The sequence below is a fragment of the Lactuca virosa genome, chromosome 5 (genome assembly GCF_052849685.1).
Source record: "Lactuca virosa cultivar CGN04683 chromosome 5, Lactuca_virosa_CGN04683_v6, whole genome shotgun sequence".
NCBI classification, from domain to species: Eukaryota; Viridiplantae; Streptophyta; class Magnoliopsida; order Asterales; family Asteraceae; genus Lactuca; species Lactuca virosa.
Window position 1 is genome coordinate 279,480,059 of NC_136430.1, and position 72,089 is coordinate 279,552,147.

General features: G+C 36.4%; 1 pseudogene; it reads right to left on the bottom strand.

The window, feature by feature from the left end:
* Window positions 1-40,612: 40,612 nt before the first annotated feature.
* LOC145115734 (alkane hydroxylase MAH1 pseudogene) lies at window positions 40,613-42,483 on the bottom strand (annotated as a pseudogene).
* Window positions 42,484-72,089: the final 29,606 nt, after the last annotated feature.

The following is a 72,089-nucleotide window of genomic DNA, read 5'->3' on the forward strand; positions in this document are numbered from 1 at the left end:
ATTACACTTTGCACTTTGCTTAAGTCGTTAGTGGAGCGTGTGTGGTTAACCGGCACACTAACCTGGACTTAACAAGGTAGGCAAAGGGTAACTTAATATTTATCATAGTATCGGTGGAGCGTGTGTGGTTAACCGGCACACTGATTAAGGGGTAAATATTAAGGGTACCAAGTATATTTGCATGGTTATTCACACCTTGTTTTGTGATCCTCGGCATCCCAGTCACAAAACCTGAAGGGCACACTCGAGATTGAAACATGCCTTTGAACAGTTCAATGAATCTCAAAGATCTAGGACTTTCAAATCCAATTAAAACCTAATAAATTATTTCGTTTTTCATGGTGGAAATTGGTGAATCGTCATTCACCTACCTTCAAATATTTTATAGCTTGGATTACGGCATCCCTCTTCTAAGTTATAAAATAGTTTGTTGGGTTCTAGCCTTAATATTTCATATTGGGTGTCATATTAAGGACTTTAAATCAACTATCTTGAATATCTCCCAAAAAGATGTCTGGTCTAGACATTTATGATCTTCCCAAATCTCTTGAAACAAGCTTTCCTAAATGAAGATGATGTCCCATGGATATCATACTTCTTTCACCTCCTCCAATTATTCTCCCTAACCCACAAGTTCCTAAAAAGTTTAAGGTCACTCAAGCCCTATTGGCAAGGCAAGGTCTAGGTGTGATCACATCTTGGAGATGTAGTCACATATTGACAAGCCGGGAGAGTTGGGTGTCAAAGTCTTGAGAAAGTTGGTGGCTCAACTACTTTCTAAGTCACATAGTGAGTTCTTTTGGGAATCCTATGAAACAGACTAAGACAAGACCCTTAATGATCTTATCTATTTGCTAAGATCAACTTCCTAAAACGCTATGGACATTGACAATGATGACATTGGATATCCAGTAAAGCTCTCTCTTCCCAATGGAAAGGGATCGGCCATAGTCAACTCGGTTGACCCAATGGTAAAGAGAGAGGCGAAGTCTGAGATAGTCCCATTATCAAGGGTCCATAGGTAACTATTGCCAAAGGAAGGGGCATTGGTTACGAAGCTGCTAAATTTACCTAAGGATGTTAAAGTCAATAAGTTTGGCTCTACTTCAGGTAAAGTCCATTGTCTAACTCTATTAAGTACATGCTGATTCTGATCGCGAAGATGGATTTCAATCGCATGGTTCGTTGATCAGAATTTTGGGCTATTACTTAAGAGTTATGATATTTATATTGCTTAGGAATAGATAACAACAAGGTTTTCATATGGATTGTAAGGATAAGTTTTTCCGCAAAGTTTTAAAATAAAAGAAAAAGGTTTTGATTTTATATATTTTAAGTATCCTTACAATGGCATTTGTGAAAAGTTGTTGCTTATTAGATTCCATTGATAGCAATATTGGAAAAATGGATTTGATTCTTTCGGTTGTGGTAGTGTCTAATATTACCAAATAAGGAAATATTCTCATCACCCAAGGTTCAATTGGACCGAAACTTGGAATCATGCAAGTTGTATAGTATGATGAATGAGAACTTTCAGCTTGGAAAATTAAGACTAATTCCTTATGTGAATAAGGAAAGGACTAAGGGATCGAGTACACATTCTTGTGCACTGGTCAAGTCCACCACAAAAGATCAAGAAGACTATTCGTCATGATTTACTTAAGTTCAGTAAATATGGTTATACTTATAAGTTTAAGTATAAGTCTGTAGCATTGGAGAAGTTTCAATGTGAGACAGAACGAATAAGAAGAATCAAAGTATGGCAGAAAGATAAAAGTTTCTCAAATCTGAAAAGATGGGAGAGTACTTTAGTATCATGTTTATGATCATCTTAATGATTAAGATACCATATCACAATTGGTCCTCTAAAGTCAAGAAGAGGAGTCATGAATTGTTGAAATGGTTAAATAAAAAAGATGAGTCATACTTCGTTCCAAAACAATTCTTAGAGTCATACTCCAAGATTGTAACTTGAGTGACATATCTTAAAGAGGGTTTGTTAACACTAGTCAAATGTAAGAGTAAAAGGTTATCTACTCTTGTACATTTGAAATTGGTAAGTTGTGATGTTTTGGATAAAACAGAGACCAACTTAGGCCAATTGTGTAAAGTGTTAGTCTTGATAAAGAATCCGCACTATCTCTTGAATATTTGACAAGGGAGTCTTATATGTCAAGAGGACAGTGGGAGTCTTAAAGCTCTTGAAAGTTTCAAGACTTAATCAAGAATAAAACCTAAAGTCCTTCACTAGCACACGACTTGAGGTTTATAACCTATCGTGTTGAAATTTTTGTGCCTATTCAAGTTGGCTTTGCATAGGAGTTCTGAGAGTTCTCAATTGGTTGCACAACTACTTGGAAGCAATGGCAGGCACCTGAGCTGCCAAATGGCAAGAATTTAAGATTGCACAAGTTTAATCAATATGAGTTTGGATTTGTCACTAACCTTGTCTTGTGATTATGGTTTTGACACATTCACATGGATAAGAACACATACACTATTAAATCTAAGTGTCATAAGGTTTCTCTCCGATTCATGAAAATGATGGTGAGGAAACACTTTCACTAAGTAGATTTTAGCTAGATAGCAATTGTGATATTTGCATTCTCAAATTCGTTAGTGGAGCGTGTGTGGTTTACCGGCACACTAACATGGACTTGTGAGAAGTGGCAAAGGTCTAAACAATTGAGACTATGATTACGGCATCCCTTTTCATAGTTCTAAAATTGTTTAGACACACATGTGAGCTATCTAAGAGAGGTGTATGATTTTGATAAAGTTTTATCAAAGCATATCGTATCAGAAATCTGAACTTTGGTAAGAAAGTCAATAAAGTATTGATTTCTAGAAGTCCAGCTGATTTCTGAGTACATGTCAAAGCTAGTGGGAGCATAAGTGTTATGCTAATAATCATCATGTTAGTGGGAGCATGATAATTATTGTTAGTGTTGCAAGTTAGCAATGTTAATTATAGAAAACAAAAGTTTCAATTCGTGAGGCTGCAAGGATTGAAAAAGTTGTTTTGCTATAATTAAGGGAGAGGATATACTTCATTTCAGTTCTGAAGGCTTAGATTGAGACATTAATCATCTTTAGTCAAGAATATATATATGAATTTCATGTTGGATTGGTTCAACTTAAGGAAATTCTATATATTGCGTTCTCAAAATTCGATTATGATTACGGCATCCCTCTTCATAGTCAAATTTTGAAAACATGGAAAATAAAAATATTGTAGCAAAAGACTGGTCTAGAATCATGTCTTTATGTGAGACATCATGAATCGTGTACCATTTGCTTTGGGTACAGGATCGATTGCATGTGCTATAATATTTGTCATTTCTAAATTTTTCCAAATGCCCAGAGGCATTAAGAAGGGAAAAGGTCTAGAATTGGATATGACTAAAATGATTAAGCAATTGTCGAGGACAATCTGAGGTTTACCAAAGATTGGTTGCTCAGGGACAGTTGGAAGTACAGTGCTAATTTTGGAAGGACCGTATTGACATATTCTGAAAAGAGGCATCTCTTATTCAGAAGTGATGGTCAAAATGAGAATATGGAGTTGTCTCCATAGGTGGAAGTTATCTGTGTAAGATTAGAAAACTTAATGCAAGAAGCATGTCCAAAGCAATGTACTTTGAATATGAGACTTAGTTTCCATGGAGTTGATCTCCATTGGAATACCTTATAATGACTGTTGACAAGTCTTTGTGACTTTGTACATATTCATTACAGGAGGGTCAGTGCATATAAGTTTAAAATCTAAACAAATTTCGATAAATGATAGGAATTTGAAATTCTCACATTTTTCGATAAGGATTTGGGAGTGTGAAATTAGAATCATTGAAATTATGTTCAATTGGTTTATTTCACAAAGTAAGGATCATAGACAAACATAGAGTGCATACTTGGTGTATGGCAAAGCTATTGTTTAAGAAAAACATAGTGTACATGCTTGGAGCATGGGGCAACTAGTGTTTTTAATTCAAGTATAAAGTTGATAAAACCGAAACAATGAATAATGAGTAATCAGTATGGTGATAAATAAAAGTGTTTATTTATATTCATAGGGTTTGATACCATATTTCATTCATTTATTCTTGTGTTTCACTTTGCATGTTTTGACTTCCAGAATAACTAAGTCGCTCTTCCTGAATGATTAAGTTATTCAAACCATCCACAGTCGGTCATATGTTGGAAGTAGATATGAATCAAGACTGTCATGGGTTGGTTTGTAGAGGTCCAAGTTGGTGGACAAAGTGGTGCTACAACACTCATGAGTGCTCATAAGTTCTGAGTATTGGATTCAACCCGTGCTCAGTTGAATCACTTCATGGATTTTATCACGAGTGATCATGAGACGATAATATCTTATATTCTTCAAACCTAGAGATATGAGTTGTTACTATGAGTTGGTTATACATTGATTGCACGAAAATGCATTGGTAACTCGATGTTATAAAATGTGCCTTTGTGTATGATTCAACAAGTAGTAGAACAAGCCATATGAGTCGAAGTTTATCCATTCCTTTTACCTTCGGGATAAAAGCGATATCTGTGGGCCCCTCGATGATTTAAAGATGATACATGTGAGTGCTTGGCCAAGCCAGGACTGATTTGATTTGTTCAATCAGTCAGTCATCATGAATCGGAAATCGGGAAACAACAAATAGACAGAGAGAATGATTGATAATCCATGTCTCAGTCCATATGATATCTAGAATGGAGGAATATATGATCCCTTATCTAATGGACAAGTCATTGACAAAGGTCAGAGTTCATCGACAAGGTCAGAGTTCGACAGAAGCTTTTGAGAGCTACGATTGCTGATCGGTTCCTGAAGTCATACGCAATAATAGTTTTAGACTTATCCAAGTGGGAGACTGTTGGATTAATGTCTAAGTCCATAACTATAATTGGTAAGACTTGACCCGACCCGGCATGCTCCATTTGGGTTGCATGGCATCATGCATTTGGATAGACTATAATGAGAGAAATAACACTTAAGGTTGGTTAATATATTATAAGTTCTAATATATTAATAAGGTTATTTAATTAGTATTGATCAAGAATTAATTTGGAATTAATTAAGTGATCAAAAGGAGACTAATTAAATATATGGGTTGATTGTGTAAATCATTCATTCTTATATATGTGGGCTTGTGATCCAAGATTCCTTATGTTGGACTAAGTCCATGGGGTGACCCATGGATACTCCATCGAGGTTAAAATCCATGGAGCATAAGGAATGGGTAAAGTTATGAGTTACATGGTGTAACCCTAATAGCCACCATATAAAAGAATCCCATGGCTCAAGAAATCGTGCAATAATGTGTGAGTGTGAGGGCTAGACGATTTCAAGGAGTGTTCAAGTTTCTCTCAAGTTATTCCAAGTGTATTTGGTGTTGTGTGAACCATTTGAGGTGTCACACTTGGGGCACTAGGCACTCAAGCTTCATGAAGACATTCTACATCAAAGAGGTATGTATTCTATCTTGTTATATTTATTATTTTGTATGCTAGATTAGGATAATACCTTGGATGTTCATAATTGTATGTATAATAGAGAAAACATAGATCCAAGGTATTTAGGGTTGTATGTACACTTAGGAGTGTTAGAATGCTCATAACCCAACAAAACTTTATGATGTTTCCCTCAACATATCATGATACCTCACCTTCTCTATCTCCTCGCCCCCCACATAATGCGGAACCAACAAATCCCTCTCCCGAAACTTGGCAGTGATCTCTGCCACAGTCTTAGTAGTCCGACGAAGGTCCTGAAACTCCCTCGACAGCTTCTGCACCTCAATTGCTGGTGAAAACTCCTCCCAGAATCTTGTGACAAACTCGTCCCAAGTCGTGGACGTCATGGCCGCATATCCTAATGCACCACCGACCTCCTCCTACCAATCATGGGCTCGGTCCCTCAAATTACAAGATGCCAATCCCACCTTTGCCCCCTTAGGGCAGAAACTCATCCGCTGAGCATTCTCCATGTCAACGATCCATCAACGGCTAGCAATGGGGTCCTTAGCCTCAAAGAAATCCAGAGCTCTACAAGCCTTGAACTACCGAAAAGAGGGAGTCCGCGCTCCGAACTATCCTGCCGTGATCTCGGCCCGAAAGGCCCTAAGCCGCTCATCCAAAAGCTTCATAATCCTAAAGCGATACGCGTCCTGACGCTCCTCCATAATCTCCATGATCCCCTTCTTGACCGTACCAAAGATCACATGAGTCTGTTCCAAAATACAACTGGTGTCCTATAATGAAATGAACTCCCGCATCCACTCTTCCACCAGCTCAACACCTGCACCTAAGCCTGTACCATAACCTGAACCTCCTCCACGCGTGATCATCACCATTCTGAAAATCAATCATACAAATGATCAGAACCTACCCAAAGATTCCTCATCCTACAGGTTTCCTAGATTCTTTGTGACCCTTCTCGATTCGAGTATGGATCCTGTGCTTTCAGTATTACGGGCCCAATACTACCTTCCATACCTATCCATACTTTCTTCAAGAATTATCCTGAATCCTCTAAGTCACCTTCTCAAACTAGTACTCCAAGTACCCGCTAAACAACACATCCATACCCACTAATACACTTCCTAGGCTCTGCTAGGATCCCAACCTCACCCTGCCATCAGCTGCTGAAGAACTCATACTAATTTCAGCTAACTACTTTTTGAATACAATCACATGCAACAAATTTTAGATAATACTTCGAATAAAAGACTCAACACTACAACTGTTAGACTCAAATGAGAGCTACGTAACAGAGCTAAATCCATCACTCTGAGATTATTTAACCTTTGCAGCATGCGACTTAACATATTCACATAATAGTTAACTCACATCAATAAGGGTACCACAAAGCACAAAGCAAGCAGCATTTGTGCAATAACACTCCTAGCCATAACCAATAAAAGGACATCTCAGCTAGCTCGCTACTACCATGCTAGGAACTTCTACTAACACTGCAGGTTGCCTTATGCATGCAAATTATACACAATATAGGATCAAATATACTGTCAAGTGAAAGACTCTATCCTAGGACCGGAACCAGACAAGGAATAGGAAATAAGGCTAAATCAATCATTCTAGGTCTATGTGATCCTAACCGTATATAATTTTTAAAGCATACACTTAGCAATAACTTCTATCAATAAAAATTAAAAATCTAGCATAACATCCAATTCCTTCTAGGCTATAAGGAATCATATATAGGCGAATCTATCATGCAATTCCTGAAATACCTAGCCTTATCCTAGCATGTAAACATTCATATCATATGACATATCAACATGTGTGGGTATTCTGGGAATCACTTACTTGAGCTTGGTTGATTGCACACATCACACCCCCTTTTTCTTTATAAAAATCTTTCTTTTTATAAATTCGTTTTCTTTCAAAAGATTACTAATTCCTCAGTTTGAGTTCAGTCACACCCGAGAGTGTGCCTGAATCCCTCTAACCAAGGCTCTGATACCAACTTGTAACGTCTTGAAAATCCAAGGAAATTTTTTTATTTTTAAAATAATAATTCATACATCAATTTGTTCTAAAACCATTCAAGTGAAAAATAGTATTTAAACATCACAATAAAAATCATCAAGGAGGAATAAACTCTGGGGGATGCTGCACAATCACACCGGGCCCTTTCCTTTCGAATCGAAAGTACCTAAAACTATAAATATGAAACCGTAAGCACAAAGCTTAGTGAGTTCCCCAAATTACCACATACCATAGATAAGAGAGTGAATGTTATGACCTGAATCATAGTCTTACTGTCACTTTCTACCATGGGCCAAATCATGGTCTTTGATTGCAATGTTGAGGGCGAAATCCCGGTCTTACATATAAATTGCAGGGGCCAAATCTTGGTCTTTCATACATATGCTAGGGGCCAGATCATGGTCTTCCATGCAAGTATCACAAAGACAACTAGCATCCTACAAAACATATCCTAGTGGGTCGGAATTGGTGCCTTCGACCCACGGGTACAGTGAGAAGACTCATATAAATTGAAGAACTCTAAAACACTGTGATACGATCCCTTTTGCATTGCTTGCTCCCGCGAACCCACTAATGATCACAACCAGGTAAAACCTTAATGAACAGTCCAAAATCCTCAAGTTTGACCCAAAGTCAAACTTGGTAAAAAAGTCAACAGTCAACGAAAGTCAACACAAATCAAAGTCCAAGGTTGTTGAGTATGCCCAACGTACGCGGCCAATCCTCACTCCTCTATTAAGCACTTTGTCACACCCCCAAACCAGAGCGGCGGAAACGTCCGGGGGTGGATGACGTCATGTTAAGTATCACAACACATGCATCATAGTAATCAAAGTACAACAACCATTGCATTAATAATGCATAATTTTTACATAGTGTTCAAGTCATTATATATATGACATCAAAAGTTATATAACAAAAGATAGAAGACATGACTCTATACACCTCCGTCTTCTCAAAATCCAGGGGATGTACCTGTCTACTGGTTCCCTGAGAATACAAGTATTTTGAAAAAGAGAGTATCAACATTTAAGTTGGTGAGTATATAAGTATTTATGTTTAGAAGTTTGTTGTTCGTTTCTTGAATAGTGATCATGTTTGTTATTCCAGAAAATCCAATATTTTCTAATATCATTGAAAAGTAGTTTTAATACTATAAAACCATTCTGTTTAAGTGTTGTTGTACTATAAAGTAATGTAACATAATTTTAATTCACAATAAAACTATAAAAGAATGTTTTCTATATTGTTTATGTTTTCCAAGTTCTGTAATTGTACTCTTTGAAAACCCAGTAAAAGTGAGTATGCCTGGCTCCACCAGCTGTAATTGTAAATTGTAATATAATACTGTAAATCGTATTATTGTAAAACCAGTACTTTGTATTCGTACTCTTTAGTTTAATTAGTTATACACTAATCGTATTTGTTCATATCTTTTTGGTGAGTTATTATAACCATACGATGACTAGATGGCCTGCTACGACGCTTTGTAGGCGTCCGAACTGTTAACGACGTTTGTTACTCATAGGCATACCAGCCCAACTGTAGCTAACAGTCTGAGTGCGGGATTGTCAATTCCGTATAGATCTATACACATTTGTCTCGCTCTCTGTCGGGAGATTCAGGTTATAATATCAGGACTTTAACTGTGTTGCCTAAATGAATAAGCAACTGAACATTGTCTCAAAAAAAGCATATTGACGATTACGTATATAAAAAATGATGAAAAGTCATTTTGAAACAAATGATGAACTGATAGTATGATCTTTCTCTAGTATTCTTGAATGTAAAGTATTTGTACAAGTGTAATCTGTTAAACTTTGTAAAACTGGTTCGTGAAAATAGTTTGAGAGTTACATAAATTATACCTATTATAATTTATATGTGTGTTCTGCTTGATATGTAATATTCATGAAAGTATCCCCTTTGCTCGACATGTTACAAAGGGAATATGAATATGATTGAAGTAACTTATATATATATATATATATATATATATATATATATATATATATATATATATATATATATATATATATATATATATATATATATATATATATATATAACTAAAATATAAATGGCATTCAGCCAAATAATTTTACCCTAAGCCCACATCCAAACAAGGAAAAGGAACTAATAGTGAATTATTAGTCTTAAGCCCTTTAAACCTTATATATATATATATATATATATATATATATATATATATATATATATATATATATATATTAAACCTATAATATTATAATAGTATAAGGGTTGAATTTTAAACTTTTAAAATTCTAAGGGTTTAATTAGGAATTAAAGTATTCATTGGGGGGGGGGAACTTTACAAATTCCAAAACTTGAGGGCTAGTTTTGAACAATTCAAAAACTTTTGGTTTCCATAACTTATGAGTTTAAAGTAGTTTAATGAAAAAACTGTTCAAGTTCCATAACTTGAGGACAAGTTATGGAAGACTTTAAAAACATTTAAAAATGACTCTTCATTTTCATAACTTATGGAAATTTTATGAGTTTTTAAAATTAATAAATGAGACTTTTCATATAACTTGAGGACAAGTTACAAAAACTCATATTATGAACAACTTTTAGATCAATTTGAATCGAAAACCAATTATCACATAATTTTTTTATTAATCTAAACTAACTCATAAGAACAAGATAATTCATATCATCAATCTTCAAGAAATTAGCATAAACATATAAACTAATACAAATCTTGAAATTATGACAATTATCTTTTAATTGGATGAGAATCATCATTACCATAACAACAAAATCAAATTTCATGAACAAAAACACTTTGTAATAATGATTCTAATCCAAAACAAGCCAAAAAACTCGAATATATGCTGTCAGGGGCTCCAACTCGCCGAGTGCAAGAACCAACTCGACGAGTTGGATGAGTTTACACATGGACTCGTCGATTCCCTCAATGGACTCGTCGAGTCCCCTTTCCAGACAGCAAAAAATTCGATTTTTTCAGTTTTTTTTCAGCAAGTAGCTTCAAATATAATTTGAAAACAACCCATGGCTCTGATACCACTGATGGGTTTTTATATACTACAACATCCTATGGTGCACATACAACCCTAAATGCCTTGGATCTATGTTTTCTCTAATTATACATGTAATGGTATTTCCAAAGCATTAAGCCTATAACTAGCATGCAATTGACAAAAACAATATGGTATACTAGTTAGGATGACATATCTTTTATGTAGCTTGAAACCTTGTTGTATTTGGCCTTAAGAGCTTAGCACCAAAAGTATGAATGCCTCAATTGGCTCACAACTCACCTAGGACAAAGGTGGCTCTTGAGAGAGAATCTCCATGCACCAAAACACCTCATGAGCTCCAAGAATATGTGTGTAGGCGTTTTTTGGCTAAGGAGTACATATTTATATGTTGGATTCCAAGGGTCATGGGTATAACCCAAAACCACGCCCATGGGTTTTATGATCCATGGTTCATGTGGCCCAACTCTTTATGTGTTCACACATAAACTTGGTCCAACATAGATCATAAGCCCAACACATATAAATATAACTAATTACCATAATTAGTCCCCATAGATTTAATTAGTCTCTTTTGATCACTAAATTAATTCCAAATTAATTCTTGATCAATACTAATTAAAACATATGATTTCATATTAATATATTAGAACTTATAATATATTAATAAATCATATATAACCTTCTCTCAAGAGTCCATCCTAACAAATTGTCATGGTGTTATGCAACCCAAATGGACCATGCTACTCTCGGGTCGAGTACATACCAATAATATTTATGGGCTTAGACATCTAATCCAACATATTCTAGTTAGCTTTTCCATATTGTCAGTTTCCTTTATTGGTAAGAAGTGCGCGGATTTGGTTAATCTATCGACGATTACCCAAATGGTATCATGACCACCCGTTGTCTTGGGTAACTTAGTTATGAAAGCCATCGTAATCCGCTCCCACTTCCATTCGGGGATTTCCGGTTGTTGTAGTAGACCTGAAGGCTTTTGGTACTCTACCTTGACTTTGGCACAAGTAAGACACTTGCCCACAAAGGTAGCAATCTCAGCCTTCATGTTTGGCCACCAATAAAGTTTCTTAAGGTCCAGATACATCTTGTCTGAACCTGGGTGAATGGAGTATCACGTCTTATGTGCTTCATTCATGAAAACCTCTCTGTAACCACCGAACTTTGGTGTCTAGATCCGGTTCATGAAGTATCGGGCTTCATCATCTTTGATGTTTAAATTTTTGTCCATTCCTCTTAAAGTTTCACCTGCCACATTTTCAGGTTTCAAGGCCTCAAGCTGAGCCTCTCTGATCTGTGTGGACAGGTGTGAATAGATTGTCATGGTCAACGACTTTACTCGACGTCCCGAGTATTCTTTTCTGCTTAGGGCATCATCTACTACATTGGCTTTACCAGGATGATAACAAATTTCGCATTCGTAATCGTTTAGTAGCTCCACCCAACGTCGTTGTCTCATGTTTAGATCTTTCTAGTCGAAGCTATGCTGGAGACTTTTATGGTCCGTGAATATTGTGCATTTCATGCCATATAGGTAGTGTCTCCGGATCTTTAGAGAAAATATCACTGCTCCCAGTTCAAGGTCGTGAGTTGTATAGTTGACCTCATGTGTCTTAAGCTGTCTCGAGGCATAGGATATGACCTTTCCTCATTGCATAAGAACACAACCTACCTTGGTTAGACGCATCACACTATATTACAAAGTCTTATGTTCCTTCCAGAAGAAACAAGATAGGTGCACTGCACAGGGCTCGTTTCAGTGTTTGAAACGTTGTTTCTTGTTTTTCTCCCCAGCTAAAAGTTACACCCTTTTGTGTCAGGGTGGTAAGTGGCTTAACAATTCGGGAGAAATTCTGAATGAATATGCGATAGTAGCCAGCAAGGCCTAAGAATTGGCGGATTTCTGTAGGCATTTTGGGTGCTGACCAGTTCTCGATTGCCTTTATTTTGGATGGGTCCACGTGTATTCCCTCTTCACTGATCATGTGACCTAGAAAACCTACCTTCCTAATCCAAAATTTGCACTTTGAGAACTTCGCATATAGCTTCTCTGCTCTCAATGTTTGCAAGACTTGTCGGAGATGTTGGCTATGCTCCTCCTCACTTCGTGAGTAGATAAGATTATCGTCTATGAAGACTATTACGAATTTGTCGAGGTAAGGACGACACACTCTTTTTATCAAGTCCATGAACACTCCAGGTGCATTCGTAAATCCGAAAGGCATCACTACAAACTCGTGGTGACCATAACGAGTTCGAAAGGCTGTTTTGGGAACATCTTCCTCTAAAACTTATAACTGGTGATACCCGGATCTTAAGTCAATCTTTGAAAAGTAGCTTGATCCTTAAAGTTGTTGGATTAGATGTCTAAGCCCATAACTATTATTGGTATGTACTTGACCCGAGAGTAGCATGGTCCATTTGGGTTGCATATCATCAGGACAATTTGTTAGGATGGACTTTTGAGAGAAGGTTATTTATGGTTTATTAATATATTATAAGTTATAATATATTAATATGAAATCATATGTTTTAATTAGTATCGATCAAGAATTAATTTGGAATTAATTTAGTGATCAAAAGAGACTAATTAAATCTATGGGGACTAATTATGATAATTAGTTATATTTATATGTGTTGGGCTTATGATCCATGTTGGACCAAGTTTATGTATGGATACATAAAGAGTTGGGCCACATGAACCATGGATCATAAAACCCATGGGTATGGATTATGGGTTATACCCATGACCCTTGGAATCCTACATATAAATAGGTTACTCCATAGCCAAAATCACCACTTCTTTTCTTAGAGAAATATGGAGGTGTTTTGGTGCATGGAATTCTCTCTCAAGAGCCACCTTTGTCCTAGGTGTGTTGTGATTCCATTTGAGGCATTTCATACTATTGGTGCTAAGCTCTTAAGGCCAAATACATCAAGACTTCAAGCCACATAAAAGGTATGTTTCCCTAACTACTATATTATATGGTTTATGTCAAATGCATGCTAGTTATAGGTTTAATGCCTTGGAAACCATTTGCATGTATAATTAGTGAAAACATAGATCCAAGGTATTTAGGGTTGTATGTGCACCATAGGATGTTGTATTATACTAAAATCCAACAAAAGTTGGTCAAACAAGTCATCTATTCGTGGTAGAGGGTATTGGTTTTTGATGGTAAGTTTGTTTAGCTTGCGATAGTCTATGCACATGCGGAAAGATCTATCCTTCTTCTTCACGAACAAAACCGGTGCTCCCCAAGGTGAGAAGCTTGGTCTAATGAATCCCTTGCTAAGAAGTTCGTTTAGCTGGCTGGATAGTGTTGGGTTTTGAGCATTCTAACACTTCCTAAGTGTACATGCAACACTAATAAACCTTGGATCTATGTTTGTCTAAGGTACATGCAAAATATTATTTTCCAAGGTTTATAACCTATCTAGCATGGCATGGGGTACTTTTAAACATAAAAGGACTAGATGAATTACATACCTTTTGTTGATTGTTGATTCCTTGGAGTTTGAGAGCCAAGCACCAATAATGTGAATGCCTCAAATGGAAATCACAAATCACCACAAACTTGGAAAATATATGAGAGAGTATACTAACACTTAGAAATCGGCCACCACTATTACACACACACTAGCGTGTTATTTCATGCAACATGAGCTTGTTTATATAGTGTGCATGGTTAGGGTGAAACCCTAATAACCCATGTCTTTTCCTTTCCAAGGATCCATGGGTTAAAAGCTCCATGGATCATCCATGGACTTCCATATAAGCTTAGCCCATTAAAAAATGAGTATTAGCCCACACCATATAAATATAATAGCCCATGATTTAATTAGTCTTCCTTTTAATCACTAAATTAATTCATAATTAATTAAAGATTAAAACTAATTAAATAACATGACTTTATATTAATATATTATAACTTATAATATATTAATAAATCGTAAGTATACAATTCTCATAAAATTATCCATAAACAGTTTGGGTGAAGTGCAACCCAAATGGACCATGCCGGGTCGGGTCAAGTATATACCAAATAAGTTATGGACTTAGACACCTTATCCAACAGTCTCCCACTTGGATAAGTCTAATAACTGTATTTGCGTATGTTACTTCAGGAACCAACCAACAATCGTAGCTCTCGAAAATTCTGTTGAACTATGAAGCACCATTTTAGATAAGTGATCATATAATCCTCTGTTCTCATGATATCAGCCGGACAAATACATGGAACAACGTCGTACTTATTGTCCAGCAGTTTGTTTCCCGATTTTCGATTTGTTTGACAAAGAACTAAATTGAACACATCAATTAGGTTCTGACCGGGCCCGGTACATAGGTCAAAACAAAATCATCGAGGGGCCCAGATATCGCTTCTAATCCTCCAAGGACTAGAAGGAACAGATAAACTTCGACTCATATACTTGTTTCTACTACTTGTTGAATTATACACAAAGGCACGTTTTATAACATCAAGTTACTGATGCGTTTACGTGCAATCAATGCACAACCAACTCATAGGTAACAACTCATATCTCTAGGTTTGAAGACTTATATGATATTACCGTCTCACGATCACTCGAGATAAATTCCATGAAGTGATACAAGTGAGCGTGGGTTAATTCCAATACTCATAACTTATGAGTACTCATGAATGTTGTAGCAACCATTGCTATGTCTAAACACGTTTATCCATCAACAAACTCGATTCATGACAGTCTTAATTCATACCTACTTCCAACATATGAACGACTGTGGAGTGTTTAAATAACTTAGTCATTCGGAAAGAATAACCTAGCTATTCTGGAAGTCAAAACATGCAAAGTGAAACACAATAATAATCGAATCCAATATGGTCTCAGAACCCTTTTGAATATAAATAAAACCACCTTTTATTTATCACCATATTGATTACACATTATTCATTGTATAATGTTTCAAATAATCAACTTAATACTTGAACAAAAAAAAAACAGTCGTCCCATGCTCCTAGCATGTACACTTTGTTTTTCTAAACAATAGTTATGCCATACTCCAAGTATGCACACTATGTTTGTCTATGATCTTTACTTTGTGAAATAGATCAATTGAACATGATTCCAATGATGCTCATTTCACAATCCCAAATCCTTATTGTAAATGTAAGAATTCCTAATTCCTACCATTTACCAAAAAAAACTGTTAGATTTTAAACTTATATGCACTGATCCTCTCGTAATGATTATGCACAAGGTCACCAAAACCTTGTCATCAGTCATTATAGAGGATTCCAAAGGAGATCAACTCTATGGAAACGAACTCTCACATTCAAAGTACATTGCTTTGAACATCCTTCTTGCATAAAAGTTTCTAACTATCTCATAGATTCTTAATATCCAACTCCCAATATGGAAAATTTCCATATTCCTATTTTGATTATCATATCTGAACAAGAGCTACCTCTTTTCAGAATATATCCATATGGTCCTTCCAAAATTTAACACTATACTTCCAATTGTCCCTGAGCAACCAATCTTTGGTGAGCCTCAGACTGTCATCGACAATTTCTTAATCACTTTAGTCATATCCCGTTCTAGACTTTTCCCTTCTTAATGCCCTAAGCATGTGGAAAATTTAGAAATGATGAATATTATAGCACATGCAATCGATCCTATATCCGAAGCATATGGGACACGATTCATGATGTTTCTCATAAAGACATGATACTAGACCAGTCTTTTGCTACAATAAGGATGAATATTATAGCACATGAAATCGATCCTATATCCGAAGTACATGGAACACGATTCATGATGTCTCACATAAAGACATGATACTAGACCAGTCTTTTGCTACAATATTTTTTATTTGCCATGTTTTCAAAATTTAACTATGAAGAGGGATGCCGTAATCATAATCAAATTTTGATAACGCAATATATATAGAATTTCTTTAAGTTGAACCATTCCAACATAAAATACATATATATATCCTTGACTAAAGATGATTAAAAACTCAATCTAAGCTTTTAGAATTGAAATGAAGTATAATTTCCTCTCCCTTAATTATAGCAAAACAACTTTTCAACCCCTACAACTTTACGAATTGAAACTTTTGGTTTTCTATAATTAACATTGCTAACTTGCAACACTAAACATAATAATCATGCTCCCACTAACATGATGATTATCAGCATAACACTTATGCTCCCACTAGCTCTGACATATTTCCAGAAATCAGCTGGACTCCTGAAATTTATATTCGTACACCCTATCTTAGATAGCTCACATGTGTGTCTAAACAATTTCCAGAACTATGAAAAGGGATGCCGTAATCATAGTCTTAATTGTTTAGACCTTTGCCATTTCTCACAAGTCCATGTTAGTGTGCCGGTTAACCACACACGCTCCACTAACGACTTTGAGAATGCAAACATCACAATTGCTATCTACTTAAAATCTTCTTAGTGAAAGCATTTCCTCACCATCATTTTCATGAATCGGAGAGAAACCTTATGACACTTAGATTTTATAGTGTATGAGTTTCTATCCATGTGAATTTGTCAAAACCATAATCACAAGACAAGGTTAGTAACAAATTCAGCCTTACATGGATTGAACTTGCTCAATCTTAATTTCTTGTCATCTGGTAGCACAAGGCCCACCAATGCTTCCAAGCTGTTATGCACACAGTTTAGAACTAACAGAACTCATATGCATAGACAACTTAATAGGAACAGACACAGAAACAAGAATTATGTCAACTTAGCTAGTGATAAAACTCAGGTTTTACTCTTGATATCTTGAAATCCTTTCAGGATCTTAAAGACTCCCACTGTTCTCTTGACATATAAGTTTCCCTAGTCAAGAACCATTCCTTGACAAAACAAATATTCAAGGGATAGTGCAGATTCTTATCAACATAAACACTTCACACAATTGGTCTTAGTTGGTCTTTGTCTTATCTAAGACATCACAACTTACCAATTTCAAATGTACAGGAGTAGAAAACATTTTACACTACATTTGATAAGTGTTTTAAACCTTACTTTATGTCACTCAATGTTACAATCTTGGATTATGACTCTAAGAGTTGTTTTGGAACGAAGTATGATCCATCTTCTTGATTTTAACCATTCCAATAATTCACGACCCCTCATCTTAGTCATAACAATGCACTAAGATGTCCTTAGAGTATGAATTTGTGATATGGTTTGATAATCATTAAGATGATCATAAAACATGATACTAAAGTACTCTCCCATCTTTTCAGATTTGAGAAACTTTTATCTTTCTGCCAAATTTGATTCTTCTCATCCGTTCTGCCATATATTGAAACTTTTCCAATGTTACAGAATTATACTTAACCTTATAAGTATAACCATATTTACTAATCTTTAGTAAATCATGACGAATTGATCTTTGTGGTGGACCTTGACCAGCACACACCCAGTGTGCCTAATTCCTTAGTCCTTCAATTGACTCACATATGCATGTGATCAATGAATTAGTCTCAATTTTACAAAGATGAAAATCCTCATTCATCATACAATACAACTTGTATGATTCCAAGTTTCTGTCTAACTGAAGCTTGGGTGATGAGAACCTTTCCTCATTTGGTAAATTCAGACACTACCACATATGAGAGAATCAAACTCATATTTCCAATATTGCTAGAAACATACAAACATCAATTTTCCATAAATGCCATTGTAAGGGGATATAATATAAAATAAACTAAACAAAACTTTTATTTCTTTATTAAAATGCGGAAAAATATTCCTTACAATGAAACTTTAAATGAAAACTATGCTATTACATATTTCTTAGCAATCTATCATAACTTTTAAGTAGTGGCTCAAAAATCCGATCCTCGAACCATGCGATAGAAATCCATCTTCGTGATCAGATTCAACACACTCTTCTTTTAACCTTCCTTTTGCTCGATCCTGCTAAACATCAAGATGCAACCTAGTCACATCATGTAATAAGAATCAACAATTAGGAACTTTAACAAAGTTAGATAGTGGACTTACCTGAAGCCGAGTCAAACATTTTGTCTCTACTTGCTTTCAAATATTTCAGGTATTCAGGGCAGCTTCGCTTCCAATGTCCCTTCTCATGACAATAAAAACATATAGACTCTTTGGGAATGGTACACGAGATAATCACAGACTTAGCCTTTCCCTTTACCTTTTAGTCAACCGGGTTGACCAAGGCCGATCCCCTTCCATTGGGACGAGAAAGCTTTTCTGGACTTCCAATGTTACCATTGTCCATGTCCATGGAAGTTTGAGAATTAGATTTTCAACCTGTCTATGTGTGACTTCATTCCTAAGACATGAGTGCACACAGGTCTTCCATCTTTATGTTTCGTTTCTAGTAGAGCTTGAGTGACCTTGAACCTTTCAAGTCTTCGGGCTTGTGGGTCAGGGAGAATAAATGGAGGAGGTGGAGGGAGTGAAGCATGATGTTGAGGGACATCATCTTCAAGAGGAAAGCTTGTTCCAAGCGATTTGGGAAGATCATAGTTGTTTGAACCAGACATCTACAATGGGAGAAAATCAAGTTAGTTGATTCAAGTCCTTAATATAACACCCAATATGAAATATTAAGGCTAGGACCCAACACAATATTTTATAACTTGGAAGAGGGATGCCGTAATCCAAGCTATAAAATATTTGAAGATAGGCGAATGACGATTCACCAATTTCCACCATGAAAAACGAAATAATTTATTAGTATTTAATTGGATTTGAAACTCCTAGATCTTTTGAGATTCATTGAACTTTTCAATGGCATGTTTCAATCTCGATTGTGCCCTCTCAAGTTTTGTGACTGGGATGTCGAGGATCACAAAACAAGGTGTGAATAACCATGCAAACTCACTAGGTACCCTTAATATTATCACCTAATCGATGTGCCGGTTAACCACACACGCTCCACCGATCTATGATAAACATTAAGTCACCCTTCGTGATCCTTACTAGTCCAAGTTAGTGTGCCGGTTAACCACACACGCTCCACCAACGACTTGGTAAGGTACAAAGTGTGAATTCCATGGACTAGCACCAAGTACACATTTTTCCTAAAGTAACTAAGATTGGGAATTAAAATATTTAGTTACTTTATAATAATCATTATACTTTTAATGAGGATTTAAAGTCATTGTCCTACCTGTTCGGCTAACGACCCTCCACCGATCAAGGAAGCGGTGGGTGAGAGTGGACACCCATTAAGCTGCCATTTTATAGGCAACAACCTTATACCCCCCTTATAGACCGGCTTCGTGAATGAGGCCTACTAACGGTAGAACGACTTATTCTTATACATATATATATAATAATTAACCATTAATGTTATAAATAGTATAAGTGTTGAATTTTAACTATTAAAACTCTAAGGGTTGGAATTAAAGTTTATTAAAGTGTGTGAAACTTTACAAATTCCAAAACTTGAGGGCAAGTTTTGTAACTATCCAAAACTTTTCATTTCATAACTTATGAATTAAAGGTTCATAAAAATGAAGACTCTTCATTTTTATGTAACTTATGTGTTTAAATGTGTGTTTAAAAGAAGTGACCTTTGGATATCCATAACTTGAGGACAAATTATGGACTCCATTAAAACACATAAATGATCAAGAATTAATCCTAAACAATTCAGCAAATAATTTCTATCATCTTCTAAATTCATAAGAACATGAAGATGATCATCAAAGTTTCAAGAATTATATGAACACATACAAAGCATGAAATTTTGATATAAGCTATTGTAAATGGATTAGAACAACCATTACACCAACTAAAACAAGTTTTAAAACACCAAAATAGTTTAGGGTAATGTTTCTAGTCCATTTCCAGCAGCGAAAGTCGAAAATCTGCATTCTGAGGCTCCTACTCACCGAGTGCACGAACTTACTCGGCGCGTAGGATGAGTTTACACATGAACTCGGCGAGTCCCCCCATGGACTCGGCGAGTTCATCAGTCAGACAGCAAAAAATCGACTTTTTATCACTATTTTGCATCAAGTATCAAACAAACAAGTCTAGGCTCTGATACCACTGTTGGGTTTTGAGCATTCTAACACTTCCTAAGTGTAAATGCAACCCTAATAAACCTTGGATCTATGTTTTTCTAAGGTACATGCAAAATATTATTTTCCAAGGTTTATAACCTATCTAGCATGGCATGGGGTACTTTTAAACATAAAAGGACTAGATGAATTACATACCTTTTGTTGATTGTTGATTCCTTGGAGTTTGAGAGCCAAGCACCAATAATGTGAATGCCTCAAATGGAAATCACAAATCACCACAAACTTGGAAAATATATGAGAGAGTATACTAACACTTAGAAATCAGCCACCACTATTACACACACACTAGCGTGTTATTTCATGCAACATGAGCTTGTTTATATAGTGTGCATGGTTAGGGTGAAACCCTAATAACCCATGTCTTTTCCTTTCCAAGGATCCATGGGTTAAAAGCTCCATGGATCATCCATGGACTTCCATATAAGCTTAGCCCATTAAAAAATGAGTATTAGCCCACACCATATAAATATAATAGCCCATGATTTAATTAGTCTTCCTTTTAATCACTAAATTAATTCATAATTAATTAAAGATTAAAACTAATTAAATAACATGATTTTATATTAATATATTATAACTTATAATATATTAATAAATCGTAAGTATACAATTCACATAAAATTATCCATAAACAGTTTGGGTGAAGTGCAACCCAAATGGACCATGCCGGGTCGGGTCAAGTATATATCAAATAAATTATGGACTTAGACACCTTATCCAACAGATAGTTCCTGCATTTCTGCCGGTGCAAGACGATAAGGTGATTTGGCTACGGGGGTAGCTCCAGGAATTAAGTCGATTCTGAATTCGACTTGTCTTTCAGGAGGGACTCCTGGAAGATCATCAGGGAAAATTTCGGGAAATTACAGACTTCGGGAATGCTCTCGAAGTCTTTCACTTCTTGATTCTTGTCTATCATGTGAGCTAGAAAAGCACAGTACTCCTTGCGAAGATACTTTTGTCCCTTGATACAGGAGATGATTTGTAGGTTCGCGTCGGGTTTGTCACCGTAAATGATAAGAGTTTCATTACTTGGCAGATTAAGGCGAATGGCTTTCTCGTAACATAGGATGTCGGAACGATTAGGACTTAACCAATCCATACCAATGATGACGTCAAAAATTTTTATGGAGACCGGCATCAGGCTGATTGGGAAGGAAAAGTTATTTAGAGTAAGGGTACATCCTATGTATATGTTGTTAGTGCACTCGGTTTTCCCGTTGGCCATTTCTACAGTGAAGGTATCTTTTAGTGGTTGGGAATTTTGTTTAAGTAGGTGTTCGAATTTATGGCTCACGAAGCTTTTCTCTGCACCACTATCAAATAAAATACATGCGTATGAATTGTTGAGAGGAAACGTAACCGTGACCACAATAGGATCTGCCACGGCTTCCTCGTGACCAATAGCTAATATTCTTCCCACAGCACCGACATTCTTCACCTTTGGACAATCCTTTTTGAAGTGCCCAGTTTCACCGCACTCATAACATGCCCGACTTACTCCAATGCCAAGAACTTGCGTGATTGGTTGCGGATGTAACCTACATAATTGGGCAGTGTGCCCTTTTCTGTTGCAGTTCCTACACTGCATCTCACAAAAATTTCCATTGGTATATTAAATACACGGAGTTCGGGAAATATGACCTTGAAGTAGGTCTACAACATACCAACTTTGACAGCTTACCGACCTATCGAAAAGTGAAACTTCGAGGTCGTACTATGTACATGAAAACATCACTAGTGTATATACGTAGACTTAAAATATAAACTATATTCAAAAGAGTGAGTAGAGTATGCTCTACTCGCGTGGAGTGTTGTTTGGTTTGCTACTAGTTTTAGCCTTGGATTTAGCCAATTGGCGTTCTGTTGCAAACATACGCCTTTCTAGTGTCGCTTGACGTTCTCGAAGTTCTCTAACTTCATTTCGACTTTCAGCCAGTTCCCTTCGCAAGGCTTCAGCATGATTCCTGGTTGTTTCATGGTTTTTGAATCAGGTGGTGAAGACGAACCGTGTTGACTCTAGTGGTAGCATCAACCTGCATGACTTGATCGATGGCAGTTCTTCCTTGTTCATTGTTACGCGCAACTCGACGAACTAACACAGGGAGGGCTCTATCTGCTGAGCCTCCTTCATTAAGGTTGTAGAAGCTTCAATATCCATTGTAAGGACGGTCCTGACCTTGCTCGTGACTCCACGTATCTAAGTTCACTGCCCACTGCGGTGTCAGATCTTGGAAGTTCTGACGGGGATTGAGATATTGGGAAATTTGAGGTGGATTATAGACTTCTGGTTCTGAGTCAGAATCTTCCGGAAAATCTTCTTCGAAGTCTTCTTCTATCCAACCACCGTCTCCTTGATCAGGAAAGAATGGGATTCCCGGTGGATGAAATCCAGCCATGTTATCTATGCGAGAATAAGGATATAAGAGATATCTAATAGATTTAGTAAAAACAAGTAAACAGTTTCAAGTTTCCATATAAGAAACTTACAGTTAACAGTTAATGTATTATAGTGCCTAAAATACTCCTATAGTATTTTAAATTTTATGTTCTGTTCTAGTGTGTTCTGTATATGTAGAGTTGGTAAGTTTTAGACTTGTCGCAACACTACCATCACTCTCAAACACATGTTGGTCATACCTCAAATAAATATAGTTGATCAGGCTATATTTGTTCCAGATATGATTACATAGTTGTCCAGGTTTAACTGCAATGTCCAACATCCAAATACACTTATGTTATTACGACTGTGATACTGTTTCTGGTATGTATGAGTTGTCAGTATACCTCTTGTAAAATACTTATATTTTTAAAAGTATACTTATATTTAGAGCTCTTTAGCCCCAATGTATTTATAGTTGTATATCTTTTATGGATTGATATACCGAGTTCACTATAAACAATGCTCTGATACCAATCTGTCACACCCCCAAACCGGAGCGGCGGAAACGTCCGGGGGTGGATGACGTCATGTTAAGTATCACAACACATGCATCATAGTAATCAAAGTACAACAACCATTGCATTAATAATGCATAAGTTTTACATAGTGTTCAAGTCATTGTATATATGACATCAAAAGTTATATAACAAAAGATAGAAGACATGACTCTATACACCTCCGTCTTCTCAAAATCCAGGGGATGTACCTGTCTACTGGTTCCCTGAGAATACCAGTATTTTGAAAAAGAGAGTATCAACATTTAAGTTGGTGAGTACATAAGTATTTATGTTTAGAAGTTTGCTATTCGTTTCTTGAATAGTGATCATGTTTGTTATTCCAGAAAATCCAATATTTTCTAATATCATTGAAAAGTAGTTTTAATACTATAAAACCATTCTGTTTAAGTGTTGTTGTACTATAAAGTAATGTAACATAATTTTAATTCACAATAAAACTATAAAAGAATGTTTTCTGTATTGTTTATGTTTTCCAAGTTCTGTAATTGTACTCTTTGAAAACCCAGTAAAAGTGAGTATGTCTGGCTCCACCAGCTGTAATTGTAAATTGTAATATAATACTGTAAATCGTATTATTGTAAAACCAGTACTTTGTATTCGTACTCTTTGGTTTAATTAATTATACACTAATCGTATTTATTCATATCTTTTTGGTGAGTTATTATAACCATACGATGACTAGATGGCGTGCTACGACGCTTTGTAGGCGTCCGAACTGTTAACGACGTTTGTTACTCATAGGCATACCAGCCCAACTGTAGCTAACAGTCTGAGTACGGGATTGTCAATCCCGTATAGATCTATACACATTTGTCTCGCTCTCTGTCGGGAGATTCTGGTTATAATATCAGGACTTTAACTGTATTGCCTAAATGAATAAGTAACTGAACATTGTCTCACAAAAAGCATAGTGACTATTACGTATATAAAAAATGATGAAAAGTCATTTTGAAACAAATGATGAACTGATAGTATGATCTTTCTCTAGTATTCTTGAATGTAAAGTATTTGTACAAGAGTAATCTGTTAAACTTTGTAAAACTGGTTCGTGAAAATAGTTTGAGAGTTCCATAAATTATACATATTATAATTTATATGTGTGTTCTGCTTGATATGTAATATTCATGAAAGTATCCCCTTTGCTCGACATGTTACAAAGGGAATATGAATATGATTGAAATAACTAATATATATATATATATATATATATATATATATATATATATATATATATATATATATATATATATATATATATATATATATAAAATATAAATGGCATTCAGCCAAATAATTTTACCCTAAGCCCACATCCAAACAAGGAAAAGGAACTAATAGTGAATTATTAGTCTTAAGCCCTTTAAACCTTTATATATATATATATATATATATATATATATATATATATATATGATTTTGGCAAAATATAAGTTTAAAAGAGTTTGACAATATTTAAAAGAGTTTCAGTAGTTTAAAAATCGTTTTAGAAATATTTAGAAATCATTTGATTATAAACACAATATTCTTGTGTTAGACTTGTATCCCCCCGCCTCTAAAACAGTGAAAAATAGTAAAAATGCAGGGGTATGAACTCACCTTGTATGTGTGTCCTTGGGTGATAACGAGGTGGTAGTGACGATTTTTGGGTTAGAACACGTGTTAACAAACGAATCCTAATAATATTATACACGTAATATTATGTATGGATTAGTTGTATATGTATGGTAAATATCTTTAAGAGACTAAACTAATTCATAGCAACTTACTAATTTGTTGGAAGTATTTGGATGCAGATACGAATGTGTTCTTGAAGGTGTGTTGAAGTTTGAAGTTTAACTGGATATATGAAAGGAATAAGGTTTGCAATTGAGAGAGTTTATGTTTGTAGAATGTGCAAATGAATTCATTTTCACTTTAAATATGGAAGTATCTCATGACGTGGTGATGTGATATGTTCGTTGGTAACTGGAATATATCACTTTGGGAATTTAAATTGGATAAGAATTAAAGAGTTTACGGTACTAAACTCCAAAATAATGAAGTGTTTACGGATCTATAAAATATCAAATGGTGAAGGGAGGGTTTGACTTCCACTTTATAAGTTGTTCACGGTTTGACTTTTGCTTCTTAATGTGTTCACGGTTTGGTCTTTGCTTCATTTGAGTTCACGGTTAGCACCCTTTAAGAGGGTTCACGGTTTGCTTTCCAATCGTGAACACCTTTTGGTTTCACAATTTGGACCGTGAACACCTCTTCTAGATGTTCTTGGCCCTTCAACTCATTGTGGTGTGTCATTTTGTGCCTTAAACTTTAATCCCTTAACTTATCTTGACTTGTATATTGAATTATAAATGTATAGTTTCAATATAAGTGTTCATAACTTATAAATAAATGTGATTTACAAGGTATGTATATAAAATTACTTATATAAACATGTCCTTAAGGCATTCAAGTTCCTATGGTATTAATGTTATGATATGAATTTTCAATAACGGGTTGTATATACACACTTTATCCATTAAGGCCTTTTTTTCCAGATCTCAGATCTAGACTCAGAACATCGACTTAAGTCATAAAGTTTCCACCTTTATGATATTCCATGGCTAGAAAAGGTCCTAAAGCTAAAACCCTAACTTATTAATCCATTAATACATCATAACTCTTTCATTGAAGGGATAGAGGGACCAAGATCGCATTTTTATGGTAGTTAAGACTAAACGGTGTGGGCAACGCCCACATCCGTTTTTTTGACGTGGCAAGGGCATAACGACGTGGTCACGGCTAAACACCGCCCCCATTTCATTTTCGTCCATTACCAGCCATTTCATTTCCCTTCGTTGCCAACTTAACGATCGATAACGCGTAAGAACGGTCATTTTTTTGACCGATGGCGAACGGTCAATATCTAAAAAAAATTAACTTTTTTTATTTTAAATATAAATACACATACAAACATAATTTTAACCACACAATCTTCTCTCATCTTCATACTACTTTCAACTTAAAAAAACACTTTTCCTTTCAACAAAATATGGAGCAAAACCCGAACACCCAGCCTCCAAACACAAACACATCCATCTCGATGGGGTTCGCACAATACGGAAGTTATATGAACCTGCTCAACTCAAACTCACCCTCAATGCAATTTCCTACATCCCCTTACATGCAACAAAACCCAAATCTTCAACAAAACCTTTTCAGTGCTTTAACTTCCATGCAACAAACAACCACACAACCACCACCCACACAACCACCACCGGAAACTGTTCCTGAAACACAAGCGGGAGGCAGTCGGAAAGGGATAGGGAAAGGAAAAGCGAAAAGGAAAGGGAAGGCAATTGCAGATACAGAAGAAGATCCTCCACTATGGTGGACACCGGAGGAGGAGTACGCGTTGGCGGTGGCGTGGTGAGGGACATCAAAGAGTTCAACCATCGGAAATGATATGCGAAGAACTGGGTTTTAGGAATTCATGCTCGGTAAATTCCACGCTCTTATGAAGAAACAACCATACAATATCGATATGCTTAGTAGCAAGTGGAATCCGATCAATCGTCGGTGCACCAAGTTTAATGGGATTTTCATGAGACTAGAATCGCAAAAAGAAAGTGGTGCAAATAATTTTGATGTGTACAAAGCTGCACGGGAACAATATCAAGTCAAAATGGGGCACGCTTTTGAGTTTGAAAAAATATGGGAGACTGTCAGGCTAGATCCAAAATGGATTAAGGCGATAACATCGTCGAAGGCACAATCAAAGAGGTCTCGCAATTCTAGTTCGTTTGACGTTTCCAACGCACGAACTAACATCACCCTCAACGCCGACATGGATGACATCCCCGACGACATCGAAGAGATCTCCCCCCCACGTCGACCGATCGGACGCGACAAAGCGAAACACGCTCACCGTCATGCAGACGAAACTGATAGAAGGGCACAAGAGTTGGTGGAAATGAAAGCAAAGTTAGACCAACACAATCTGATCGCCCAACAACAGGTTGATGTGCAACGTGAGCACTTGGAGTTTCTTTGTAAGCAAGCGTAGAAAGATCAAATGGCGAAGGATTTAGCAATTCTTCAGACTAGCAAAGAAAATATGGGACCACGAGAAGTGCATGTGCTCCGGAAGATGAAGGAGAAAATCGGAAAGCAATATTTGGATGACTAGTTGATCGGTTTTTAGTTTTTAGGACAATGACTTTTTTTTGTTAAACGTTGTGTTTTTTTTGGTGTGTAATGTTTTTTTTAAGTTTTTAATGTTATGGTTAATCTACGAGTTAATTAAATTGCATGTTTCGTTTTTTTATTTAATCCAACATGATTAAAAAAATAAATTGAAAAACAACAATCGAAAAAAATAAATTGAAAAAAAACAATCGAAAAAAAATAAATTGAAAAAAAAAAACCGAAAAAAATAAAAAAAAAATGATCACAAGGAAAGTTAAAGATGTTATAACTAGTTGCCCATTTCCTCCATTTGGTCTTATAACACCATTTTGACATGGCATATGAGATGACACCTTTTGGGTGTGATAACTAGTTGCCCACACCCACTAGTCTATTAGCTCCATAATGGATAAAGTTTCCAACTTTATCCATTATGATGATCCAAACAACCAATATTAAATATTTAAGTCTCAAAAGGACCAAAAGTGCATCTCTCTCAACTTAATCCATTAAGTCAAAGTCTCCAACCTTCAGGTCTGAATCAATATGATATTTAGATGGATAAAGTTTCCAACTTTATCCAGAACAAGGTCACAAAATTTCAATATCTAAACTTTATGCACTAAAATGACCAAAAGCTCATAACACCCAAAACTAGCTAGATCTAACAAATGCATCATCAAGATTCAAACTTTATACCTCTAGAAGAAAGATCAAGGTGAACAAGGTATGGATCTACAAGCTCCAATGCAACCAACACTTCTCTAATGAGACCCTTCTTCTCCAAGGTGCAACAAGAACACTCCAAATCACTTAAAAACACCTTCTTTTGCTCACAAGGCTCAAACTAGGGTTAGGGTTTCAAGGGAGCATGTTGGAGAGGTAGAGGCTGACAATGGAAAGGGTTTCGAAAAGTTAAGGAGCTTAAATAGGGCTCAAAACCCCAAAATTAGGGTTTGGGTTCTGATCGCGTACGCCTAGCATACTCTTCGTACGCCCAGCGTACCAGGTTGAATCTCTGCGATCATCCTTGCCTAGTATGCCCAGTGTACATGTGACATCCCTAATTTCATGGCTAGGAAAAGGCCGATTTGTTTATGCCTATTTAAAAATCAGAGTATCCTTTTTGAAGAATAATATTGTGGAATTGGTTCCCAAATATATGATAAAGATATTGTCAATGCATTTCCGAAGAAATGTATTTTGTATATACTAAAAAATTGAGATGTCATCATCCATGCAGAAAAATAAGCATAACAAAATATTACAAGCCTTATAGTAATTAAACTAGTGGCCTAATACTCCTTAAATCTCTCAGCATAATGTATCTTTAATATCGCTACATGTGATACAATAAATTAAGTGGGTCAGGTTGGCAAACCAAGTGAGTACATAGTGTTTTCAACCCACAATAATATAATTAATATGTTTAATCATCAAACAATTAACCTAATTTCCCATCCACATTATCTTCTTTATTCTTAAGGATTTATCCTAAGGATCATCTATGCTGACAATACTAGTTCAGGGATTCCTCCATGATACTTGTCAATAGCTATTCTTCTATATTTATTGCTAAGGGTTTGCCCTAAGGAATAGGCACGAAGTCCATCACTGCCAGAGTTTATCTAATAGACACTAAGTCCATAGCTGCCAGTGTTATCTATTAGGCACTAAGTCCATAGTTGTCAGTGTTTATCTAATAGGCACTAAGTCCATAGCTGTCATGGTTTAACTTCTTTATTGATAGTACGGTTTCAGGGATTCCACCCACAATACATGTCAATGGGTTTTAGAGTACATCTGATGAACACATGGTTCACAAAAACCTACAGGCTGCGAGCCTACTAAAGTTCCACTGGACTGTCTAGAATAGTCAGTGGTTGTCATCTATACTCTGCTAGATGACATCATTTTTAAAGTCAAGACATCTCAACATCTATTTCATATTTCATCTTTCATCTCTCATCTCTCATCATCTCTCATCATCTTTCATCTCCCATCATCTATATCATCTTTCATCTAACCATCTGTACCCAATATATTTATAGGTATAAAAATACATATACAGTTTAAATCAAGTAAAACATGTATAAATCATTCATCTAGCATACATATTAGGAACACAGATAATAGGAACATATAGCATGTATTTTATATTAAATACTTCATATCTATGTGTAAGATGAAAGTAACTATGCACTCACTTGTTAAAGTGAAGACTCAAAATTCGGACAACACTTCGTTTCTAGCAATTGTCTTTTCCTTTGACATAACCAAGTATCATTATCACTAAGTTCTAGTCTAATATTATTGTGACTAATTATTAGTCTAGATTCATCATTAATTCAAAGTCTACTGATCTATAGCTGATAAGGGACAACCAGGTAGGATCATATCAGAGGTAGGGTCCGTTTGGTATACAAAGTATACTGTTTGGAAAACCCACTTTAAACACCTCACTAAATCCAGCCTAGACATCATCCCAGTAAGTAGATCAATCAATATAATGACATGGAATCACTAATAAATATTGTTTATGGGTTCATAATAATGATAATGAACTTAAACATTAGTTATACTTAAAGCACGGTAAGCGTAACTCAACTTACAGGTGGTTTAGCGAGAAACCGAACTCTGCGCGGGCATAACTTCCAAACCGAAATCTCTATTTCTTGGGGCTTTCTGGCGCTCCGTAGCTTCGCTACTAACATTTAGGAGGTACTAGAGAAAGGTCTTGGGACCTTGGGAGGGTTTGGGAGAGAATGGAATGGAAATGTGTGAAGAAAAGAGTGAAATTCGGCCTCTATTTATAGGCTGTCAAGTGCCTCGAATGTTGGGCGTTCATAACCTTATGCTGGGCGTAATGTTCCACGTGTCAGCATCTGGTGGCAAGTCTTGGGGAGAAAGGTGGGTGCCAGATCGCAACACGTGTCACCCTCTTATTAATCCGAAAATTAATTATCTTGTAAAATCCATAACTTTAGCATACAAGCTCCGCTTTTGACGTTCTTTATATCCACGCGTAGCTATCGATGAGATCTACAACTTTCGTTTAGACTCTGTCGGCTAATTTTGACTTTATTTTTAAAGTTATATTTGAATAGACTTAGACAGTTAAAGTGCGTTAAAAATTCATAACTTTGTCATCCGACGTTCATTTTCGATTGTCTTTATATAGTTGAACTCTTATTAACGGGATATTAAATTCTCCTTTAGATTGTTTCGACTAAAAATTGACCGATCTAAAATTCAATTTCTGAGCTGTACACTGTTACGTTGAATCTTAGAAAAATCATAACTTCCTCTAATGAAGTCAGATTTGGACGTTCTCTATATACACGCTCTCGGTTTAACGAATACTACGAATATCATTTAGATCACTACGGCTAAAATGTATTTTATAAAAAATTTACTTTTTTCGTTACACAGAGTCGTGCCGGTTTAAATCACGAAACTTCAACGAGTCATAACTTCTTCGTTATAAGTCGGATTTCGGCGTTTTTTATATGTATTGAATCCTTGTGACATATACTATAACTTTGGTTAAGATTATTTAGCCTAAATAATCTTCTATCAAAAATTCATTTTAATGCTTATTATCTCTAAATTTACTAGCCCAAATCTACAGGCGTTACAACTATCTCCCCATTAGGATGATTATGTCTCGGAATCATCAACAAGCTAAGTCTTGTATAATGACTCCATATGTTACCTTTCCATCCTAGGTGGTAATTGTAATTCTTATGCGTATCTAAGTCTAGGACTTCTTGACTGCTGGCGGTGCTCATCTTTCATCCGTTCTTTATCATATGTTGGACTTTCAATCGTAACCTTCGAGTTACAAACTCGATCCTTATTGGAGACTCCTGATCCTTCTTAAACAAACTTAACTTAAGATAAGTTCTTTATTTTTATTACCATAACAGATCGATGGGTCATGTTCTAATGACCTCTCATCGTATGATGCAACAATTAGACTCAAGTATTTTTGAGTCAGATTCCAGAATGGAAGATACCTTCCTTCATGTTCTAATGTGATATAATCACATTCTAGCATGTAGCACTTCAAGCTTCTTATTTTAACGACAATCGCAATATTTCTATTGATCGCTTCGATTATCTTTTACTTCAATCTTCTGGCTTAAGTCAGATGTCACATTGAACTTGGTTCTCTGAGCCATGTAACATACTTATCTTATCCGGAATCGATTTGATATGAACACTAGGGTTGGAATAACACTAATCTTCTTAGTCATTACCAAAACAACGGTAACGACAGCCATGAACAAAACAAAATTAATTACTAGTGCCTTGGTAACCTTGTGACTTTCCCTGATCCAAGTGCGAGTCATGTGCTTCCGGTAGTATAGGCCTCTACTACCTTTCACACCTACTCATACTCGTCCCAAGAATTGCCTCACAGTCCCCAAGTTCTTATTTCCTAAAATCACAAAACGATTTAACACATACGGATGTGTCCAAATAATCTTAAAACTTTCCCTAGACTCTACTAGGACTTCTTCCATGCATATCTTCAACAACAATTATGATTCAACTCGGTTGGTGATGGGAACGCCAGACGATAAGACAACTTTAGGAATTAAACCAATCGTTCTATCATCTCGCCAATCAAAGGTGTACATTCGGACGTACCGTACTCCTCTATACGTATTGTTATTTTATCAGACGTATTCTAAAAGCAAGATATCACTCTTACGATATCTTCCGATAGGTATCATTCACTATCGTAAGCCTTCTCATTTCCTCCATTTACTTAATTTGCTACGAGTCTTCACCATCACATTATGTTCACGGAAGCATGCGTTTAGTGTATCATGACGGGAATATAGATAAAGAAGGTTTAGACGTGTAATCCTCCTTATTACTCCGAAAAGTTACGTGCCAGTTCTAATACCGTAATTAAACGTTTAGAAACCTGAGCACATAAAATTTATAGATCCGGTCAGCAATAAGCCATAGATCCGATCAAATGATAGCATCATAAAGCATATAAGGCATCTTATAGCATAAATCATTTAGCACATAAAAACAATTTAGGCATCTTCCCTAAATAAGCTAGTGCTCGTGTCTATTCAGGCATACTTCCTAAATATAGCAGACACTCATCTCACAATCATCACTTAACATTCTAAGTTTAAGTTTAGAAATTTCCTAAACTTCCTAGTTTGGTTAACCTAATGCTCGGATACCAACTGTGACATCCCCAATTTCACGACCAGAAAAGACTGATTTGTTTATGCTTATTTAAAAACCAGAGTATCCTTTTTGAAGAATAATATTGCGGAATTTGTTCCCAAAAAATATGATAAAGATAATATCAAAGCATTTATGAAGAAATGTATTTTATTTATACTAAAAAATTGGGATGTCATCGTTAATACAGAAACATAACCACAATGAAATATTATAAGCCTTACAGTAATTAAATTAGTGGCCTAATACTCCTTAAATATCTCAGCAAAATGTATCTTTAATATCGTTACGTGTGATCAGTGTTGTAAATATCGGCCTAGGCGGCCGCCTAGGCGGCGCCTGGGCGCTAGGCGGTCTGCAACTGATTACGATTAGGGGTGCTTGGCGGAAATTGGTCAATATCGGTCAAACTCAGGCTAGGCGGTCTTCGGCGGTCCTTGGTGGTCCTCGACGGTCCTTGGCGGTCCTCGACGGTCCTTGGCGGGAAGATTTTAAAAAATTCAAAATTTCAAAATTTCAAATATTACACCAAAATTTTCAAAACTTCAAAATTTTAAATTTTTAAATATTCAAATATTCAAATATTATACCAAATATTTCAAAATTTAAAAATTTTAAATTTTCAAATACTATTTTTTCTTTGGATATATTAAGTTTTAAAATAGTTTTATTAGTAATTTATGGTCCCCGATTAATCCTCCGATTAATCCCCTCCAAACCGATTAATCGCTTGATCCTAGTCGACCGCCGAGCTACCGCCGAACGATTTTTACAACCTTGCCTGTGATACAATAAAATGAGTGGGTCAGGTTGGCAAACCTAGTGAGTACATAGGGTTTTAACCAACAATAATATAATTAATATGTTTAATCATCAAACAATTAACCCAATTCCCTATCCCTATTATATTCTTTATTCTTAAGGATCTACCCTAAGGATCATCTATGCTGACAGTACTAGTTCATGGATTCCTCCATGATACTTGTTAGTAGGTATTTTTATATATTTATTCCTAAGGGTTTTTCCTAAGGAATAGGCATGAAGTCCATCAATGCCAGGGTTTAACTAATAGGCACTAAGTCCATAGCTGCCAGTGTTATCTATTAGACACTAAGTTCATAGTTTTCAGTGTTTATCTAATAGGCACTAAGTCCATAGTTGCCAGGGTTTATCTTCTTTACTGACAGTACTATTTTAGGGAGTCCACCCACAATACATGTCAATGGGTTTGTAGAGTACATGTGATGAACACATGATTCACAAACATCTACATGTTGCGATCCTGCTAGCGTTCCACTAGACTGTCTAGAATAGTCTGTGATTGTCATCTATACTCTGCTAGATGACGTCATCTTTAAAGTCAAGGCCTCTCAATTTCATCTTTCATCTCTCATCTCTCATCATCTATATCATCTTTCATCTCCCATAATCTATATCATCTTTCATCTACCCATCTTTACCCAATATATTTATAGGTATAAAAATACATATACAGTTTAAATCAAGTAAAACATGTATAAATCGTTCATCTAGCATAGATATCAGGAACACAGATAATAAGCACATATAACATGAATTTATATTAAATATTTCATATATATGGGTAAGATGAAAGTAACTATGCACTCACTTGTTAAAGTGGCGATTCAAAATTCGGACAACACTTCGTTTCTACCAACTGTCTTTTCCTTTGACATAACCTAGTATCATTATCACTAAGTTCTAGTCTAATATTTATTGTGACTAATTATTAGTCTAGATTCATCATTAATTTAAAGTCTACTAATCTATAGCTGATAAGGGACAACCAGGTAGGATCATATCGGAGGTACGGTCCGTTTGGTATAGAAAGTATATTGTTTGGAAAACCCACTTTAAACACCTCACTAAATCCAGCCTAGACATCATCCCAATATGTAGATCAATCAATATAATGACATGGAATCACTGATAAATCTTGTTTATAGGTTCATAATAATGATAATGAACTTAAACATAAGTTATACTTAAAGCACGGTAAGCGTAACTCAACTTACAAGTGGTTTAGCGAGAAACCGAACTCTGTGCGGGCATAACTTCCAAACCGAAATCTCTATTTCTTGCGGCTTTCTGGCGCTCCGTAGATTCGCTACTAACACTTAGGAGGTGCTAGAGAAAGGTCTTGGGACCTTGGGAGGGTTTGGGAGAGAATGGAATGGAAAGGTGTGAAGAAAAGAGTGAAATTCGGCCTCTATTTTTTAGGCTGTCAAGTGCCCCGAACGCTGGGCGTTCATATCATTACGCTGGGGATAATGTGCCACGTGTCAACATTTGGAGGCAAGTCTTGGGGAGAAAGGTGGGTGCCAGATCGCGACACGTGTCACCCTCTTGTTAATCCGAAAATTAATTATCTTTTAAAATCTATAACTTTCGCATACGAGCTCCGCTTTTGAAGTTGTTTATATCCACGTGTAGCTATCGACGAGATCTACAACTTTCGTTTAGACTCTGTCGGCTAATTTTGACTTTATTCTTAAAGTTATATTTTAACAGACTTAGACAGTTAAAGTGCGTTAAAAATTCATAACTTTGTCATCCGACGTTCGTTTTCGATTGTCTTTATATAGTTGAACTCCTATTAACGGGATATTCAAATTTCTTTTAGATTGTTTCGGCTAAAAATTGACCGATCTAAAATTCGATTTCTGAGCTGTACACTGTTACACTGAATCTTAGAAAAATCATAACTTCCTCTAATGAAGTCAGATTTGGACGTTCTCTATATACACGCTATCGGTTTACTGATTACTACAAATATCGTTTGGTTTACTAATGCTAAAATGTATTTTATCAAAAAATTTACTTTTTCGTTACTCAGAGTCGTGCCGGTTTAAATCGCGAAACTTCAACGAGTCATAACTTCTTCGTTATAAGTCGGATTTCGGCGTTTTTTATATGTACGGAATCCTTGTGACATATACTATAACTTTGGTTAAGATTATTTATCCTAAATAATCTTCTATCAAAAATTCAGTTTAATGCTTATTATCTTTTAGTTATCTCTTCTATCAACATACTAGGCTAAACCCAAAGCCCTCCTAACTTCTAATAGTCATAACTTCTTCGTTCCAATTCTGTTTTCGACGATCTTTATATCCACAGAAAGATATTGAAGAGTTCCACAATATTATCTACATATCTTGGACTAAAAACTTCTCGAACAAAAATCCATATTTCATGCAAGACCCCAACCTATGACTTTCCCTTTTCTACCCTTTGGCTTAAGACGCAATTCAAAGGTTAAGGTCTCGTAACCATCATTGCCTCCTTCAAAAGGTCTAAACATTACTTCCTCAAGGCCCGCCTTTACATAATCGACTTTCAGCCCACGACCCTGAAATAAGAAATGACAGAAACCAGGATGTTACAGGGTCACTGCCGCGAATTAAGAAACGACTCAAAGCAGGGTGTTACATGATCTACATATAATTTTCTTTTTGAAATTCACAATATAAATCTAACTTACTATTTCAACACTTTTGATCATTTATAAATTAATTTAGTGAAATTTACAAGTGAATCGAAGTATATTTCTTTGTAGTTTTATAATCTTTTAACGTTTTAATTATTCATAAATTGGTTTTGTAAAATTCACAAGTGAATTTATTCACACTGTGAATGCTAAAAACAAAGTTATATACATATCAGATTCACAGTTTCACTGTGTGATCAGATTCACAGTTTTTATTTATTTATTTATTTTACAATCATATGCATGTTTATTTAAAGAGTAACAAAAATTATGAATTTTGATCTATTTATTTTATTTTATTTTTTTGATAAAAATTAAACCTAAATATTAAAAAAAACTAACAAAAAGAAGTGTTTTTTTTTCAAAAAAAAATTATATTTTGTATATCAGTATAGATGTCTATGGAAAAAGGATAAAAAGTTATGAATTTCAGTATATTTGGTTTTTTTCGATAAAAAATTAGTCATAAAAAAAGCAAAAAAAGAAAAAAAGAAAAAAAGAAAAAAGAAGTAGGTTTTTTGTTTCGTTCCGGTGCATGTGCGTCCAACCATTTAATGTGCATCTTTTTTTTTTTGCTCTTGATCATTTTTTAGCTAGCGGCCAAGATTAGTTCTTTGGTTTCATGTTTAAAATGATTCAGTGTTGAATTTATATATATATATATATATATATATATATATATATATATATATATATATATATATATATATATATATTGAAAGTTTATGAAAGATATAAATGATATTTTAAACTTAAATTTATAAAAGAGATATAATAATCAATTGACAATTCACATAGTGTGGGATCCACTCGAAAAAATTAAACCAACCAATCTCTATCCGATGATAATTAGGTTTCTTCTACTTCTTGTAATTGATTTTGCATAAAAGATCATATAAAAAATACGATGAAAAAGAAAGATATAATGAATAAGTGCTTTAAAGGTTCTTCTCCGATGTATCCTTGGAGCTTTAACCTATCAATGACAGGTTTAAACCGTTCTAGGAATGCATTGTTACCTTCTTGGTTGAAATAAATAGATTCATTTATTTCAAAGAAATCTTCTTCACTAATTTCAAGCTCGGTGATGGCAACTTCAGCAACCTCAGATTGCTCTGAAGTTTTGATCTTGGTAACCTTCTTATAAATAGTTATCTCATCACCTTCTATACGAATTCCTCCTTTCATGGACCTTAGGAAGTCGGTACCTATCAGCATTTCAATGTCATTGCTTCCATGCATATCAAATGCATATATAAGGGGAATTTTGAACTTGTTTCCCTCGATGAGAAAATAGTCTTGCTTTATTTTGTGAGTTGCCTGCTGTCTTGAATTTAAACCATTAAAGAAAACACTTTGGTTTAAAGGTTCAAGTGCTTCTTCTGGAATAACCTTCTTGTTTATGCAGCATGCTGATGCTCCTGTGTCTATTATTGCGCCGATCCCAAATGCTGGGCAATTAGGGATATCAAACTCAACTTTTACGTTGTAAAGTGAGTTAGTTATCTTCCTAACTTTTGGGTTTGATGTAGCATTTTCAGAGTAATGAATCTCTGCTTCCATGAAGGGCCTTGCTACATGAAGTTCGCTTAACGGTGGGAATTCTTCTTTAGGGAATTGAGGCTTTTCCCTTTCTTCCTTCCTTTCTTATAGTTGCTCCTTCAGCCTTCTTATTTCTTCGTTCTTTTGTTCTTCAAGCCTTACTTGTTCAGCTTTAAGCTGATCGATTATTGATATGTGCATAATTAATCATATGTTTAACATATATTTCTATTCATTTTTGGCTAATTATATGCATAATATGGACAAAAGGTACTTAATAATGCTTATATTGTGTTTTCAGTCCAAAAGACATGCTTGGAAGCAGAAAGGAAAAAGGAGAAGCAATTAGAGACCAAAGAATGAAGAAAAAGGGAAAACTACACACCTACTCGGCGAGTCCACGCATGTACTCGGCGAGTTCATTAGAATGTTCCCGAAAGAAAAGTCAAGATTCCTTACCGAACACGGATTTCACACTAGTACTCGGCGAGTCCACGACCTACTCGCCGAGTAGCCCCTGTTTTGTGATAATTATAAATAGCGGGTCTTAATCCGATGGAAGGACTTCTGGAACCTTTAGGGAGAAGCAAGCTGCGATTGAAGAGCCATAAGAACCCTAGAGAACGAAGATACAACCTAGAATCCAATTCCGAAGAAGATTTGAGGCACATTCTCATCATTCTACTTAATCTATTGTTTCTCAATTATGGTTATACAATTAGAATTCGTTTTATTGCTGTTAATTACCTCAATCATGAGCTAAAACTCTTAAACTTCTGTTTGGGGATACAAAATTGATATTATGGTTTGATTAATGGTAGGATTAATTAAATATTGGTGATTTTGTTAATTTTAGCTTGTTAAAGAACCTTGTGTGTGAATGATAACTAATTTTCTGTTAATAGGAAGATAATTAAATAGTATGAACATCTTTTAATTATCAACCCCATATGTTTATGTGACCACTTTATCATATGTCTAGGACTAACGAACGTGAAACTAGAATTAATAAGAAAAATTAGGTAAATTCATGTGCGAGCTTGTTTGATGACCATCAGCAAGAGGTTAACTAAAGGGCCAATTTAGTTAGCTATTACAAGTCTAAATTAACCCGAATAAATAATCTAGTGAATTAAATTAAATTAGACAACTGATCACTGTTTGAGTTAGTTTGTTTTCTAAGGATTATCGTAGCGAACGCAAGGCTAATCACTTGAATCGGTAGCCAATAGAAGAATTAATCCATTGCACTATTACCATAATATCAACCATAGGATCAATTGAGTTGAACTAAACAGAAGTCCCTTTTATTATTAAATTCAGTTAAATCTTTGTTTTTCTAGTTCTTAGCCTAAGTAGTATTAGTAAGTTTCTAGTCTTGTAAAACTAGAGAAAACCCATATTTACTATTTAATTTAGATAAAATTAGTCTTTAGTTTTAATTTACCGTTCCCTGAGTTCGACACTCTACTTACCCAACTATACCACTAAAAGACAGGTTCACTGCCTTTGTGTGCTTAATTTATAACTCAAAAGTATGATTAAAACCAGTGCATTTCACACACATCAATTATCTTAAGAGTATCTGTGAGATCTTTTATTAACAAGCCTTTTTCAAGCTGCCATGCTTCCTCTCTCTTTTGTATTTCTGCCTTGGTCTCATAAAACTCTTTGGTTTGATCCTTAATCATCTGCTGCATTTGCTCCGTCTTCTCTTTCAAAAGTTCTTTGAGAAGCTTTATTTCCCTATTGGTAAAGTCACTTTCTTCTTCCGGCTTAATCTGCTGTTTTTTCTTAACGTTAACTGTTTTGCCAAGATAATTTTTGGCGCAAAGAGCACATGTTGTGAGTTGACACTTGGGACAGTTAAGTCTTGACATGTCTGTGGTTAGTATTCCACAGTAATAACAGATCGTGTAATTTGTGACTGTGTTACATGAATGGTCTTAATGATTAATTGTATTTTTTTTCAGATTTGGTTCAAGGGTCAACAGTTATTTTGAAAAAACCACAAGGATTTAACATGTTATTTTGAAAAAATAACATGTCAATAGTTAGATTTAACAACCAAATGACCAACCATACAATAAAATAAAACCACGAGGATGACCCATATAACGAAATGCAAATTTGAACTAAAGTTGCCACTATTTGTAAACTTCATGGACTATTTATGTACTTTTGTCTAGACAATTTCAAGATTGTTGTTTTTTGTTTATAAGTCATTTTTTGTTGGATTCTTTAATTGAGATTAAAATTACACCATATTTGTGATTGCACATTATATTTTGCTGATTTATTTATTTAAGATCGAAAGTGGGTCATGCATGTAATAGCATTGTACCTTCATTTATTTCACTGGTCACTAATTAAGGCTATGTTTGTTGAGTGCAAGTAACAGCAACATATTTTCATCTTTATATGAGTTTTGAATTTGGATTCAAAATATAAAACTGATAAATTAATAGGATAATTTCAATGGATAGCACATCGCCGATATAGTAATATGCTAAATATCAATGAACACATCAACAAAATTAAGTACGATAGAAAAATCCACTGTTAAACAAAACCAATGATAGAACTTTAGCCACAGAAAAAGGTAAACAAAAATTTGAGGTACATAGCGACTGAAACTCTTGCAATTAAAATAAAAGAAAAAAAAAATCAAGACACATTCCTAGCATGGATGACAAACTGAAATCCGAGGTACAAAGCAACTTTTAACTTCTATCAAGAGACTTCCTAACATTGATGACACGTCAAAAGCTGATATGCCAGTGACTATATCCACTAGGATTTATTAAAACATGATAAATTCATAAACCAAACAAAACATCATCATTTCACATCAGAGATTTTTGGCCTTTCCAGAATGTTTGGAACAAATATCAACTTCACTTATTTTTGTTAACCTTACCTTCAAACCATGCTTCATCTGAAGTACTATGGAAGCGCTTGGAAACACCGGGTGACCTTCCACCAACTCAATATGATAACTATAAATGATCGTAGATGCCACTATCTTCAGCTGAGTGAAACTCATATCCTTACCTAAACAAGTCCTCGGCCCTCCATTAAATGCCGGGAATTTGTAATATGGCTCATGTTTGATCCCTCCTCCCTCTAATATCCATCTTTCAGGCTTAAATTCCAAGCAATCCTGACCCCATATTTTTTTCATCCTGCCCATGCCATAGTGATATAGAATAATCTTGGTTTTTTTACTAACCTTGTGGCCACTTGGAAGGATATCTGGTTGTAATGGAATTTTGTGGTTAAAAGGAATAGGTGGATAAAGCCTCAAGGCTTCGCATAGAGCCCCGTGAAGATAAACCAGTTTGCTTAACTCTTTGGAATTCCATTTTCGATCATCTACTTTCACCTCCATAAATCTGTGAATCTCCTCTCGAACCTTGTCCTCTACGATTGGATTTTTTGCAACGAGATAGAAAAACCACGAGAGAGTGGTACTAGTTGTATCTTTCCCTGCACCCACTAGGGTACCTAGGGTATCCCTTAAAAACTTGTTGTGATCTCCAGAACTGCCGGTTTGGTCTTTGAATTCTCTAATCAGCGATCTTCCTAGTCCAACATTTTCTTGCCCATGTTCATTCTCAATGTTGCTCGACTCATTTTGTAATCTAGCTATGCACTTGTATAAAAAGTGATCAAGAACATTGCCTGCTTCACTCAACTTCTTTTCATTCCCTATTCTTAGTAGTTGTTGCAATTTCCAAAGAAACGGTGGCATAAAATGTCTGTAAAATATACCTTCTTGAATATCTGTCATGGACTTCTCACACGGAAGGGATGGGAAATCAACCGAAAGGCTTTTCGGGTCATAGTCTAAGAGCAACCTGCATATAGTGTCAAAAGTGAACCTTTGAAATATATCCTGCAAATCCGCCTCTTTGCCCAATTCGCAAATTGATTCTAGCACTGGTAAAAGCCCGCTTTCCACCTTATTCCAGACAATCGCTTCAAAAACACTTTGAAAGTTGGGTTGCCTTAAGAGGGACATGGTGGTTTTGCGCTGGATCTCCCATATATGTCCATCGGCATTAAAGATTCCATCTCCAAGGATATCAAACATTTTACGGAAATTTTGGCCTTTAGGATAATTAGGGAAGTTCTTGCTTAAAATGTGATGGATATCTAATGGATCCGTTGTAACGAGCATATCCATGTTGGCGAACCATGGACCTTTAAACATGAAAGTACCACCACTTCGTTTCAGATAAATAGTGGCCAAATCATGCAGTTGGTGCAAGTTTGTGAGGACTGCTGGTATCATACCAAGAAGCACCAAATTTCTATGGACAAGTGTTTTTAAGTTTTGAGGTTTGTACCGAAAAACAAGAATAGAAAGGAGAATGATAACCAAAAAGAGAGTGAACAAAGATGGAAGGAAAGCCATGTGGAAGAGACGCACAAATATAGAGATGAACTTACCTCTTATTGTATAGTTATGCCATATATATAGTGGTGCATAATGGTATTGTAGGTTTTTGTTTTCATTTAATTTTGAGCCATTTCAATTTTAATAAAATAAGTTACTAATTGTTGAATATTTGAGATAATTTTTTAAGGTTTATGTTGCAATCCACCATCCAACTATTTCAAACAAGTATACATTTAGTCGCTCTATAATTTTTTTACACTTATATATGATCATTTAACTTTTAACCCTTGTTAATATTATATCGTTATGACATTATAGTGATGACCTTATGTAGGTGCATGCTTTTGTTGGATAGTTTTTCCACTTGGAATCCATGTAGGTGTTTATGTGGTACAACATTGTTTTTATTATTTGTTTATTAAAATTATACATTTTTATTTTAAAACACATAACCATATCTGGAATTGTTCTAATGGCTTACAAAACCAAACCAAACCGCCACCACCACTGCCATCATCCTTCACCACTGCCATCCACTCTATACCATCACCCTCCACCACCACCTTCCCGCATATAGTGTGAGATCGATGAAACTTAAACAAAAGTTGTTCATCGTTATTCTTTGCTATATATTCTTTGACAATCTGTTACAAATCCATACGTTCTTTTGCTTCTTTAAACTTTGGTTTAGTGAAGTCTCTGACATTAGCAATGGATAATGTCTTTTTGCTAAAACAGAAAGGTTGTCGCTAAAAACTAATTACCACCAGTGTGTAGACCAAATTATATATGTCGCCAACCTAGCTACCTAGCTATTTAGATGATGGATTACTTATAGATATGGCCATGTTTGATACCCCAAGTCTTTTTGTAGCTTATGTTATGTTCGATTCATAATTATGTAAAGATAATGTCGAACATTCCACACTGATGGTGTGGAATGTCTGTTAGGTCAGCTTATAAATCCATGGATTTCTCTAAGCATAAAACTATAAAAAAAAACATATAAGTCAATTATGTTTTATCGATCGATTTATCGTACGTATCAACCATGCGTGTATTTCAAATTAATTTAAATTAGGTACATTTAGGTACGAATTAAAATTGTACCCCTTCTGCTTTGATAGTTTTTCTTTTGTTGTTTTTTGTTTTTTTTTCTAAATTTTGTCTTTTGTTAATAACAATAATAACTGATTTATTATTATTATTATTATTATTATTATTATACAAAACCTTATAAATGATCTATATATTTTCTAAAAATATAGGATATAGTTTTTAAGTTCAAAAAATCTCATAAATAGTTCTTGTGGTTTCAAAACTTTTAAAAAATGATTCATGTGGTTTCAAACTTTTAACAAATAGCCCTTCACTCAAAAAAGACCGATTTACCCTTTTTAATATATTTTTGATTTTTTTAAATGTATTTTAAATAAGAAAAGGAAAAAGAAATTAAAATCCACTGGGCCCACCTCTCTCTCTCTCTCTCTCATTTGAAAAGAAAACCCCACCCTCACCTTACCTCCCCTACCTCCACCCTCGATCTTCTTCTTCCCACCCCACATGTAACTTACACTACACACACATACATATACTTAAATACAGAGCCATTTAACCCTTTCTCCATTCCCGACTGTGAGGACAGAGAGATATACAAATATATCTTAAGGACATGGTTTGAGAACTCAAACCTTCAGATCAACACAACAATGGAGGCAAATAATTTTTCTAGTCAAATATGGATATAACCAGTCAAGCCTTGAAGATATATAACAACAAAATATTCAAGTAACTTAATAATAAAATAGAATATGAACAATGAAGGAATTTAAGAACAAAGAGAATGATATGATATGAATGAATGATTCTTGATTTGTAACGCCCGATGGTTCCAAGGTATTATTCATTTTAATCATTTATTTAATTATTTTAATCATGTAAGTTATTGTTGGGCTTAGAGGATTGGGCCTTCATGAGTGGGCTTTGCTGAGACCGTATGCTGGGCGTAAGCCTGGTGTACGCGGGACATAGAAGGATCAAAAGGATCGTCGAGCCATGCACGTATGTGCAACGTATGTGGTCAGACCCCAAAACCCTAATTTTAGGGTGCAAGCCCTATATAATGTCATTAAGTCCCATGTGTTAGCCTCCGTATCAGCCTCCTCTGTCCAGAAACCCTAAAATCAAGTCTTATCTTCCATTATTGAGTGTGTGAGCTTTTGGTGTTTATTTTTGTGCATTTTGAAGGAGTTGAAGAAGCTAGAAGTTGCTTAGCGTGAAGAGGAGGTATTGGATTCAAAACCTCTACCCATTTTGCAAGAAGTTTGAGGTATCAAATTTTTATCTTGGTTGTTAGATGCTTAGATCTCCTTTTTGGTTAAATAGTTATGTGTTTAGCAATAGTTTGGATGGATGTTGAGATTAGGACGTCCCAAAGGCTTAATCTTTCAGATCCAAGGTATTCATGGACTCCTTTGGCATAAAGGTCCTAACTTTACGGAATTTAGGGCCTTCATGCATCTATTAAGTCCTTCATTAAGTCCTTTTAAAGCTTTAGAGCTTCTTATGGTCATGCATGGACGTAAAGTTAGCAACTTTACATGGTATTTCAGCTTAAAGGGGTTAGATCTACATCCTGGAGCAAAGTCTTAACGGGTTAGGAGCTTAATCTTGAAGTTGGCTGAATTGGTTGAGCACGCTGGGCATACAAGCATGTACGTGCAACGTACAAGCCCTCGATGCAATACGCTTAGCGTACCAGCTGAGTACGCCCAACGTAGGCCTAACAATTCTCTACACGACCCACAACACGACAAGAAATAAACGGGTTTGGGTTGAGTTTTTCAACCCGTCAACCCGCCAACCCGTCAACCCGTTAATTAAACAGGTCCTATATGAGTTTTTTTTAAAATATACGGGTTGACCCGCCAACCCGTTTAGAATTTTAATAAAAAAATATATATTTTAAATGTATTAAGTATTATACACTATACAGTTTATACTTTATACTAGGATAAGATACCTGATACCAATGACCATTTGACATTTGGCGTTTGCCCTAAAGAATCTCAGTATCTCACAAACAAAACCTAATAAGCCATCTCTCGCTCTCCCGTCTGTGATGAACGACAAAACGAATTCATGAAGAACGACGACATGCATGATTGAATCATTATCGAACGACATCGACGCCTGAACGTGAATGACGAACGCACAATGCAATAGACAACTGATTTGTTGCGATCCAATCCACGAACACACGAACCCAAATCTGATCCACGAACCCGCTAACCTGTGAACCCGTATAAATAAGTGGGTTGACGAGTCATATATGAGTTTGTGTTCCAAACCCGCCAACCCGTGACCCACCAACTCGTGACCTGTATAGTTAAATGGGTCGTGTTCAGGTTGGTATATTTTGACCCGCCAAACCGCCAACCCGAACATGACACGATTGCCAAACCTAGCCAAGGTACTCAGTCTTATGGCATTTCGATAATGGACTTTTGGTTTGGGCCTAGAAGGTTAGGGTTTAGTTGGGCTATCTGATTTTGGTAGTTTTTGGGCGAAGTATGTTTTTGGGCCTTGGGATAAGGTCCATGTGAAGGAATTGGGCCCAAGTGGAAATTGGTCCATATTTTGGGGCCATTGGATTGTGGTTATGGACTTCATTCTTGGACCAAGCTAGGTTAGGGGTAAAATGGTCTTTTTGCCCCAAGTAGAGATTTTTGGTTATGATGTAGATCCCAAAGGTTAATTAGTTTTTATTTGGCAATTGATAGCTCGGGGAGTTGTAGGGCCAACAATCAGGGATCATTCGTTTCATTAAGCTTTTCGAGGTGTGTTTCCCTCATTGGGTTTAGCGGGTCGAAGACACCAATGCTAACCCATGTTTATGTTATGTTAGTGTTTTGTGATATGTCACCGGCTTAACTACGTCTTTCTGAGGGTGGGAATGAAGAGTCTTTAGATCACAACAAAGAAAATAAGACCGTCAGTCGTCGTCCGGGAGGTTGTCCCGGAACGAGGCTCCGACGATCAAGTCAGTGAGGGTCTGAGAGTGAGAGGGTTAAAAGTGTAAAGAGAGTGTTAAATGGTTTTCGATCTTGGCCCTTTCTCTTAGGGGAGAAGGGTGTCTTTTATACCTGTGGTTAGGGGGAACAGATCCCCGACAGTATCTTCTACCTTTTCAAGCTTGGCAGGGGCTGATGGCTTCTGATTGGAGGGTCGTGTTCCATAGGTGGTTGTTTGCTATTGGTGCAGATTCTACCAGAAGCGGCGTCCAGAGCACTACATATGTCGCTCTGGGGAACTCTTGGTGCTGTTTTGTCTTCAACGTTATCCTTGGCGCTTGGGCACCAAAGAATGGATACATGGTCTTGAAGGCGAAGGCGAAGGCTCGGCGTTAGTCACGCGTTGCTCCTTGGCATATCAATATGTTAAACTAGTGGTTATTTTATCTTTGACAGATTCCTAGTGGGATACGTTGTAACACCCGCAGATTCGGGCTAGTCAATTAAGATATAATAAGCGTTAAAAATGATTTTTTTATAGAAGATTATCTAGGATAAATAATCTTAACCAAAGTAATAGTTAGGGTTAACAATTGTAACCTATTTGACGTAATAAAGAAGAATTATTTGAATATTATATGTTTCATTATTATTATAATATAATAAAATAGGAAAAATCAGTGGAATCGTCTGTAAATTGTAAAAATAAGTGCGCCAAAACATATATATATATATATATATATATATATATATATATATATATATATATATATATATATACACACACACGAAGTACACGTTATCCCGATCCCGAAAATATAAATTTCGTCGAAATCTGAATCCGTATGAATTAGATATGATTTTTTTAAAGATATAAAAGTCAGTCGCGCACAACGAATGTATGACGTAAAAAGCGACGAAGAGAATGATTTACTTTTAGCTAATGCGACCAAAATGAAAATCGTAGTAATCCTTAAAATAGGAATTTTGAGAAATAGAATGCCAAAAACGGAGTCCGTACGAGAGAGTTATGATTTTAGCAAAATTATTTAATTTTATAAAAATATGGACAAAAATATAAATTCAAACTTAGACAACGAAGTCTAAACGAAAGTTGTAGATCTCGTTGATAGCTACGCGTAGATATAAAGAACGTCAAAAACGGAGTTCATATGAACGAGTTATAATTTTTAATAGCACATTTACATATTAAAATAAAGTGTAAATTATATATACGTCTACATATATATACATATGTATATATCATTAGAAAGGTATCGGCGATGCGGTCGTTATAAGACGAATGTTGAGTACTTTCGACACTACTTGTCACACCCCCGGACCGGACGGCGGAAACGTCTGAGGGCTCGCGTGACTTAGATTGAAATATCATCACAATGAATATACATGAAACGTAACACATTCATCACCAAACATTACATATTACAACTGACATTGTTTACATCAAGTACATGGTTTACATTACATGATCCCAAAATATAAAGTGTTTGGTGATTAGCTACTACAAAAGAAACTTTCAACACACTGGATGCTTCCTCGTTCTAACGATTACCTGAGAATACAAGTTATTTTGAAAACGGTCAACATATATAATGTTGGTGAGTTCATAAGTGTGTTTGATGTAAAATAGTTTATGTCATTCGTAAAACCCAGAAAATCCGATATTTTCTGTATTAAGACTTTTCTTGAAAATGTTGTGATGATCCTGTAAGTATATGCGTGAATGATTTCAAAACGTGAATAAAAGAGAAGTTTTGCATTATAGTTTTGAAAGTACAGATGAGTAAGATTGGTTTCCCCGGAAAACCCGATGTTTTCCGATAAAAAGTTATGATAGTTTTGCATTATTGTATCGTCACATCGAATGAAAATATGATTTCCCTTGATTACTTAAATGATATCGGATTTCTACGTGAGTCGTTATAACCATCCATGATAATGACTAGTTCGTCTGTCTTGGCATTCTAATGAACACCGAAATTTGATCTTAAGATTTTGTCACCCTAGACTGGCCGAGTCTAACTGCAGCGAACAACTTAGGTGTGGGGGAGTCACCCCCGTATAGATCTATACACAAACTCTCGCTCTCCCTCCAGGAGACTTTGATTACAACTACAGACTACGACCGACACTTATTGGTGTCACCCATTATTACTCACTTAATCCATATGAATTTGATTAACCTTGATTAATGATCTGATTTTAGTTTACTTGAAGAGAAGATAAGCCTAAAAGACGAGGAGAAGATGACTACTAGGCCCTACTAATTTCGTATGTTATTTAAGGTTGTCGAGTATACGAAAAGCGTGTTGGCCCATTTCGCATATGATTTATTTGGACCTTACTAGTAATGCTAATGGGCCACTGAGACCCAATGGCATGTAAAAACCATTGAGGGTCCCTTAAGCATGTAACTGGGTCACAGGAGGCCCAATAACATGTATTATTTATGTTGGGCCCAAAAGTCATGTTAATGAGTCATGAAGGCCCAATAAGCATGATTAGAATCTCTCAAGCCCAACCATTAGAATGTTTACTTGTTTTGTATAGTATTAATGTTGCGAGTTGTTTAATCGATATGTCGTAAAAATCACGAATTTTGTTTTATAACGATTCATAGATTTATAAAAATAGTTATTTTTCTATTTAAAACCCATAAGTTATAAAGTTTTGTATATTTTGACCCAATTATTTTATTATTAACATAATTGACCAAAAATATTAGTTTGACCTATTGAACCCTTTATTTTGGTGAAGTTGGCAATTTTAGTCCTTTTTATAACAAAAATGACATATTAGGTCCTTGAACTATTTTTCTTGACATTTTTGACTCAAACACTTATTTAAATAATGTTTTAAACCCAAAAGTAAATTTTAGAAAGTTTCAACCCTTTAGTTAAAAGACTTGCATTTTAGTCCACCTTTTTCGCAATTTTTACACTTTTTACCCAAAATCCAAAATCTTTGCATTTTCAATCCTTTTTAGCAAATAAGGTCATTTTAACCCCAGAAATAGATTCATTTACTTTTCTACTCACTGTTTTGAGAAATTTACCATTTCAGCCCCTTAAAACCATATTTTTCGCATATTTCGGCCTATGGGTCGAAAAGCCCAAAATTTAGCCCAATAAGCTACAAAGTTCATTTTTAGTCCTTTGAAAAACATAATGTTCATAGAAACTTCCATTTTAACTGTTTTGACATTTTGAGCCTTGTAAAAACCGTAAATGACAACTTTTTCCCAAACTTTTGTTTATTTGACAAAAATAGTCCAATAATAAGTTTTATGTTGTAGTGTGTTATTTTAAAGCTTGTATAGTAGTTTATCTTGACATGTTAAGTGAAATATGACCTAGATCACATATTTTTCCTTCTTGAACTATAGATCTCAAAATATCTTTCATTTTTAGCACATATTTACCACAAAAACACAAGAAATCACACATAACATACAAATACACATAGATCTTCACATTTTACTTGTATTCTCCCCCATAAATCATATGAAAACCGAAAATAGAGGGGTATGAACTCACCTTTGCTTAGTTGCTTCGGTTTTGAAGAAGGTGTGAAGGAGATTTTTGGTCCTAGCAAGCCTCCTAGAGTTGATTTCGAACTTAAGAAGCTCTATGAAGAAAAATACCAAAACTTTGTTTAAAAGAGTGATCTATCAAGAGAATGGAATGATAAAACTTGGAGGTGTAAAGACTTACCAAGAATGATGATTATCTTGTGAAAACCTCTCGAAACACAAGCAAAAGTTTTGAGAATTTTGGATGAAGAATATGGATGAGTCTTGAGAGAATTTGAGAGAGTTTGCTGTGATGTGTGTGTGTTTTGGTGATCCTCGGCCGAGAGTAGAAGAAGAGAGGGGAGAGAGAGAGAGTGTGGTGAATGACTAGCTTGGATACATGTTGGGTTTTGGATGGGAGTATCAAGTGTAATAGTGAGGTGGCAACCTTAAAAGTCAACTCTTCTCCCTTTTTTGTGTAGTTGGGCCGAGAGAGAGAGAAGGGAAAGAAAGGCTTGGGCCTTTTGTGCTAGAGTCCATAATATGAAGCCCAAATTGATGGTTTTCGGCCCATTGGACCCTTAGGGTCGTTTACGGCCCAAATTGCATAAAAGAATGAGTTTTATGGCCCATTAGGGCTTATTGGATTTGTTATGGCCCAACAAGGCCCATTAAGGTAAACCAATCCATTTTAGGCCCATTATGGCCCAAAAAGTTTAGTTTCATGAAAGTGGGTTGAATTAGAGCCCAATTACGAGTTCTAAGCCCAAAATAGTCACATTGGAAGTTTATTGGCCCATTAGGTCCAATAAGGAAATCCTAGTCCATAATGGACTTAAACCGGGATTTCTAGGGTTTTCAACTTTACTTGATGAATCTAGGTTTGAATGTGCTTCCATAGATTGAACTTCAAGCATAACATGAATTAGGGTTTACGAGTTTACAGTAAATAATGTTTACAAGAGTATAGAATTTCCTAGCTAGAATGCTAGTTGTGACATCATCCCCCCGTTAGAGGGAATTTCGTCCCGAAATTCTTTTTGAAGCTAGATTTGAGAATGCGAGAATAGGTGAGGGTACTTTTGATTCATCTGGTCTTCGCGTTCCCATGTGAATTCCGGTCCACGTTTCGCGTTCCACCGAACCTTCACTATTAGAATGCGGCTTTGCTTAGTACGATTCACCTCCCTGTCCATGATTTCAACTGGCTCCTTGATGAACAGGAGATTCTCGTTGATTTCGATTTCTTCTAACGGAATGACGAGAGTTTCGTCGGATAAGCACTTCTTCAAATTGGAAACATGAAACACGGGGTGTACACTGCTGCAGTCAATAAGCCACTGGACCAATTCGGGCAAGAATCTCGAATGGTCCAATGTACCGTGGGTTTAGTTTTCCCCGTTTCCCGAAACGGATCACCCTTTTCTAGGGGGAGACCGTTAACAACACCCGATCCCCGACTTGAAATTCTAAGGGCTTTCGCCGTTTATCAGCGTAGCTCTTCTGTCGGTCGCGTGATGCTTGAAGTCGAGCTTTGATTTGAACTATTTTCTCTGTCGTTTCGCGTATGATTTCTGGTCCTGTTAATGCATTGTTTGGTGTCTGCCCTCTTGTCGCCTACCTCTGTCCAACACAACGGTGATCTACATTTACGACCATATAATGCTTCGAAAGGAGCAACTTTGATGCTTGTGTGATAACTGTTGTTGTACAAAAACTCAATTAAAGGTAAGTGGGTATCCCACAACCTTCCAAAGTTTATCACATACGCTCGAAGCATATCCTCAAGCGTTTGAATGGTTCGCTCACTTTGACCATCCGTCTGTGGGTGGTAAGCAGTGCTCATGCCGAGTTGTGTCCCCATAGCCTTCTGTAGCGATTGTCAAAAGCGTGAAGTGAACCTACTATCTCGATCTGAGATGATAGATATTGGTACTCCATGGAGTCTCACAATTTCCTTGATGTAGATTCTTGTTAGTCGCTCCATCTTGTATGTCTCCTTTATTGGCAGGAAATGGGCGGATTTTTTCAACCTGTAGACTATTACCCATATGGTATCCAAACCATCTGTTGTCTTGGGTAATTTGGTAACAAAGTCCATAGTAATCCTTTCCCATTTCCACTCGGGTATTACCGGCTGTTGTAATAGTCCCGAGGGCTTTTGATACTCTACCTTCACTTTAGCACAAGTAAGGCATTTGCTAACGTAAGTGGCAATCTCTGCCTTCATGTTAGGCCACCAATAACATTGCTTGACATCCAGGTACATTTTATCTGATCCTAGATGGATGGAGTATCGTGTCTTATGAGCTTCATTCATGACTACTTCTCTGAATCCTCCAAGATTAGGGACCCAAATTCGGTTCATGAAATAATATGTTCCATCCTCCTTGACTTCGAAGTTCTTTTCCATTCCACGTAACGCTTCGCTCGTTCTGTTTTCTGTCTTCATGGCGTCGAACTGGGCTGCTTTGATTTGTGAGGATAGATGGGATTGGATTGTTATTGAAAGAGTCTTCACACGAAGATTTGAGTATTATTTCCGACTCAAGTCATCAGCTACCGCGTTAGCCTTTCCTGGGTGGTACTTGATTTCGCACTCATAATCGTTTAGCAGCTCAACCCATCTTCGCTGCCTCATGTTTAACTCCTTTTGATTTAAAATGTGCTGGAGACTCTTGTGGTCGGTGAAAATGGTGCACTTGGTACCATAAAGGTAGTGCCTCCAAATTTTCAAGGCGAAGACCACAACTCCCAATTCGAGATCATGGGTGGTATAATTCACCTCATGTGTCTTTAGTTGTCGGGATGCATAAGATATCACCTTACCACGCTGCATGAGTACACAACCTAAACCCTGATTCGAAGCATCGCGGTAAACTACGAAGTCCTCTGTTCCCTATGGTAGTGATAGTACTGGTGCACTACAGAGAGCTCGCTTCAGAGTTCGGAAGGCAACCTCCTGCTTTTCTGTCCATTCAAATGGCACGCCCTTTTGTGTAAGCATGGTAAGTGGCTTGGCTGTTTTGGAGAAGTTCTGAATGAATCTCCTGTAATAGCCTGCGAGACCTAAAAATTGACGAATTTCTGTAGGTGTCGTTCCGACTGCCCATCCTTCAATGGCTTTGATCTTAGAAGGGTCCACATGTATCCCTTCTTGGCTGACAACATGACCTAAAAAGTTTACGCTACGGAGCCAGAACTCACATTTAGAGAGTTTTGCATATAACTTTTCAGTTCGTAGAGTTTCCAAGATTTGTCAGAGATGTCGGCCATGCTCCTCTTCGCTTCGAGAATAGACTAGAATATCGTCGATGAAAACAATGACAAAGTTGTCGCGGAATGGTCGGCAGACTCGATTCATCAGGTCCATGAATGCGGCGGGGGCATTCGTTAGACCGAAGGGCATTACAACGAATTCATAATGTCCATAGCGGGTTCGGAAAGCGGTTTTGGGAATATCCTCTTCCCGGACCTTGAGCTGGTGGTAGGCGGACTGCAGATCTATCTTAGAGAAGTAATTTGCTCCCTGGAGCTGGTCGAACAGATCGTCGATTCGTGGAAGTGGGTAGCGATTTTTTATAGTGAGCTTATTCAGCTCTCTATAATCGATACACATCCTAAAGGATCCGTCCTTCTTCTTAACAAAAAGGACCGGAGCTCCCCAGGGTGAGAAGCTAGGTCGGATGAATCCTTTACTCAAGAGCTCGCTGAGTTGGCTTGACAGTTCTTGCATCTCCGCAGGAGCCAACCTATAGGGTGATTTGGCAATGGGCGTAGCTCCCGGTACCAGGTCAATTCGGAACTTGAGTTGTCTTTCTGGGGGTATCCCCGGAAGATCTTCGGGAAAGACGTCCGGGAAGTCGCAAGCCACTGGGATGTCTCGAATATTGACCTCTTCTTTGGACTTATCCACTATGTGTGCCAGAAACGCCAAGTCCTTCTTTTGTAGCTACTTTTGTGCCTTAATGCATGAGATAAGATGAAGGTTCATATTGGGTTTGTCTCCGTATATAATTAGGGTTTCGTGATTAGGGAGATGAAGGCGAACGGCCTTCTCGCGACACAAAATTTCGGCATGATGGAGGCTCAACCAGTCCATGCCGATAATCACATCAAAACTCCTAATAGTTACAGGCATTAAGTTTATTTGAAAGGTATGCTGATTTAAAGTTAGGGTACATCCTACATAGATTTCCCCGGCTGATTCTGTTTTCCCATTAGCCATTTCCACCGTAAAGGTTTCATTAAGCTTTTGGGGTTGTTGTTTTAGCAAGTGTTTGAATTTGTTACTCATAAAGCTTCGCTCTGCCCCGGTATCAAACAGGATGCATGCATATGAGTGGTTAAGGAGAAACGTACCGGTGACGACAGCGGGATCCTGAACCGCTTCCCCTTGCCCCATAATCAGCACTCTTCCTGCTGCTCCTGTCGCCTGGGTGGTTGCATTGGGACAATTCCGTCTTAAATGTCCAGTCTTCCCGCACCCATAACAGGTATAACTGGCTCCATCCTTTGTGTTGTTGTTTTTGTTGTTGTTGTTGTTGTTGTTGTTGTTGTTGTTGTTGTTGTTGGGCATCTGGTTTTGTGGATACTGGGTCCTACAATATTTTGTTGTATGGCCCTTTCGGTTGCATCGTGTGCACATCAACTCTCTGCATTCCCCGAGGTGATGGTAGTTACATTTGTTACACTTGGGAAGATTCCCTGTGTACTGTTTCGGAGTATTCGGCGTGGATGAGGCTGGAACATGTGGTGTTGTGGTAGCTTGGGTTGCTGCATGGACAGTCACTGTCTGTTGCTTCTTAGATGATTCTGATTTCTGTTTTCCTCTTCTCTTGTTGTTCTTCCCTTCTTATTCTCTTCTTCCTTCTTAACATCCGCTTCCACAATCTTAACACTCTTCTTGCTGCCATGATCATACAGTTTCTTGGCCAATCTTTTGGCGCTATCAAACGTCTCAGGGTTTTCCGCAATGACATTCCCTTGGATAGGTTCAGTCAATCCCCAGATGAACCTCTCAATCTTTTTCCCTTCTGAGGTGATCATACCCGGACACAGAAGGGATAGCTCGCTAAACCTGGATATGTATGCTTCGATGTTGGAGTTCTGAACTGTCAAGTTCCACAATTCTTGTTCCATCTTTTGTATCTCGCCTCTAGGGCAGTACTCTGCCAACATCATTTCCTTCAGTTCTTCCCAGGGCATCGCGTTTTCCACTGGAAGGGTCATGGCTTCGATGTGACCGTTCCACCATGAAAGAGCTTGATCAACAAAGGTACATGCTGCGAACTTGACCTTGCACCCATCTGGACACCCGCAAATTTCAAAGACGGATTCAATTTTCTCAATCCACCTCTTTAGGGCTATGACACCTCCCGTTCCATTAAAGGTTTGTGGCTTGGCGTTGGTAAAGTCTTTGTAAGAGCATGTTTTGTTCGGTCCTTGATTTATTCCGTTGTTTGAACTTCCAGCTCCCTGCCCGTTTCCTCCGCCATTTTTCCCTTGGTGGATTTGCGCCATGACTGCTGTGACTGCAGCAGATACAGCGGCTTGAAACACAGCTGAGTTGACTTCCGGTGGTGTCGGTGGTTGGTTATTTCCGCGGTTTGGTCTCTGAGGCATCTTGCTGTTACGGAACAGAAAGATGTTGAGTATGTATTGCTTTTAAGTTGAGAATTTCGTGAATCGATTTTTGTATCTAATTGTTCCCATATATTCACACCAAACAATAATAGTATAAACACATAGCAGGTCACAACATCACCATAAAACACATAATATTTTTCACTAATAATATCTGTACTTTGATACATGAAAATTTGCTCGAAAGAGCATACATAGAGGTACAAAGTTCGACAGCATAACGACTCTATGAGTAGTGTAATCACTTAAACATGGAGTCGGTAGTACATAATATAGCGAACATAAGAGAACATAGCACTAGTAGGGAAGTCTACTGGTCCGAAGTGCTCTGAGATGCGTCGGGTGGTGGGGCTGATGATGTGGATGCGCCCTGAAGTCGCGCCACCTGGCGTTCTGTGGCTCGTAGTCGATCCTCCCACATCGCTTGACGTACCTGAAAGTTATGGATTACTTCTTGAGTTTCTCGCTCCGCCCGGGCCACTGCGGCTCGCATCTGATTTAGTTGCTCGGTCGTGTCCTGGGCCAGGTCGCCAGTGTTCCGTAATCGTCTCACCATGACAGGAAGTGCTCGGTCAACCGGTCCTCCCTCCCTTAAGTCATAGAACTGGCGAGCCATGCCAAACGGTGGTCGCTGCCCCTGTTGTCTGCTCCATCTCCAAATGTCGATACCCCAGGGAGGGGTAGGGCTGTTAGGGCCCATCCGGTGAGCTGGCACCCTCACTGGGTATGGGGGGTTGATGATTACAGACTCAGTGTCCGAATCATCGCTGTTGTCGCCACCCGACTCTTCCTCTTCAATGTCTGCCACAGGTTCTGCAGGTCCCTCTTCGATTTCCTCTTCCGATTCCTCTTCTTCCATGGGATCCTCTTTAGGCTCCTCGTCGGATTCCTCTAGCCATCCATTATTCCCCTGATTGGGGAAATACAGATCTCCAGGGAGATGGAACCCAGCCATACTGTCTGCAAAGGGGTGGTATATCAATAAACTATTATTAATCCTAAAATATTTTTAGTTGTTATAAAATTGGGTTGATGCATTCTTCTTGTTTAACAATAGGGTATGCATTGGGTTTAATGACCATCGCGATCGTTCCAGGGCATGTGATAGTTGTATTACGAAGAAATGTAGTTGATCAGGCTACATTCATCCCTAATACAACTGTGAACAGTCATGGCTTAACCGAGATGTCAGGTTCTCCCAATCGTCTTATTCGATTTGTTATTATGTTCATTTTTCTAAGTCGCACAAATAAGAGTGTTTATTAGCACATTTTATTTGTTTTGTTCAGAGGTGTTTATTCCTTTGCTGGGTTTATAGTTGTATATCAATGTGTGGTTAGATATGCCAGTTCACTATAAACAGAGCTCTGATACCAACCTGTCACACCCCCGAACCGGACGGCGGAAACGTCCGAGGGCTCGCGTGACTTAAATTGAAATATCATCACAATGAATATACATGAAACGTAACACATTCATCACCCAACATTACATATTACAACTGACATTGTTTACATCAAGTACATGGTTTACATTACATGATCCCAAAATATAAAGTGTTTGGTGATTAGCTACTACAAAAGAAACTTTCAACACACTGGATGCTTCCTCGTTCTAACGATTACCTGAGAATACAAGTTATTTTGAAAACGGTCAACATATATAATGTTGGTGAGTTCATAAGTGTGTTTGATGTAAAATAGTTTATGTCATTCGTAAAACCCAGAAAATCCGATATTTTCTGTATTAAGACTTTTCTTGAAAATGTTGTGATGATCCTGTAAGTATATGCGTGAATGATTTCAAAACGTGAATAAAAGAGAAGTTTTGCATTATAGTTTTTGAAAGTACAGATGAGTAAGATTGGTTTCCCCGGAAAACCCGATGTTTTCCGATAAAAAGTTATGATAGTTTTGCATTATTGTATCGTCACATCGAATGAAAATATGATTTCCCTTGATTACTTAAATGATATCGGATTTCTACGTGAGTCGTTATAACCATCCATGATAATGACTAGTTCGTCTGTCTTGGCATTCTAATGAACACCGAAATTTGATCTTAAGATTTTGTCACCCTAGACTGGCCGAGTCTAACTGCAGCGAACAACTTAGGTGTGGGGGAGTCACCCCCGTATAGATCTATACACAAACTCTCGCTCTCCCTCCAGGAGACTTTGATTACAACTACAGACTACGACCGACACTTATTGGTGTCACCCATTATTACTCACTTAATCCATATGAATTTGATTAACCTTGATTAATGATCTGATTTTAGTTTACTTGAAGAGAAGATAAGCCTAAAAGACGAGGAGAAGATGACTACTAGGCCCTACTAATTTCGTATGTTATTTAAGGTTGTCGAGTATACGAAAAGCGTGTTGGCCCATTTCGCATATGATTTATTTGGACCTTACTAGTAATGCTAATGGGCCACTGAGACCCAATGGCATGTAAAAACCATTGAGGGTCCCTTAAGCATGTAACTGGGTCACAGGAGGCCCAATAACATGTATTATTTATGTTGGGCCCAAAAGTCATGTTAATGAGTCATGAAGGCCCAATAAGCATGATTAGAATCTCTCAAGCCCAACCATTAGAATGTTTACTTGTTTTGTATAGTATTAATGTTGCGAGTTGTTTAATCGATATGTCGTAAAAATCACGAATTTTGTTTTATAACGATTCATAGATTTATAAAAATAGTTATTTTTCTATTTAAAACCCATAAGTTATAAAGTTTTGTATATTTTGACCCAATTATTTTATTATTAACATAATTGACCAAAAATATTAGTTTGACCTATTGAACCCTTTATTTTGGTGAAGTTGGCAATTTTAGTCCTTTTTATAACAAAAATGACATATTAGGTCCTTGAACTATTTTTCTTGACATTTTTGACTCAAACACTTATTTAAATAATGTTTTAAACCCAAAAGTAAATTTTAGAAAGTTTCAACCCTTTAGTTAAAAGACTTGCATTTTAGTCCACCTTTTTCGCAATTTTTACACTTTTTACCCAAAATCCAAAATCTTTGCATTTTCAATCCTTTTTAGCAAATAAGGTCATTTTAACCCCAGAAATAGATTCATTTACTTTTCTACTCACTGTTTTGAGAAATTTACCATTTCAGCCCCTTAAAACCATATTTTTCGCATATTTCGGCCTATGGGTCGAAAAGCCCAAAATTTAGCCCAATAAGCTACAAAGTTCATTTTTAGTCCTTTGAAAAACATAATGTTCATAGAAACTTCCATTTTAACTGTTTTGACATTTTGAGCCTTGTAAAAACCGTAAATGACAACTTTTTCCCAAACTTTTGTTTATTTGACAAAAATAGTCCAATAATAAGTTTTATGTTGTAGTGTGTTATTTTAAAGCTTGTATAGTAGTTTATCTTGACATGTTAAGTGAAATATGACCTAGATCACATATTTTTCCTTCTTGAACTATAGATCTCAAAATATCTTTCATTTTTAGCACATATTTACCACAAAAACACAAGAAATCACACATAACATACAAATACACATAGATCTTCACATTTTACTTGTATTCTCCCCCATAAATCATATGAAAACCGAAAATAGAGGGGTATGAACTCACCTTTGCTTAGTTGCTTCGGTTTTGAAGAAGGTGTGAAGGAGATTTTTGGTCCTAGCAAGCCTCCTAGAGTTGATTTCGAACTTAAGAAGCTCTATGAAGAAAAATACCAAAACTTTGTTTAAAAGAGTGATCTATCAAGAGAATGGAATGATAAAACTTGGAGGTGTAAAGACTTACCAAGAATGATGATTATCTTGTGAAAACCTCTCGAAACACAAGCAAAAGTTTTGAGAATTTTGGATGAAGAATATGGATGAGTCTTGAGAGAATTTGAGAGAGTTTGCTGTGATGTGTGTGTGTTTTGGTGATCCTCGGCCGAGAGTAGAAGAAGAGAGGGGAGAGAGAGAGAGTGTGGTGAATGACTAGCTTGGATACATGTTGGGTTTTGGATGGGAGTATCAAGTGTAATAGTGAGGTGGCAACCTTAAAAGTCAACTCTTCTCCCTTTTTTGTGTAGTTGGGCCGAGAGAGAGAGAAGGGAAAGAAAGGCTTGGGCCTTTTGTGCTAGAGTCCATAATATGAAGCCCAAATTGATGGTTTTCGGCCCATTGGACCCTTAGGGTTGTTTATGGCCCAAATTGCATAAAAGAATTAGTTTTATGACCCATTAGGGCTTATTGGATTTGTTATGGCCCAACAAGGCCCATTAAGGTAAACCAATCCATTTTAGGCCCATTATGGCCCAAAAAGTTTAGTTTCATGAAAGTGCGTTGAACTAGAGCCCAATTACGAGTTCTAAGCCCAAAATAGTCACATTGGAAGTTTATTGGCCCATTAGGTCCAATAAGGAAATCCTAGTCCATAATGGACTTAAACCGGGATTTATAGGGTTTTCAACTTTACTTGATGAATCTAGGTTTGAATGTGCTTCCATAGGTTGAACTTCAAGCATAACACGAATTAGGGTTTACGAGTTTACAGTAGATAATGTTTACAAGAGTACAGAATTTCCTAGCTAGAATGCTAGTTGTGACACTAGTTTAGTACAAATATCATTAAATCTATTTAAAATAGTATTATAAAGGGGTGTTTAGTCATTTAAGTAAATATAGAGGGTGGTTTTTGAAAATTCAATTACTATAAATAAGAGCCTCTAGGCTCTCATATTTCTTGCACCATTTTCTTGATTCAAGAGTCTTTCTCTTCTTATTCCCCGAGCATTTCCGTCCCTCGTGATTCGACTTCTGTTTCTGTAGTTTTTAGTATAGTAAGGTGAGCGCTGAAGCGCTGCAAGAATCTTTCTTAGAAAGATTCAGCGACGAAGTTCTACCCCTGCAGAGCCCGACTCCTAGCCAAGTAAGTTATGCTACCCTACTTTAAATATAGCTTATAATATCGTTATTATGAACCTATAAATAAAATTTATCGGTGATTCAAAGTCATTATACTGATTGAACTACTTACGGGAGAGGTGTCTAGAATGGTCACGTTGGGTTTGGTTGTTGGATTTCAGAAAAGCTATATGCCAAAATGGTCCTGCCACCCAACTGTCCTGCCTGGCTGATCCTTACTTGATAGATCATGAAGTAGACTCTAAGTTAATGACGAACCTAGACTAATAATTAGTCGCAATAATAGACTAAAATCTAGTGGTAATAATAATAGGTTTCGTCGAAGGAAATTATATTATAAAGAAGTGAAGCGTTGTCCGAGTTTGGAATCATCACTTTAACAAGTGAGTGCATAGTTACTTTCATCTTACACATATATATGAAGTATTTTATATAAATTACATGCTATGTGTGCATATAACATGTATACTTGCTATCTATGCTGGATGAACGATTTTATACATGTTTTAAATGATTTAAACTGTATATCTATTTTATATCTACAAATATGTTGGGTAAAACATGGGTAGATGAATGATGAGAGATGAAAGATGATATGAGTGAACATTGGAAGCTATAGACTTAGGGCGTGTTCGGCAAAACTAGCTGGTAGCGGGTAGCTTGTAGCTTGTAGCGTTTTGTTAAAAGCTACATGAAGTAACATTTGGATTTGGAGCATTTTGATTAAACTAAACACTAGAAGCTTGTAGTGCCAAACGAGGCTTTCTGTTTAAAACGGAGCGTTTTGTCAAACGCTAGAAGCTCTCAAACGCTCCAAAACGCTCTGTGCCGAACACACCCTTAGTGCCAAATAAATAACATCGACATCTATGGACTTAGTGTCTATTGGATAAACGCTGGTAGCTATGGAATTAGTACCTATTAGATAAACACTGGTAGCTATGGACTTAGTACCTGTTAGAGAAACGTTGGTAGCTATGGACTTAGTACCGGTTAGATAAACGCTGGTAGCTATGGACTTAGTGCCCGATAAATGAAGATTAGAAGCTATGGATTTAGTGCTTTACGAACGAGCATTGGCAGCTATGGACTTAGTGCCTATCATATGAACCCTGGAAGCGATGGACTTCGGAATGAACGAATGCAGGATAGATGATTCTTAGGGTAGACCCTTAAGAATAACGAAGATAATGGGGATGGGTATTTGGGTTAATTGTGTGATGATTAAACATAATAATTATATTATTGTGGGTTAAAAACCCTATGTACTCACCAGATTTCCCAACCTGACCCACTCAGTTTATTTGTATCACAGGTGTCGATATGAAGTTACATTACACTAAGAGATTAAGGAGACATAAATCACTAGTGATAATGAATGTAAGTTCTGTTTATGCTTATGTTTCTGTATTGACGATGACATCCCAATGTTTTAAAATGAATAAAATACATTTCTTCGGAGATGCTTTGATAATGTATTTATCATGTTTTTCCGGGAACAAATTCCGCAACTCTTTTCTTTAAAAGGTTACTCTGATTTTCAAAATAAAGCATAAACAAATCGGTCTTTTCTGGCCGTGAAAATGGGGATGTCACAATTGGTATCAGAGCATTAGTTTAAGCGAACTAGGAATTGTAGGAAATTTATAGACTTAAACTTAGAATGTTAAGTGATGATCGTGAGGAGTGTGTGTGTCTAATATATTTTAGGTAGTACACCTGAAGAGACACAATCACTAGCTTATTTAAGGAAGATGCCTAAAATGATTTAATGTGCGAAATGATTTATGATATGCATTATATGATCAGATCCATGGTCTGTTGCCGACCGGATCTGGAAACGTTATGTGTTCAGATTTCTAAACATTTAATTATGGTATTAGAACTGGCATGTAACTTTTCGGAGTGATAAGGAGATTTACACGTCGATCATAAGTAAAATCTTTCCTATCTTAATTCTCGTCATTACACACCAAACGTCTAATTTGGCGTATAGATCGACATGGTGAGAACTCGAAGCGGATTCGGAAACGGTAACTCGCAGCCTGAGCCACAAGTGATTGAGCTTGCGCCAGAGGTAGCAGTTGCACCTAAGCCAATCACGATGGCAGGAGTACAAGCAATGGTGCGAATGATGTTGGATCAACAGATGGAAGAGACAAGGCGATTACTTCAACAAAGTAAGGATGACTTACTGTGCCAGTACGCCAGACACTTACTAATGAGGCAATCATCTGGGTTGCTAAGTCTGTCAAAGAAATAACCAACGACAGGACCACCAACAAGGTTGAAGTTAGCAAGAAGACGAAATTTGAGGGTCCTTCGAGGTCCAACAAGAACAACATGTTCTCAAGGTATGGAGGCAGAAGAGGAAGTGAAGCAAGATGGTGTGAGAAGTGCAAAAATAAACACTCTGGAAAATGCGGCAAGGAGTGACTTGTTTCAAGTGTGGGAAGACTAGGCATTATGCCAATGTGTACATCCAATTTATGTTATGGATGTAGGGACAAGGGTCGTATGTCAAAAGATTGCCTAAAGAAAAACGAATCAGTAAATACGCTAAAGCCAAAGGCAAGAGCATTCCAAATGATCCTTGACGAAGCAGGTGGAAATGCAAGGGATCAGGAATAAGGATCTATGAAGTAACCACGTGGATAGTATCACGTGGTGTAGCCTATTAGAGGCATATTACAGGTTGAACCTAAACATCTATGTAATCATTTCAAGAAATAATATAAAACCTTGATTTTGTTATCTGATGTGTTAAATGATTATGTGAAATTCTTGTATGGTGACTTGGAAAACTGCGAGGTAATACTTGGGACGAGTATGAGTAGGTGTGAATGGTAGTAGAGGCCTATACTACCGGCAACACAGGACCCACGTTTGGATCAGGGAAAGTCACAAGGTTACCAAGGCACTAGTAATTGATTTTGTTTTGTTCATGTCTGTCGTTAACATCGTTTCGGTAACGACTAAGAAGATGATTGTTAATCCGACCCTAGTGGTCATATCAAATCGAGTCCGACTAAGATGAATATGTTACGTGGTTCAAAGTACCAAGATTGATGTAGCATCTGACTTAAGTCAGAAGATTGAAGTGAAATATAATCGAAGCGATCAATAGAAGTATCGCAACCGTTGTTAAGGTAAGAAGCTTGTAGCTAGAAGTGCTACATGCTAGAATGTGATTATATCACGTTAGATCATGAAGGAAGGTATATTCCGTTATGGAATTTGACTCTAAAAGACCTGAGTCTAAGCGTTGCATCATACGACGAGATCTCATTAGAACATGTCTCGTCGGTCTGTTACAGTAATTGAAGTAAAGAACTTATCTTAATTTAAGTCTGTTTAAGAAAGAGCAGGAGTCTCCAATAAGGACTGAGTTTGTAACTCAAAGGTTAAGATTAAAAGTCCAACATAGGATAAAGAGCGGGTGCAAGATTGCGCACCGCCAGCAGTCAAGGAGTCATAGAGTTAGATACTCATTTGAAAGGACATAAGAGTTACGATTACCACCTAGGATGGAAAGCAAATGAACGGAGTCATTATACAAGCCCTGTTTTTTTGATGATTCCGGGACGTAATCATCCTAAGAGGGAGATAATTGTAACACTCGCAGATTCGGGCTAGTCAATTAAGATATAATAAGCGTTAAAAATGATTTTTTTATAGAAGATTATCTAGGATAAATAATCTTAACCAAACTAATAGTTAGGGTTAACAATTGTAACCTATTTGACGTAATAAAGAAGAATTATTTGAATATTATATGTTTCATGATTATTATAATACAGTAAAATAGAAAAAATCAGTGAAATCGTCCGTAAATCGTAAAAATAAGTGCGCCAAAACATATATATATATATATATATATATATATATATATATATATATATATATATATATATAGGAAGTACACGTCGTCCCGATCCCAAAAATATAAATTTCGTCGAAATCTGAATCCGTATGAATTAGATATGATTTTTTATAAGATATAAAAGTCAGTCGCGCACAACGAATGTATGACGTAAAAAGCTACGAAGAGAATGGTTTACTTTTAGCTAATGCGACCAAAATGAAAATCGTAGTACTCCTTAAAATAGGAATTTTGAGAAATAGAATGCCAAAAACGGAGTCCGTACGAGAGAGTTATGATTTTAGCAAAATTATTTAATTTTATAAAAATATGGACAAAAATATAAACTCAAAATTAGCCGACGGAGTCTAAATGAAAGTTGTAGATCTCGTTGATAGCTACGCGTGGATATAAAGAACGTCAAAAACGGAGTTCGTATGAACGAGTTATAATTTTTAATAGCACATTTACGTATTAAAATAAAGTGTAAATCATATATATATATATATATATATATATATATATATATATATATATATATATATATATATATATATATATATATATATACATCATTAGAATGGTATCGACGATACGGTCGTTATAATACTAATGTTGAGTACTTTCGACATTAGTTTATTACAAATATCATTAAATCTATTTAAAATAGTATTATAAAGGGGTGTTTAGTCATTTAAGTAAATATAGAGGGTGGTTTTTGAAAATTCAATTACTATAAATAAGAGCCTCTAGGCTCTCATATTTCTTGCACAATTCTCTTGATTCAAGAGTCTTTCTCTTCTTATCCCCCGAGCATTTCGGTCCCTCGTGCTTCGACTTCTCTTTTTGTAGTTTTTAGTATAGTAAGGTGAGCGTTGAAGCGCTGCAAGAATCTTTCTTAGAAAGATTCAGCGACGAAGTTCTGCCCACGCAGAACCCGACTCCTAGCTAAGTAAGTTATACTACCCTACTTTAGATATAGCTTATAATATCGTTATTATGAACCTATAAATAAAATTTATCGGTGATTCAAAGTCGTTATACTGATTGAACTACTTACGGGAGAGGTGTCTAGAATGGTCACGTTGGGTTTGGTTGTTGGATTTCAGAAAAGCTATATGCCGAAATGGGCCTGCCTCCCAACTGTCCTGCCTGGCTGATCCTTACTTGATAGATCATGAAGTAGACTCTGAGTTAATGACGAATCTAGACTAATAATTAGTCGTAATAATAGACTAAAATCTAGTGGTAATAATACTAGGTTTCGTCGAAGGAAATTATATTGTTAAGAAGCGAAGCGTTGTCCGAGTTTGGAATCATCACTTTAACAAGTGAGTGCATAGTTACTTTCATATTACACATAAATATGAAGTATTTTATATAAATTACATGCTATGTGTGCATATAACCTGTATACTTGCTATCTATGCTGGATGAACGATTTTATACATGTTTTAAATGATTTAAACTGTATATCTATTTTATATCTACGAATATGTTGGGTAAAACATGGGTAGATGAATGATGAGAGATGAAAGATGATATGAGTGAACATTGGAAGCTATAGACTTAGGGCGTGTTCGGCAAAACTAGCTGGTAGCGGGTAGCTTGTAGCTTGTAGCGTTTTGTTAAAAGCTACATGAAGTAACATTTGGATTTGGAGCATTTTGATTAAACTAAACACTAGAAGCTTGTAGTGCCAAACGAGGCTTTCTGTTTAAAAAGGAGCGTTTTGTCAAACGCTAGAAGCTAGAAGCTCTCAAACGCTCCAAAACGCTGCGTGCCGAACACACCCTTAGTTCCTAATAAATAACATCGGCAGCTATGGACTTAGTGCCTATTGCATAAACGTTGGTAGCTATGGACTCAGTACCTGTTAGATAAACGTTGGTAGCTATGGACTTAGTACCTATTAGATAAACACTGGTAGCTATGGACTTAGTACCTGTTAGAGAAACGTTGGTAGCTATGGACTTAGTACCGGTTAGATAAACGCTAGTAGCTATGGACTTAGTGCCCGATAAATGAAGATTAGCAGCTTTGGATTTAGTGCTTTACGAACGAGCATTGGCAGCTATGGACTTAGTGCCTGTCATATGAACCCTGGAAGCGATGGACTTCGGAATGAACGAATGCAGGATATATGATTCTTAGGGTAGACCCTTAAGAATAACAAAGATAATGTGGGTGGGTATTTGGGTTAATTGTGTGATGATTAAACATAATAATTATATTATTGTGGGTTAAAAACCCTATGTACTCACTAGGTTTCCCAACCTGGCCCACTCTGTTTATTTGTATCACAGGTGTCGATATGAAGTTACATTACACTGAGAGATTAAGGAGACATAAATCACTAGTGATAATGAATGTAAGTTCTGTTTATGCTTATATTTATGTATTGACGATGACATCCCAATGTTTTAAAATGAATAAAATACATTTCTTTGGAGATGCTTTGATAACGTATTTATCATGTTTTTCTGGGAACAAATTTCGCAACTCTTTTCAGTAAAGGGTTACTCTGATTTTCAAAATAAAGCATTAACAAATCGGTCTTTTTTGGTCGTGAAAATGGGGATGTCACATACGTCAACAAGTCCCCTAGGCTAGTAGACGTCAACGTTGGCTTAGGGTAGCTGAGTTGTTCTAGCTTGGATCTGGACACACGTTCGACATAGATGGTTTATGACGACTGGTGATGTGACAGAGGCATTTTCGCAGACGGTTTTCATCATTGTAACCGGTTGGGCTTCTCACCTACATTTAAATCTTCCCCCATTTGAGTTGAACTTACTTTTCCTGGTTCTTTTCACTTCTGCTGCCTCTTTTCCTTTTCTCTACTGTTTCTACTTCTTCGATGAACCATGGCTGACTTGAATACCGGGATCGTTCCGTCTTCAAGTGAGTTCTCCGCTCTCTAAGAGTGGTTTGGTTTTCTTCCCGAGCACGACGTGGAGTATCCTCGGAAGGGGGGCGATAATTTCTCGTCCACCGTAGGGGAAGGTCGGGGTCCTTAATCCGATCTTCGAGGCCGGTCTGAGGCTGCCGACAATAAATTTCTTTGATGAGATAATGCGCTAATTATTGGATTAGGTGTCTAAGCCCATAACTATAATTGGTATGTACTTGACCCGAGGGTAACATGGTCCATTTGGGTTGCATATCACCAGGACAAATTTGATAGGATGGACTTTTGAGAAGAGGTTGTTTATGATTTGTTAATATATTATAATTTCTAATATATTAATATGAAATCATATTATTTAATTAGTATTGATCAAGAATTAGTTTGGAATTAATTTTGTGATCAAAAGAGACTAATTAAATATAAGGGGTTGATTTGGTAAATCATTCATTCTTATGGTGTGGGCCAATGATCCATGATTCCTTAGGTTGGGCTAAACCCATGTGACAACCCATGGATGATCCATGGAGGTTTAAACCCATGGAGCCTAAGGAATATGGAAGGTCATGCCTATTAGTGTTTACATGGTGTAACCCTAGTTTTGCCACACTATATACGAAGCCCCTTAGCATCAAAAAAATGACACTAGTGTTCTTGGAGTCACTATAGCCGATTTGAGTGGAAGAAACTCTCTCAAAAAGTCATCCTTTGTCCTAGGTGTGTTGTGATTCCGTTTGAGGCATTCATACTATTGGTGCTAAGTTCTTAAAGGCCAAACACAACAAGTTCTACAAGCTACATAAAGAGGTAAACTACTAACTAGTATTTTATGTTGTTTATGTCATTTGTATGCTAGTTGTAGGCTTAATGCTTTGGAAACAATATTACATGTATAATTAGAGAAAACATAGATCCAAAGCATTTAGGGTTGTATGTGCACCATAGGATGTTGTAGTATACCAAAATCCAACATTGGTATCAGAGCCTAGGGTTGTTTTCCATTATAATTGATGTTTTATTGGTTTTCAAAGCTGAAAAACTCGAATTTTTTGCATCTGACTGATGGACTCGCCGAGTCCACTGGCTGACTCGCCAAGTCCACTCTGAAACAGCCCAACTCGGCGAGTCCAGTTCATGTACTCGACGATTTGGTGTCCCTATGTGTAGATTTTCGAGTTTTTTTTGGCCTGTTTTGGATTAGAATCATTACCACAAAATGTTTTAGTTCATAAAATCTGATTTTGTTGTTATGGTAATGATGATTCTCATCCAAATAAAAGATAATTGTCAGAGTTTCATGATTTGTATTAGTTTATATGATTAGGCTAATTTCTTGAAACTTGTTTGATATGAATTATCTTAACTTATGAGTTTAATTAGATCATAGGCAAATTGTTTGATTTTGTTAGTTGGAATTTTTGATCTAATTGTTTTGGTGAAATCCATAACTTGTCCTCAAGTTATGGAAAATGAAAGGCCTCTTTTTAAATGTCATCTTAAATGGTTTTAAGTCTTCCATAATTTGTCCTCAAGTTATGGAACTTGAAGAGTCTTTCACATAAATGTTTTTATGAACTCGATAACTTGTCCTCAAGTTATGGAATGTGAAGTGTCTTTTCATAAAACCTTTATTAAACTCATAAGTTATGAAAATCCAAGAGTTTTGACAAGTTTCAAAACTTCAAGTTTTGGAATTTGTAAAGTTTCAATTTTGAATACTTTAGTTCCAAACCCTAGAGTTTTAAAAGTTAAAATTCAACCCTTATAGTTTATAATATTATAGGTTTAATAATATATATGTATAAGAATAAGTCAGTCTTACCGTTAGTAGGCCTCATTCACGAAGTCGGTCTATAAGGGGGGTATAAGGTTACTGCCTATAAAATAGCAGTTGAATGAGTGTCCACTCTCACCCACCGCTTCCTTGACTGGTGGATGGTCGTTAGTCGAACGGGTTTGACAGGACATTAATTTTCATTAAAAGTATAATGATAACTATAAAGTAACTAAACTTTTATTAAATTCTCAATCTTAGTTACTTTAGGAAAATGTGAATATGGTGCTATCCCATGAAATTGCATTTTGCACCTTGTTAAGTCATTAGTGGAGCGTGTGTAGTTGACCGGCACACTAATCTGCGACTGACAGTGCATGGCAAAGAGTAGCTTGATGTTAATCGTAGATCAATGGAGTGTGTGTGGTTAACCGGCACATTGATTAGGTAGTTGTAACATTGGGTGTACCAAGCTAATTTCCATGGTTATTCACACCTTGTTTGTGATCCTCGGCATCCCAGTCACAAACTTGAAGGGCACAATCGAGATTTAAACATGCCATTGTAAAAATTCAATGAATCTCAAAGGATCTAGGAATTTCAATCCATTTAAAACTTAATAATCTATTTCGTTTTTCATGGTGGAAATTGGTAAATCGTCTTTTACCTACCTTCAAATATTTTGCAATTGGATTACGGCATCCCTCTTCCGAATTGTAAAATATTGTGTTGGGTCCTAGCCTTAATATTTCATGTTGGGTTTTATATTAAGGACTTAAATCAACTATCTTAAATTTCTCCCATTATAGATGTCTAAATCAGACAACTATGGTCTTCCCAAATCTTTTGGAAAAAGCTTTCCTCATGAAGATGATTTTCCACAAGGCGGTCAAGGTGAAAGATTAATCCCTTCTTCGTGCTGTAGTGGAATTTCACTTCCTCCACTTCCTCCAATAATTCTCCCTAACCCACAAGTTCAAGGTCACTCAAAGCCCTATTGGTAGGAAGGAAAGTTTGTATGTGCTCACGTCTTAGAGATGTAGTTACATATTGACAGGCTGGGAGAGTTGGTTGTCGAAGTCTCGAGGAAGTTGGTTGTTGACTTGGTTCTTCAATCACTTCCTAAGTCATATAGCGGGTTCTGTAAGGACTTCTATATGGGAGATCACGACATGACCCTTATTGATCTAACATAATTGCTTGTTGCTGCCGACTGGTAAAACAAATTTGATTGGAAGATCTACTTCCCAAAATTCCATGGACATTAACAATGGCAACATTGGAAGTCCAGAAAAGCTTTCTCTTCCCAATGGAAAGGGATCGGCCATGGTCAAGTTATTTGACCGAATGGTAAAGAGAAAGGCTAAGTCTGAGATAGTCATGTGTACCATTCCCAAAGAGTCCATTTGTGTCTATTGCCAAGAAAAGGAGCATTGGTTGCGAAGCTTCCATATCTAACTGAAGGACCACAAGGATGGTAAAGTCAGAGTATATGACTATACTTCAGGTAAGTCCATTATCTAACTCTATTAAATTTCTATTCGGAGATTCTTGATACATGATGTAATGTAATTACATTTTGATGTTTTGTGGGATCAAAGAAAAGAAAGGAACCTTAAAGGAAGAGTAAGCTGATTCTGATCGCGAAGAGATGGAGTTCAATCGCATGGTTCGATGATCAGAATTTTGAGTTGCTGCTTTAGAGTTATGATAGATTGCTTAGGAATAGTAACAACATACTTTTCATATGTATTTGCATTGTAAGGATAAGTTTTCCGCAATTTTTATAAATAAAGAAATTTTGTGAAATTTATCTTATTTTTAAAGTTTCCTTAAAATGGCATTGGTGAAAATTGTTGTTTATGTGTTTCCATTGATAACAATATTGGAAAATGGATTTGATTCTTTCGTTTGTGGTAGTGTCAAAATTTACCAAATAAGGAAAGATTCTCATCACCCAAGTTTCAATTGGACAGGAACTTGGAATCATGCAACTGGTATTGTATGATGAATGAGAATTTTCTTCTTTGGGAAATTAAGACTAATTCCTTGTTCACATGGATATGTGAGTCAAGTGAAGGACTAGGGGATCGGGTACATTGGGTGTGCGCTGGTCAGATCCACCACAAAGAACGATAAGACTATTCGTTATGATTTACTAAAGTTTAGTAAATATGGTTATACTTACAAGATTAAGTGTAATTTGGAATCATTGAAAAAAAATTCAGTGTGTAGCAGAACGAATAAGAAGAATCAAATTAGGCAGAAAGATAAAAGTTTCTCCAATCTGAAAAGAAGGGAGAGTACTTGAGTATCATGTTTTATGATCATCTTAATGATTATGAAAACCATGTCACAGTTGATCCTCTAAGGATATATTAGTGCATTTGTATGGCTAAGAAGAGGAATCATGAATTGTTGAAATGGTTAAATCTAGAAGATGAGTCATACTTCGTGCCAAAACAAGTCTTAGAGTTCTACTCCAAGCTTGTGCCTTGAGTGACACTAAATTAAGAAAGGTTTATAACACTTATCAAATGTAGAGTAAAATGTTACTTACTCTTGTACATTTGAAATTGGTAAGTTGTGATGTTTTGGATAAGACAAAGACCAACTAAGACCAATTGTGTGAAGTGTCTTTCTTGATAAGAAACCGCACTAACTCTTGAATATTTGTTTGTCAATGAATGGTTATTGAAAAGAGAATCTTATATTTCAAGAGGTCAGTTGGAGTCTTAATGATCTTGAAGGCTTCAAGAACTAATCAAGAGTAAACCTATTGTTAATCACTAACACACGACTTGAGGTTTGTAACCTATCGTGTTGACATATTCTTGTTTCTGTGCCCATTCCAGTTAAGATGACTGTGCATGTGAGTTCTATGAGTTCTCAGTTGTTTGCATATCAACCTAGGAAGCAATGGTAGGCCCTTGTGCTGCCAGGTGGCAAAAAATTAAGGTTGAACAAGTTCAGTCCATATGGGTTTGGATTTGTCAC